Source organism: Oncorhynchus gorbuscha, linkage group LG26 (genome assembly GCF_021184085.1).
Source record: "Oncorhynchus gorbuscha isolate QuinsamMale2020 ecotype Even-year linkage group LG26, OgorEven_v1.0, whole genome shotgun sequence".
Classification (NCBI taxonomy): domain Eukaryota; kingdom Metazoa; phylum Chordata; class Actinopteri; order Salmoniformes; family Salmonidae; genus Oncorhynchus; species Oncorhynchus gorbuscha.
This window is the reverse complement of record NC_060198.1, coordinates 3,869,253-3,934,150: the sequence shown is the minus strand read 5'-3', so window position 1 is coordinate 3,934,150 and position 64,898 is coordinate 3,869,253. Positions and strand designations below refer to the sequence as shown.

At 43.1% G+C, this 64,898-nt stretch overlaps 1 protein-coding gene and 3 pseudogenes across 1 annotated transcript; 3 read left to right on the top strand and 1 right to left on the bottom strand.

Annotated features, from left to right (window-relative positions):
* Positions 1 to 4,185: 4,185 nt before the first annotated feature.
* Positions 4,186 to 16,642, top strand: LOC124016415 (annotated as a pseudogene).
* Positions 16,643 to 30,725: 14,083 nt separating this feature from the next.
* Positions 30,726 to 41,820, bottom strand: LOC124015096 (annotated as a pseudogene).
* A 127-nt stretch (positions 41,821 to 41,947) lies between these two features.
* On the top strand, positions 41,948 to 47,753 carry LOC124015108 (annotated as a pseudogene).
* A 1,260-nt stretch (positions 47,754 to 49,013) lies between these two features.
* Positions 49,014 to 64,145, top strand: LOC124015710 (ras-related protein Rab-3D-like). The gene is made up of 5 exons (XM_046331120.1): positions 49,014 to 49,543; positions 56,850 to 57,095; positions 62,804 to 62,922; positions 63,176 to 63,300; positions 63,632 to 64,145. Exons 2-5 carry the CDS (start codon positions 56,850 to 56,852, stop codon positions 63,814 to 63,816), a joined length of 675 nt encoding a protein of 224 aa, XP_046187076.1. The 5' UTR covers positions 49,014 to 49,543; the 3' UTR covers positions 63,817 to 64,145.
* Positions 64,146 to 64,898: the final 753 nt, after the last annotated feature.

The window sequence follows — 64,898 nt, the reverse complement described above, 5'->3', positions numbered from 1 at the left end:
CTGTCGGGAATCAGAATCCATATTTGGATTAAAAGGTTCAAAGTGTAACAGAGTAGGAGCACAAGAGAGGACAATGACATTACACATAACCTCCACTCCACATCCAAACAAATAGACCCCGTGTTCACAAAAGGTTTTACACCATAGCTGTTTTACACCATAGCTGTTTTACACCATAGCTGTTTTACACCATAGCGGTTTTACACCATAGCTGTTTTACACCATAGCTGTTTTACACCACAGTGGTTTTACACCACAGTGGTTTTACACCATAGCTGTTTTACACCATAGCTGTTTTACACCATAGCTGTTTTACACCATAGCTGTTTTACACCACAGTGGTTTTACACTATAGCAGTTTTACACCATAGCTGTTTTACACCATAGCTGTTTTACACCACAGTGGTTTTACACCATAGCTGTTTTACACCATAGCTGTTTTACACCATAGGTGTTTTACACCATAGCGGTTTTACACCATAGGTGTTTTACACCATAGCGGTTTTACACCATAGGTGTTTTACACCATAGCGGTTTTACACCATAGGTGTTTTACACCATAGCTGTTCTCCATTTACCTCTCTGTTTGAGTCCCATAGTTATACCGCTGTCCTCCCATCTCTGCTTCTCCACTCACTTCCTCCCATCTCTGCTTCTCCACTCACTTCCTCACATCCCTGCTTCTCCACTCACTTCCTCACATCCCTGCTTCCCCATCTCACTTTCCACTCACACATCCCTGCTTTCCACCACTTCCTCACATCCCTGCTTCTCCACTCACTTCCTCACATCCCTGCTTCTCCACTCACTTCCTCACATCCCTGCTTTCACTTCATCACATCCCTGCTTCTCCACTCACTTCCTCACATCCCTGCTTCCCACTCACTTCCTCACATCCCTGCTTCCCGCTCACTTCCTCACATCCCTGCTTCCCCACATCCTGCTTCTCCACTCACTTCCTCACATCCCTGCTTCTCCACTCACTTCCTCACATCCCTGCTTCATCGCTCACTTCCTCACATCCCTGCTTCCCCACATCTCTGCTTCTCCACTCACTTCCTCACATCCCTGCTTCTCCACTCACTTCCTCACATCCCTGCTTCTCCACTCACTTCCTCACATCCCTGCTTCTCCACTCACTTCCTCACATCCCTGCTTCTCCACTCACTTCCTCACACTTCCCTTCCTTCCCCTCACATCTCTGCTTCTCCACTCACTTCCTCACATCTCTGCTTCTCCACTCACTTCCTCACATCCCTGCTTCTCCACTCACTTCCTCACATCCCTGCTTCTCCACTCACTTCCTCACATCCCTGCTTCCCCACTCACTTCCTCACATCCCTGCTTCCCCACATCTCTGCTTCTCCACTCACTTCCTCACATCCCTGCTTCTCCACTCACTTCCTCACATCCCTGCTTCTCCACTCACTTCCTCACATCCCTGCTTCTCCACTCACTTCCTCACATCCCTGCTTCTCCACTCACTTCCTCACATCCCTGCTTCCCCACATCTCTGCTTCTCCACTCACTTCCTCACATCCCTGCTTCTCCACTCACTTCCTCAAATCCCTGATTCTCCACTCACTTCCTCACATCCCTGCTTCTCCACTCACTTCCTCACATCCCTGATTCTCCACTCACTTCCTCACATCCCTGCTTCTCCACTCACTTCCTCACATCCCTGATACCCCACATCTCTGATTCTCCACTCACTTCCTCACATCCCTGCTTCTCCACTCACTTCCTCACATCCCTGCTTCTCCACTCACTTCCTCACATCCCTGCTTCTCCACTCACTTCCTCACATCCCTGCTTCTCCACTCACTTCCTCACATCCCTGCTTCCTCACATCCCTGCTTCTCCACTCACTTCCTCACATCCCTGATTCTCCACTCACTTCCTCACATCCCTGATTCTCCACTCACTTCCTCACATCCCTGCTTCTCCACTCACTTCCTCACATCCCTGCTTCCTCACATCCCTGCTTCTCCACTCACTTCCTCACATCCCTGATTCTCCACTCACTTCCTCACATCCCTGATTCTCCACTCACTTCCCCACATCCCTGCTTCCCCGCTCACTTCCTCACATCCCTGCTTCCCCGCTCACTTCCTCACATCCCTGCTTCCCTCACATCCCTGCTTCCCCACATCCCTGCTTCATCGCTCACTTCCTCACATCCCTGCTTCACTGCTCACTTCCTCACATCCCTGCTTCACCGCTCACTTCCTCACATCCCTGCTTCCTCACATCCCTGCTTCCTCACATCCCTGCTTCATCGCTCACTTCCTCACATCCCTGCTTCATCTCTCACTTCCTCACATTCCTGCTTCACTGCTCACTTCCTCACATCCCTGCTTCACCGCTCACTTCCTCACATCCCTGCTTCACCACTCACTTCCTCACATCCCTGCTTCATCGCTCACTTCCTCACATCCCTGCTTCATCGCTCACTTCCTCACATCCCTGCTTCACCACTCACTTCCTCACATCCCTGCTTCATCACTCACTTCCTCACATTCCTGCTTCACTGCTCACTTCCTCACATCCCTGCTTCACCGCTCACTTCCTCACATCCCTGCTTCACCGCTCACTTCCTCACATTCCTGCTTCACTGCTCACTTCCTCACATCCCTGCTTCTCCACTCACTTCCTCACATCCCTGCTTCACCGCTCACTTCCTCACATTCCTGCTTCACTGCTCACTTCCTCACATCCCTGCTTCCTCACATCCCTACTTCCTCACATCCCTGCTTCCTCACATCCCTGCTTCATCGCTCACTTCCTCACATCCCTGCTTCATCGCTCACTTCCTCACATTCCTGCTTCACTGCTCACTTCCTCACATCCCTGCTTCACTGCTCACTTCCTCACATTCCTGCTTCACTGCTCACTTCCTCACATTCCTGCTTCATCGCTCACTTCCTCACATTCCTGCTTCACCGCTCACTTCCTCACATCCCTGCTTCCTCACATCCCTGCTTCCCACATCCCTGCTTCTCCGCTCACTTCCTCACATCCCTGCTTCATCTTCACTTCCTCACATCCCTGCTTCATCCCTGCTCTCCACTCCTCACATCCCTGCTTCACCGCTCACTTCCTCACATCCCTGCTTCACTGCTCACTTCCTCACATCCCTGCTTCATCGCTCACTTCCTCACATCCCTGCTTCTCCACTCACTTCCTCACATCCCTGCTTCCTCACATCCCTGCTTCCTCACATCCCTGCTTCATCGCTCACTTCCTCACATCCCTGCTTCACCTCTCACTTCCTCACATCCCTGCTTCACTGCTCACTTCCTCACATCCCTGCTTCCCCGCTCACTTCCTCACATCCCTGCTTCTCCGCTCACTTCCTCACATCCCTGCTTTCATCCCTGCTCACTTCCCTCACATCCCTGCTTCACATCCCGCTCACATCCCTCCTCCTCACATCCCTGCTTCACTGCTCACTTCCTCACATCCCTGCTTCACCGCTCACTTCCTCACATCCCACTGCTCACTTCCTCACATCCCTGCTTCATCGCTCACTTCCTCACATCCCTGCTTCACCGCTCACTCACATCCCTCCTCACATCCCTGCTTCCTCACATCCCTGCTTCACCGCTCACTTCCTCACATCCCTGCTTCTCCACTCACTTCCTCACATCCCTGCTTCATCGCTCACTTCCTCACATCCCTGCTTCACCGCTCACTTCCTCACATCCCTGCTTCCCCATTCACTCACTCGCTCGCACGCACGCACACACACACACACACACACACACACACACACACACACACACACACACACACACACACACACACACACACACACACACACACACACACTCTATTATGGTGGTCATAGTGGGAGTTAGCCCAGTGGATCATACAACCCCTGTTTCAACCTCTTCCTCAGTAGCACACACACAAACAACCACTCATCTGATCACACACACACACACACACACACACACACACACACACACACACACACACACACACACACACACACACACACACACACACACACACAGAGAGACCTCCCCTTTGACACAGATTCACACACACAAGCCCTTTATCTCCCTAACCCCTGTTAGATCCTCCATACAGCTCTGATCAGAATACTGCTGAGCCCCTCCAATGATCACAGGACCCTTTGACAGAGAGAGACCGAGGATGTAGGGTACATGTTCATGCAATATGCATGGTGCGGTAGGAGTGTGGGATGCTAAAATGCTGCATAGCTAAATCTCACCGCATACTGAACTATTAGAAAAAAAGGTGCAATCTAGACCCTAAAATGGTTCTTTGGCTGTCCCCATAGGAGAACCCTTTGAATAACCTTTTTTGGTTCCAGGTAGAAACCCTTTTGGTTCCAGGTAGAACTATTTTGGGTTCCATGTAGAACCCTCTGTGTACATGGAAGATTATGTGTTTAGATCAGTATGTAATAAGATTTAATTGAACTACAGCATTCATCCAGGCTTTTGAAAAATGTGTCTAAAGAGTTTGGGAATCCCTGAAAAGAGTGATCTCTGATGCTAGATACTGTTCCTTCTATTTGAAAAACATTGTTCTGCTCTTGCACAGCCTTCACATTACTTCAGATAGTCTGACATCACAAGGGAAGGATCAAGGATCCTACAAAGCCCTACACATCTCCTCCTCCTCTCCTCCTGTCTCCTCTCCTCACTTCTCCTCTGCTATTCAAGACAGCCAAGCCTTCAAGTGTGACACTCACACTCTGACAGATGATTAGAGGACCCAGACCTCTGCCACTAAATGGCCCTCCTCGGGCTAAGGAGCAGTAAACAGACACACACACACACACACACACACACACACACACACACACACACACACACACACACACACACACACACACACACACACACACACACACACACACACACACACACACACACACACACACACACGCATGCACATACACACACACGCATGCACACACACACACACGCATGCACACACACACACACGCACGTACATACAATCTTAGAAAAAGGGTTCCAAAAGGGTTTCTGTGGCTGTCTCAACAGGAGAACCCTTTTGGGTTCCATGTAGAACCCTCTGTGGAAAGGCGTTTTCCTGGAACCCAAAAATATGATCCTATGGGGACAGCCGAAGAACCCTTTTGGAACCCTTTTTCTATGAGTGTACACTAACATCTGAGCCCTCACCAGGGCCCTCAGGCCTGTGTAGACTGAAGGGGAATTAGAGGAGACAGTATTAGCGTTAGCCTGTGATGTGGTTGAGTCATCTTCAGAGCTCAGCACCCGTAGGGACAGAGACCATGCATATGAATGGCATCGTTTGCATCCGCATGGCACCCTATTATCCTATAGTGCACTACTTTTGACCAGAACCCCATGGACCCTGGTCAAAAGTAGTGCACTATGCCTGGAATAGGGTGCCATTTGGGACACAGGCCCGTTTAAGACTACTTTTGGTCGTTACTATACATGGGTACTATTGGGAAGGCATAACCTTGCTGAACCAGGGCTGTTGTAAATGCCAGTGGGGAAAAACTGGATGTACTGTGACAACGTTTTCCTGACGTTCTGGTCAGGTTGTTGACTGGTTATAAAAGGATGTTTTTTACACCCTTTTATTGTTGCAAACAGTAAATAAATGTCTACGTGGTTGTAATCTGGTTAGCTAATGACGTCTTCTCAGCCAGAAAAACAGTTTACAACCATGTCACATGGTAAATCTTGTCCACTGTGTTACGTAGCAGTATCAATGTATATAGAACTATCAATAGAACTAGATATCTCTATGCAGTAGTTATATCTCTAACAGTAGTTATAACTCTAACAGTAGTTTTATCTCTATACAGTAGTTATATCTCTGTACAGTAGTTATATCTCTATACAGTAGTTATATCTCTGTACAGTAGTTATATCTCTATGCAGTAGTTATATCTCTATCTGTAAAGTAGTTATATCTCTGTACAGTAGTTATATCTCTATACAGTAGTTATATCTCTATGCAGTAGTTATATCTCTATACAGTAGTTATATCTCTATGCAGAAGTTATATCTCTGTAAAGTAGTTATATCTCTGTACAGTAGTTATATCTCTATACAGTAGTTATATCTCTATCTCTGTACAGTAGTTATATCTCTATGCAGTAGTTATATCTCTGTAAAGTAGTTATATCTCTGTACAGTAGTTATATCTATACAGTAGTTATATCTCTATGCAGTAGTTATATCTCTATGCAGTAGTTATATCTCTATGCAGAAGTTATATCTCTGTAAAGTAGTTATATCTCAGTAGTTATATCTCTATGCAGTAGTTATATCTCTATGCAGTAGTTATATCTCTATGCAGTAGTTATATCTCTATACAGTAGTTATATCTCTGTACAGTAGTTATATCTCTATGCAGTAGTTATATCTCTATTCAGTAGTTATATCTCTATACAGTAGTTATATCTCTATGCAGTAGTTATATCTCTATGCAGTAGTTATTTCTCTATGCAGTAGTTATATCTCTATGCAGTAGTTATATCTCTATGCAGTAGTTATATCTCTATGCAGTAGTTATATCTCTATACAGTAGTTATATCTCTGTACAGTAGTTATATCTCTATACAGGAGTTATATCTCTGTAAAGTAGTTATATCTCTGTACAGTAGTTATATCTCTATGCAGTAGTTATATCTCTGTAAAGTAGTTATATCTCTGTACAGTAGTTATATCTCTATACAGTAGTTATATCTCTATGCAGTAGTTATATCTCTATGCAGAAGTTATATCTCTGTAAAGTAGTTATATCTCTGTACAGTAGTTATATCTCTATACAGGAGTTATATCTCTGTAAAGTAGTTATATTTCTGTACAGTAGTTATATCTCTATGCAGTAGTTATATCTCTGTAAAGTAGTTATATCTCTGTACAGTAGTTATATCTCTATACAGTAGTTATATCTCTATGCAGTAGTTATATCTCTATGCAGTAGTTATATCTCTATGCAGAAGTTATATCTCTGTAAAGTAGTTATATCTCTGTACAGTAGTTATATCTCTATGCAGTAGTTATATCTCTATGCAGTAGTTATATCTCTATGCAGTAGTTATATCTCTATGCAGTAGTTATATCTCTATACAGTAGTTATATCTCTGTACAGTAGTTATATCTCTATGCAGTAGTCAGTAGTTATATCTCTATACAGTAGTTATATCTCTATACAGTAGTTATATCTATGCAGTAGTTATATCTCATGCAGTAGTTATATCTCTATACAGTAGTTATATCTCTGTACAGTAGTTATATCTCTATGCAGTAAGTTATATCTCTGTACAGTAGTTGTATCTCTGTACAGTAGTTATATCTCTATGAGGTAGTTATATCTCTATGCAGAAGTTATATCTCTGTAAAGTAGTTATATCTCTGTACAGTAGTTATATCTCTATACAGGAGTTATATCTCTGTAAAGTAGTTATATCTCTGTACAGTAGTTATATCTCTATGCAGTAGTTATATCTCTGTAAAGTAGTTATATCTCTGTACAGTAGTTATATCTCTATACAGTAGTTATATCTCTATGCAGTAGTTATATCTCTATGCAGTAGTTATATCTCTATGCAGAAGTTATATCTCTGTAAAGTAGTTATATCTCTGTACAGTAGTTATATCTCTATGCAGTAGTTATATCTCTGTAAAGTAGTTATACAGTAGTTATATCTCTATGCAGTAGTTATATCTCTATCTCAGTAGTTATATCTCTATACAGTAGTTATATCTCTATGCAGTAGTTATTTCTCTATGCAGTAGTTATATCTCTATGCAGTAGTTATATCTCTATGCAGTAAGTTATATCTCTGTACAGTAGTTGTATCTCTGTACAGTAGTTATATCTCTAACAGTAGTTATATCTCTATGCAGTAGTTATATCTCTATGCAGTAGTTATATCTCTGTACAGTAGTTATATCTCTAACAGTAGTTATATCTCTGTACAGTAGTTATATCTCTATGCAGTAGTTATATCTCTATGCAGAAGTTATCTCTGTACAGTAGTTGTATCTCTGTACAGTAGTTGTATCTCTGTGCAGTAGTTGTATCTCTGTACAGTAGTTGTATCTCTGTACAGTAGTTATATATCTATACAGTAGTTATATCTCTATGCAGTAGTTATATCTCTATGCAGAAGTTATCTCTGTAAAGTAGTTATATCTCTGTACAGTAGTTATATCTCTATACAGTAGTTATATCTCTATGAGGTAGTTATATCTCTATGCAGAAGTTATATCTCTGTAAAGTAGTTATATCTCTGTACAGTAGTTATATTTCTATGCAGTAGTTATATCTCTGTACAGTAGTTATATCTCTGTAAAGTAGTTATATCTCTGTAAAGTAGTTATATCTCTGTACAGTAGTTATATCTCTGTAAAGTAGTTATATCTCTGTACAGTAGTTATATCTCTATACAGTAGTTATATCTCTATACAGTAGTTATATCTCTAACAGTAGTTATATCTCTATGCAGAAGTTATATCTATATACAGTAGTTATATCTCTATGCAGAAGTTATATCTATATACAGGAGTTATATCTCTGTACAGTAGTTATATCTCTATACCGTAGTTATATCTCTATACAGTAGTTATATCTCTATAGAGTAGTTATATCTCTAACAGTAGTTATATTTCTAACAGTAGTTATATCTATATACAGTAGTTATATCTCTAACAGTAGTTAAATCTCTATACAGTAGTTATATCTCTAACAGTAGTTATATCTCTATGCAGTAGTTATATCTCTATGCAGAAGTTATATCTCTGTACAGTAGTTATATCTCTGTACAGTAGTTATATCTCTAACAGTAGTTATATCTCTATGCAGTAGTTATATCTCTATGCAGAAGTTATATCTCTGTACAGTAGTTATATCTCTATACAGTAGTTATATCTCTAACAGTAGTTATATCTCCATACAGTAGTTATATCTCTATACAGTAGTTATATCTCTATACAGGAGTTATATCTCTAAAACAGTACCCACCTCCTCTCCACACTAAACCAGTACCCACCTCCCCACCACACTAAACCAGTACCCACCTCTTCTCCACACTAAACCAGTACCCACCTCTCCACACTAAACCAGTACCCACCTCCTCTCCACACTAAACCAGTACCCACCTCCTCTCCACACTAAACCAGTACCCACCTCCTCTCCACCCTAAACCAGTACCCACCTCCTCTCCACACTATACCAGGGTCCTGCCCTGCTGTTTCCTCCACTGAACATTGATTATTCAGCAACCATAACAATGTAATGTACAGTCGGCGGGTTTCTTCTCCAGAGGAACGTAACAGAATGGAATACTTCCAGTTGTTGTACTGTTAATACTTTATGACCACATAGGTTACTGTGGCTGGCTGAAACTAGACATAAATAATGCCATATACAAGAACTGAGTATACTGTGAACAAATACAGGATACCGTTCTTATGTAGTGGGTTTGGATTTGCTCGTAGCTGTTTCAGTGTTTTACACTAACCTCTCTGCCTTTCTCTCTGTCTGTCTGTCCATCCGTCCGTCTGTTCGTCTGTCTGTAGATTCTGATTGGAGAGGTGACAACGTTCTTTGTGAAAGCGGAGGGGGCTCAGGAGAAGACCATTGTGACGGCTGACTGCTGTTACTTCAACCCCTCCTCCGCAGGATAGTACGCTTTCTGGGTGAGCCGTGGCTATAGGTCCCACTGTACATTAGACCATATTAAACCTGGTGTATATTGGTCCTAATATATTGGGCATTGCTGCCTAACTACTGTCATTCAGCATAGAATGAAGGGTTTTTATCTCTCTCTGCCCTCTCGTCTGTCTCTCTATTTCTCCCTTCTCCTCTCCCTCTCTTCCTATCCCCTCTCTCTCCTCCCCCATCCTTTCCCCTCACCCTCCACCTCCTCCACCCCCATTCTCCTCCTCCACCTCCTCAGGCGTCTACTCCTTTGGCCTCTTCGCCACCACCATCTTTGCCAACGCAGGCCAGGTGGTGACAGGAAACCAGACCCCTCACTTCCTGTCTGCCTGCCGCCCCAACTACACAGTCTTGGGCTGCCAGTCCCCCATGCAGTACATCACAGAGCGCCGTGCCTGCACTGGGAACCCCTACCTGGTTGCGTCTGCACGCAAGTCCTTCCCCTCCAAGGACGCGGCCCTCAGCATCTACTCTGCTGTCTACACAGTGGTAGGAACTAGGGGGAAGTTAGAGGGGAAGGAATACAGTGTGACACCGGGAAGAATAGAGATATGTTTTCTGATATCAGTGTTTTGAAATGTGCATGTTTCTGTACATTTCTATGTGCTTAGTGGAGGTAGAGGGTATATCTAGAATGTATATCCCTGTGTGTGCATCTGTGGAGGTACTGTATATTTAGACTTTATAACTCTGTGTGTGCTTCTGTGGCGGTGCTGTATATCTAGACTCTATAGCTGTCTGCTTCTGTGCAGGCACTGTATATTTAGACTTTATATCTCCGTGTGTGCTTCTGTGGAGGCTATACTGTATATATTTAGACTTTATATCTCTGTGTATGCTTCTGTGGAGGTACTGTATATCTAGACTTTATTTATAGCTCTGTGTATGCTTCTGTGGAGGTACTGTATATCTAGACTTTATAGCTCTGTGTATGCTTCTGTGGAGTACTGTATCTAGACTTTATATCTACTGTATATCTTTATAGCTCTGTGTATGCTCTGTGTATATCTAGACTCTATAGCTGTCTGCTTCTGTGCTGTATATTTAGACTTTATATCTGTGTATGCTTCTGTGGAGGTACTGTATATCTAGACTTTATAGCTCTGTGTATGCTTCTGTGGAGGTACTGTATATCTAGACTTTATAGCTCTGTGTATGCTTCTGTGGAGGTACTGTATATCTAGACTTTATAGCTCTGTGTATGCTTCTGTGGAGGTACTGTATATCTAGACTTTAGCTCTGTGTATGCTTCTGTGGAGGTCTGACTTTATAGCTCTGTGTATGTTCTGTGGAGGTACTGTATATCTAGAATGTATAGCTCTGTGTGTGGTTCTGTGTACTGTATATCTAGAATGTATAGCTCTGTGTGTGCTTCTGTGGAGTTACTGTATATCTAGAATGTATAGCTCTGTGTGTGGTTCTGTGGAGGTACTGTATATCTAGAACGTATAGCTCTGCTTGCATCTTAACCTCCACCTCTGTGTGTGTGTGTTTGCAGAGGAGCTTTTAAATGAACTATTCCTTTCTGTGTGTGTTTCAGATGTACGTGACGCTGGTGTTCCGTACAAAGGGCACCCGGCTGACCAAGCCCACCCTGTGTCTGACCCTCCTGTCCCTGGCTGTGCTGGTGGGGGTGGTGAGGGTCACGGAGTACAGGAACCATTGGGGTGACGTCCTGGCTGGATACCTGACCGGAGGGGCCATCGCTGCCTTCCTGGTGAGGGGACTGTGGAGTAGGGGGTAGGGAGGTGGTAGAAGTGGGTAACGTCCTGGTTGGATACCTGACCGGAGGGGCCATCGCTATCTTCCTGGTGAGGGGACTGGGGAGTAGGGGTGGGGAGGTGGTAGAAGATGGGGATGAGGGTAGGGGATGAGGGATAGATGGGGGTAGTTGTAGGGGTGGGGATGAGGGCTGGATGGGGATAGGGATGAGGGCTAGATGGGGTGGTGATGAGGGGTAGGGGTAGTGATGAGGGCTAGATGTGTAGATGTGGGGATTTTTATTTTACCTTTATTTAACTAGGCAAGTCAGTTAAGAACAAATTCTTATTTTCAATGACGGCCTAGGAACAGTGGGTTAACTGCCTGTTCAGGGGCAGAACGACAGATTTGAACCTTGTCAGCTCGGGGATTTGAACTTGCAACCTTCCGGTTACTAGTCCAACGCTCTAACCACTAGGCTACCCTGCCGACCTGAGGGCTAGATGGGGGTAGGGGTAGTGGTGGGGATGAGGGCTAGATGGGGGTAGGGGTAGTGGTGGGGATGAGGGCTAGATGGGGGTAGGGGTAGTGGTTGGGATGAGGGCTAGATAGGGGTAGTGGTGAGAGTAGAGGTGGGGATTTGTCCTAGATGGGGGTAGGGGTAGTGGTGGGAGTAGAGGTGGGGTTGAGGGCTAGATGGGGGTAGGGGTAGTGGTGGGAGTAGAGGTGGGGATGAAGCCTAGATGGGGCTAGGGGTAGTGGTGGGAGTAGAGGTGGGGTTGAGGGCTAGATGGGGGTAGGAGTAGTGGTGGGGATGAGGGCTAGATGGGGGTAGGAGTAGTGGTGGGAGTAGTGGTGGGGATGAGGGCTAGATGAGGGTAGGGGTAGTGGTGGGAGTAGTGGTGGGGATGAGGGCTAGATGGGGGTAGGAGTAGTGGTGGGAGTAGTGGTGGGGATGAGGGCTAGATGAGGGTAGGGGTAGTGGTGAGGATGAGGGCTAGATGGGGGTAGGGGTAGTGGTGTGAGTAGTGGTGGAGATGAGGGCTAGATGAGGGTAGGGGTAGTGGTGGGGATGAGGGCTAGATGGGGGTAGGGGTAGTGGTGGGAGTAGTGGTGGGGATGAGGGCTAGATGGGGGTAGGGGTAGTGGTGGGAGTAGAGGTGGGGATGAGGGCTAGATGGGGGTAGGAGTAGTGGTGGGAGTAGTGGTGGGGATGAGGGCTAGATGGGGGTAGGAGTAGTGGTGGGGATGAGGGCTAGATGGGGGTAGGGGTAGTGGTGGGAGTAGTGGTGGGGATGAGGGCTAGATGGGGGTAGGAGTAGTGGTGGGGATGAGGGCTAGATGGGGGTAGGGGTAGTGGTGGGAGTAGAGGTGGGGATGAGGGCTAGATGGGGGTAGGAGTAGTGGTGGGAGTAGAGGTGGGGTTGAGGGCTTGATGGGGGTAGGAGTAGTGGTGGGGATGAGGGCTAGATGAGGGTAGGGGTAGTGGTGGGGATGAGGGCTAGATGGGGGTAGGAGTAGTGGTGGGGATGAGGGCTAGATGGGGGTAGGGGTAGTGGTGGGAGTAGAGGTGGGGATGAGGGCTAGATGGGGGTAGGAGTAGTGGTGGGAGTAGAGGTGGGGTTGAGGGCTTGATGGGGGTAGGAGTAGTGGTGGGGATGAGGGCTAGATGAGGGTAGGGGTAGTGGTGGGGATGAGGGCTAGATGGGGGTAGGGGTAGTGGTGGGAGTAGTGGTGGGGATGAGGGCTAGATGGGGGTAGGAGTAGAGGTGGGGTTGAGGGCTTGATGGGGGTAGGGGTGGGGATGGGGACATTACCCATTCAGTTTCAAGTTAGAGCTGCAATGTTTCAATTTACATCACTTTAAATAACTTGTCTTCAGTAGCACATTTTTACAGTCTCAGCTCTCTCTCTCTCTCTCTCTCTCTCTCTCTCTCTCTCTCTCTCTCTCTCTCTCTCTCTCTCTCTCTCTCTCTCTCTCTCTCCTACTCTCTTTCCTTCTCTCCCTACCCTGTCTCTCTCCATCTATCGCTCTCATTATCTCTCTGTGTCTCTCTTTCCATCCATCCTTTCAATCTCCACCTCTCTCTACCAGGTGACATGTGTGATCAACAACTTCCAGCAGACGGCATCAGCCCTGCCCCCGCTGCCCCCAGCGCCCTCAGCCCCCCCACGGCATGCTACTGTCCACTCTACCTCGCGTGGAGAGTCCACTTGAAAAGTTAAGTTGCCCTCAGGTAAGGGCTGGGAGGTCACAGGGGATAGTGTTCTCATAAAATGAGCCATCCTCACATCTCTTGTAAATATGAATGTGAATTCAATTAATTCATTTGTTCATATTCATTCTTACAAGAAGGGTATTTTTTATGGATCTCTTTAGTAGAGGTCGACCGATTAATCGGAATGGCCGATGAATTAGGGCAGATATCAAGTTTTCATAACAATCGGAAATCGGTATTTTTGGGCGCCTATTTTGCAGATTTTTTTTTTTACAGTGCCTTGCGAAAGTATTCGGCCCCCTTGAACTTTGCGACCTTTTGCCACATTTCAGGCTTCAAACATAAAGATATAAAACTGTATTTTTTTGTGAAGAATCAACAACAAGTGGGACACAATCATGAAGTGGAACGACATTTATTGGATAAAACCAACACAGCTCATCACCCTGAACACACCATCCCCACTGTCAAACATGGTGGTGGCAGCATCATGGTTTGGGCCTGCTTTTCTTCAGCAGGGACAGGAAGATGGTTAAAATTGATGGGAAGATGGATGGAGCCAAATACAGGACCGTTCTGGAAGAAAACCTGATGGAGTCTGCAAAAGACCTGAGACTGGGACGGAGATTTGTCTTCCAACAAGACAATTATCCAAAACATAAAGCAAAATCTACAATGGAATGGTTCAAAAATAAACATATCCAGGTGTTAGAATGGCCAAGTCAAAGTCCAGACCTGAATCCAATCGAGAATCTGTGGAAAGAACTGAAAACTGCTGTTCACAAATGCTCTCCATCCAACCTCACTGAGCTCGAGCTGTTTTGCAAGGAGGAATGGGAAAGAATTTCAGTCTCTCAATGTGCAAAACTGATAGAGACATACCCCAAGCGACTTACAGCTGTAATCGAAGCAAAAGGTGGCGCTACAAAGTATTAACTTAAGGGGGCTGAATAATTTTGCACGCCCAATTTTTCAGTTTTTGATTTGTTAAAAAAGTTTGAAATATCCAATAAATGTCGTTCCACTTCATGATTGTGTCCTACTTGTTGTTGATTCTTCACAAAAAAATACAGTTTTATATCTTTATGTTTGAAGCCTGAAATGTGGCAAAAGGTCGCAAAGTTCAAGGGGGCCGAATACTTTCGCAAGATACTGTATATATATATTTTTTATACCTTTATTTAACTAGGCAAGTCAGTTAAGAACACATTCTTATTTTCAATGACGGCCTAGGAATGGTGGGTTAACTGCCTTGTTCATGGGCAGAACAGATTTCCACCTTGTCAGCGCGGGGATCCAATCTTGCAATCTTACAGTTAACTAGTCCAACGCTCTAAGCACCTGCCTCTCATTGCACTCCAAGAGGAGCCTGCCTGTTACGCGAATGCAGTAGAAGCCAAGGTAAGTTGCTAGCTAGCATTAAACTTATCTTATAAAAAACAATCAATCATTCATAATCACTAGTTAACTACACATGGTTGATGATATTACTAGTTTATCTAGCGTGTCCTGTGTTGCATATAATCGATGCAACGCTGGGGGATGATATAACAAAAACGCATTTGCGAAAAAAGCACAATCATTGGGACGACTGTACCTAACCATAAACACCAATGCCTTTCTTAAAATTAATACATAGAAGTATATATTTTTAAACCTGCATATTTAGCTAAAAGAAATCCAGGTTAGCAGGCAATATTAACCTGGTGAAATTGTGTCATTTCTCTGGTGTTCATTGCTCGCAGAGTTAGGGTATTTGCAACAGTTTGGGCAGCTCATTGCGAACTAATTTGCCAGAATATTACGTAATTATGACATAACATTGAAGGTTGTGCAATGAAACAGGAATATTTAGATTTAGGGATGCCACCCATTAGATAAAATACCGAACGGTTCCGTATTTCACTGAAATAATAAACGTTTTGTTTTTGAAATTATAGTTTCCGGATTCTACCATATTAATGACCAAAGGCTCGTATTTCTGTGTGTTATGTTATAATTAAGTCTATAGCGTTTCAAACGTCACTTGCTCTGAGACTTGGAGTAGTTGTTCCGCTTGCTCGGCATGGGTAACGCTGCATCGAGTGTGGCTGTTGTCGATGTGTTCCTGGTTCGAGCCCAGGTAGGGGTGAGAAGAGGGACGGAAGCTATACTGTTACACTGGCAATACTATAGTGCCTATAAGAACATCCAATTGCCAAAGGTATATGAAATAAATTACATTTTAAAAATACTATATTAACTACAACCTAAACCCTCTTACCTTGGAATATTGAAGTCTCATGTTAAAAGGAACCACCAACTTTCATATGTTCTCATGTTCTGAGCAAGGAACTCAAACGTTAGCTTTTTTACATGGCACATATGGCACTTTTACTTCTCCAACACTTTGTTTTTGCATTATTTAAACCAAATTGTACATGTTTCATTATTTATTTGGGGCTAAATACATTTGTATTGATGTATTATATTAAGTTAAAATAAGTGTTCATTCAGTATTGTTGTAATTGTCATTATTACAAATACAGGTAAAAAATCGGACGATTAATCGGTATCGCTTTTTTGGTCCTACAATTATCGGTATCGGCGCTGAAAAATCATAATCGGTCGACCTCTACTCTTTAGTTTATTGGTTTGGTTGCTACATGTGTTCTCTCGCCTGGTTAACCCCCACATCCCTAATTATTAACCTGGATAAAACAAGTTTAAATAGATTATACTGTTCAGTAATAATATCCTCCCCTTTCCAGCTTTATGAAACCCGATCTGTCTAAACCTTGTCCCCTCCCAACACAGACCTCTACCTCTTTAAATCTCAGTCACCCTGTACTTCTAATTCTTTAACACATTCTTATCCTTCTTGCCTCCTAACCTTGTTCTCTCCTTCTCTCTCCTCCCCCAGGTTCCAAGACTACCGTACACTGAGATCACATGACCATCAGCCATACCTGTGCCCCGTCCCTCCCGATGTGCTCCTCCCCTCGCGGCGCTTCATCTCCAGCCAAGTCTAGACCTGCCCTCCATCTCTGAGCACCACGCCCCCTGCCCCGCCCACCCTGAGGGGCCCCCTCTCCGACGCTCGTTCTCCACCCAGGTCTAGAACATGGAACCTAGAACCTAAATCACCCAGATCCAACCTCAAAACAACCTTACCTGGGAGGGACTACCTGGACTTGTCCAATAAGAAAGGCTTGTTTTCGTTTTCCGCTGCAAACATTATGCTACGGTGTGCAGTAATGAATATGACCCTGAAGTAGGTAGACCTTTACCCTAACCATTAATACATGGTCAAATATCTTGTCATCCTTGTATGGTTAGGGTTGGGGGTAAGGGGAATCTGATCCTAGATCTGTGGTTAGCCTCCATCACCAAGGAGACGACCCAGGCCACGGCCATGGTAACCGGCTAAGTCCTCTGCGGCTAAACGGATTTGATTGGATATGGCGTCCTTTAACCTCTGTCTGCCTCGACCTTGTTCATCAAATGTTGTTTTTCTGCCTTCGACTCTTTTGATTTTTTTCCAAGATGATCCAGTGGTGAACAAATACAAGCTCACCAAAGCCAAGACTACTAAGAGCTGTGGAAGCAATTACAGTACCTTTCCTTCGCCACAGTTCTATTGTTTTGTCTCCACTTCTCCCGTTGGGTCTCCTCTTTTTCTTCTTCTTCTACTCTACTTTCATGTACAGACAGAGAAGTCTTCTTCTACTCTACTTTCATGTACAGACAGAGAAGTCTTCTACTCTACTTTCATGTACAGACAGAGAAGTCTTCTACTCTACTTTCATGTACAGACAGAGAAGTCTTCTTCTACCCTACTTTCATGTACAGACAGAGAACACTAAACAGTGGTTGAACGACACAGAAAGAGGGGCACGGTGCATAAAAATAAACAAAACACAATGGAAAGATGAGATCAATGTACAGTACCGGTCAAAAGTTTGGACACACCTACTCATTAAAAGGTTTTTCTTTATTTTTACTATTTTCTACATTGTAGAATAATAGTGAATTCATCACAACTATAAAATAACACATATGGAATCATGTAACCAAACAAGTTTTAAACAAATCAAAAAATATTTTATATTTGAGATTCTTCAAAGTAGCCACCATTTACCTTGATGACAGCTTTGCACACTCTTGGCATTCTCTCAACCAGCTTCACCTGGAATGCTTTTCCAACAGTCCCACACACACTGAACACTTGTTGGCTGCTTTTTCCTTCACTCTGCGATCCAACTCGTCCCAAACCATCTAAATTGGGTTGAGGTGAGGTGAGTGTGGAGGCCAGGTCATCTGATGCAGCCCTACATCACTCTCCTTCTTGGTCAAATAGGCATTACACAGCCTGGAGGTTTGTTGGGTCATTGTCCTGTTGAAAATCAGCAATGGCGTATCGCTGCAGAATGCTGTGGTAGCCATGCTGGTTAAGTGTGCCTTGAATTGTAAGTAAATCACTGACAGTGTCACCAGAAAAGCATCCCCACACCATCTCCTCCATGCTTCACGGTGGGAACCACACATGCAGAGATCATCCGTTCACCTACTCTGCATTTCACAAAGACATGGCGTTTGGAACTAAAAATCTCACATTTGGACTCATCAGACCAAAGGACAGATTTCCACCGGTCTAATGTCCATTGCTCATATTTCTTGGCCCAAGCAAGTCTCTTCTTCTTATTGGTGTCCTTTAGTAGGGGTTTTCTTTGCAGCAATTCAACCATGATGGCCTGATTCATGCAGTCTCCTCTGAACAGTTGATGTTGAGATGTGTCTGTTACTTGAACTCTGTGAAGCATTTATTTGGGCTGAAATTTCTGAGGCTGGTAACTCTAATGAACTTATCCTCTGCAGCAGAGGTAACTCTGGTCTTCCTTTCCTGTGGCGGTCCTCATGAGAGCAAGTTTCATCACATCGCTTGATGGTTTCAGCGACTGGACTTGAAGAAACTTTCAAAGTTCTCAGAATTATCCGTATTGACTGACCTTCATGTCTTAAAGTAATGATGGACTGTCGTTTCTCTTTTCTTATTTGATCTGTTCTTGCTATAATATGGACTTGGTCTTTTACCAAATAGGGCTATCTTCTCTATACCACCCTAACTTGTCACAACACAACTGATTCGCCTCAAATGCATTAAGAAGGAAAGAAATTCCACAAATGAACTTTTAACAAGGCACACCTGTTAATTGAAATGCATTCCAGGTGACTACCTCATGAAGTTGGCTGAGAGAATGTCAAAAGTGTGCAAAGCTGTCATCAAGGCAAAGGGTGGCTACTTTGAATAATCTCAAATATATAATATATTTTAATTGCTTTAAAACTTTTCTGGTCACTACATGATTCCATTTGTGTTATTTCATAGTTTTGATGTCTTCACTATTATTCTACAATGTAGAAAATAGTACAAATAAAGGAAAACCCTTGAATGAGTAGGTGTGTCCAGACTTTTGACTGGTACTGTATGTCCTCAGTGACTAAACGATGGAATCAAAGGAGCTGTTTGTAAAACTCAGGAAAAATAACCAGGACAAAGGAATAAGAACAGTTAAGAAGATGTTTTAAATATTTGTATGTGATGAAAGAGGATGCACTTTTGCAAATGATGGTGATGGCGCAGTTTAACTACCAGAGGCTTATATGCTTATATATGATTAAGTATATGTTGTGTATTTTGTGTTTTGGGGGATATTTAGTTTAGTTAAATACTAGTCTCTCCTCTGCTGTAGCTTCACACTATAGTAATGTGATGTTGTTTTCCCTCATCTGACATGGAGTAACATTCAACTGGATATACTGTAACAACATGTGATTACATTACTGTTATTATACAGGTGGATGCAAATGTTACAAAACAAACATTAATAGCTCAAACAACCTCAAGACTTTAAATACCTCAGCACAATGCAACAGCCCAGTTACTAACACCCAATAACTTTCCTACTGGAATATACATTTGATATATTTCTTTAAATATACATTCATTATCACTACTGAAGTGGACTGGCTACCTGTCATTCATTATCACTACTGAAGTGAACTGGCTATCTGTCATTCATTATCACTCAGTGGACTGGCGCACCTGTCATTCATTATCACTACTGAAGTGGACTGGCTATCTGTCATTCATTATCACTACTGAAGTGAACTGGCTACCTGTCATTCATTATCACTATTGAAGTGGACTGGCTACCTGTCTGAAGTGGACTGGCTACCTTCATTCATTATCACTACTGAAGTGGACTGGCTATCTGTCATTCATTATCACTACTGAAGTGGTCATTCATTATCACTACTGAAGTGAACTGGCTATCTGTCATTCATTTATCACTACTGAAGTGGGATCACTACTCAAAGGTTGGCTGGGCTACCTGTCATTCAATATCACTACTGAAGTGGACTGGCTATCTGTCATTCATTATCACTACTGAAGTGAACTGGCTACCTGTCATTCATTATCACTGTTCTATTGAAGTGGACTTACCTGTCATTCATTATCCTGTCATTCAATATCACTACTGGAAGTGGACTGGCTACCTGTCATTCATGATCACTACTGAAGTGGACTGGCTACCTGTCATTCATTATCACTACTGAAGTGGACTGGCTACCTGTCGCTCATTATCACTACTGAAGTGGACTGGCTACCTGTCATTCATTATCACTACTGAAGTGGACTGGCTACCTGTCATTCATTATCACTACTGAAGTGGACTGGCTACCTGTCATTCATTATCACTACTGAAGTGACTGGGACTTTTGTTGTTTGTTTACCTGTTGATATATTTCTATCGTTTTTATATTTATGAAGTCTATCCGAATGAAATGTTGCTGCGAGGTCAGTGTGGTTCTCTTTCACTTAGCATGGCAGTTTTGCAAACTGCTATCCGTTTACACAGACCATGCCCTCTTCCTCCTGCTCACCTCTTCCTCTTCCTCCCCATTGTCATCACTTTCCCCTTTCATACTGAGATCTTTCCTCCTTCTCTTTAAATAGCTTGAAATGCAACTATCGATCTGTTGTAACAAAAGTGAAATGGAACCATGTTCAGTTGGGAGTCCAGGCTTCTCTTCAACCCCGTCTTTGTCAGGTCATCATCTGTACTGTGCCTCCTCATCCCTATTCACCACTCTATCTAGATCCCTCGTTCATTCTCTCTTTCACCTGTAACCCCATTCTGTCTCCAGTCAAGTTAGAACACTGGAACAAGAGTGTATCGGTATATGGGTTTCTCGTTGTGTTTGATTATGTTATACGGTATGTTATATCAGTCATGCTAACAAGAGTAGCAAACATCCTGAAACTGTCTGTTAAGAGCAAGAGTAGCAAACATCTAACTTTAGCTGGATTGTAGCATAAAGAGAGAGAGAGAGAGATGAAGTGACATTCTATAACAGACACATTGTTAACACACAGGCTGTACAGTCAGTGATCAAATATTAACTCAACTTGGGTGACTGACTGTGTGTGTGTGTGTGTGTGTGTGTGTGTGTGCGTGTGCAAGTGTGTGCATGTGTGTGTGTGTGTGTGTGTGTGTGTGTGTGTGTGTGCGTGTGCGTGTGCGTGTGTGTGTGTGTGTGTGTGTGTGAGCTAGAGAGGAAAACACAACATCCTAACTGTTAATGTGGTGATCCAAACTTTTTTTTGTGTTCCCTGGCTGTCATATACTCCTACCAGAACTATGCAGTCATCATAACTTAGTGGTTCTTCAGGCACTCTGAGGACTCGTTGAGAACCCTTACAAAGCGTCATTCATTATCCGTGAAGACGGTGTCCATCATAATGTTGTATTCATATTAGGATGTATCCTCTATTTTTGTATAGATTTGTCAGAAAAATAAATGCCTTTGTTATACCAAGGTTGACAAGCTCGTTATTTTCACCGTCGCTGTTGGAAGCTCTGGTTGGAAGGAAACGTATTCTTCTCACTAATTACATGTTTATATGATTAAGCCCTGAAGGCATCGTTTCTTTAAGGATTCCACTCGAACTCGTGGAGATTCCTAGTAGAATTCAGCAAAATGAAATGTAAGGACACTGAGAAAAGCAATCCAGTACGGTGCAATGTTTCACCAAGTGTTCATATTTGTGAACAAGTGAACATATTTCTCCCTGAATGAGAAGTGTATCTGCAGTACAAACAACAACAGGCGAACTCCCCGCCAATATTTTGGTAAATAGCTGAGGGATGTGACTGGAGAAATTAACTCACTCTCAAATACCAATTCAAACGGTTAGTTTTAAGCATGTTTTTAGGCTATTCACTGTTTGTTAACAATTGCATCTTCTTCTTCTTTTTTTACAAATAAAGGAGACTAAAACAAGCTCATATTTGTGCTTCTGCTGGGGTTTGAAATGTAACTAAGCTTGTGAGGCATTTATAAGTTATATTCTTCAAGAATCAATGGGTGTATATTCTTATTTTAAAAGTCCAGAAATGGATGTAGCAGTTTGGCCCTTTAAAGAAATAAAGGCGCCGTTTCTCTTCAAATAAAACATGTGAGCGAATGTTGCTGTTTATTTTGGACAAATTGGTTCCAAACAAATCATTCGAAATCATGGAACGGTCAATCTCAAACTGTGAGAGTGTTCTGTTGCCACATGGTGGCGACATTTACCTCACTTGTAATTTATTGAGAGGAAAATGCACGTCACAGTTTGATTTAAAAGCTGATTTGGGTTATTAATCATTCCTTTCGATGAATTTAGACTCAATTTGGAAATGTGATATTTGACAAAATGCTGAGAATGTGTGTTTGGAACAGCTGGCTGATATTATGTACAGCATTTTTCAAATAAATGAATTGATAAGCTACAATAATTATTTAAAATATGCAGACAGATGCAAGCTGGCATATCTACACACATCTTCTCTCTCTTTCACACACACACACACACACACACACACACACACACACACACACACACACACACACACACACACACACACACACACACACACACACACACACACACACACACACACACACACACACACACACACACACACACACACTGAGAACTCCCAGCACTCTCTCATAGCCCCATCATCTTCTCCGGAAATTGCCTCTCAAGCACAGTCGGCGCCCCATTAGAAAAGAGGAGTGCCATGCTGTAACCTTTTTAAAAAGACATTAGTGATGCACCTGCTTCTCTCTCTCCTACACACACTGTCTCCCTCTCGCTCCTACACACTCACGTACACACACTGTCTCCCTCTCTCTCCTACACACACTCACGTACACACACTGTCTCCCTCTCGCTCCTACACACTCACGTACACACTCTGTCTCCCTCTCGCTCCTACACACTCACGTACACACACTGTCTCCCTCTCTCTCCTACACACACTCACGTACACACACTGTCTCCCTCTCTCTCCTACACACACTCACGTACACACACTGTCTCCCTCTCTCTCCTACACACACTCACGTACACACATGGTCTCCCTCTCTCTCCTACACACACTCACGTACACACACTGTCTCCCTCTCTCTCCTACACACACTCACATACACACACTGTCTCCCTCTCGCTCCTACACACACTCACGTACACACTGTCTCCTCTCGCTCCTACACACACTCACGTACACACACTGTCTCCCTCTCGCTCCTACACACACTCACGTACACACACTGTCTCCCTCTCTCTCCTACACACACTCACGTACACACACTGTCTCCCTCTCGCTCCTACACACTCTCACATACACACACACACTCCTATCTCCTCTTTCCCTCTCCCCCCTCTATCCCTTTCTCTCTCGCTACTCCTATCTACAGTAAGGGGGGAAAAGTATTTGATCCCCTGCTGATTTTGTACATTTACCTACTGACAAAGAAATGATCAGTCTATAATTTTAATTTGAACAGTGAGAACCAGAATAACAACAACAAAAATCCAGAGAAACGCATGTTAAAAATATTATAAATTGATTTGCATTTTAATGAGGGAAACAAGTATTTGACCCCTCTGCAAAATATGACTTAGTACTTGGTGGCAAAACCTTGTTGGCAATCACAGAGGTCAGACGTTTCACAGAGGTCAGGCGTTTCATATAGTTGGCCACCAGATTTGCACACATCTCAGGAAGGATTTTGTCCCACTCCTCTTTGCAGATCTTCTCCAAGTCATTAAGGTTTCGAGGCTGACGTTTGGCAACTCTCTCCACATATTTTCTATGGGATTAAGGTCTGCAGACTGGCTAGGCCATTGTGGTCAAATGTAGTGCACTGTGTAGGGAATAGGGTGCCATTTGGAAGGCAGTCATAGTTATCGGGTTGGCAAAGAAAAGCAGACGTGTCTACTCATCTAGCCGTTTTATAAATGAGAGAGTGTGTGTGTGTGTGAGTGTGTTCCGACTCCTGGTGCTATGGTAATGTCTCCTCCCTGACACACTCTGTATGCCTGGCACAATGCCTATGACCCTGGAGTCACAGTCTGTCTGGAGTCTGGGCCCCACACACACACACACACACACACACACACACACACACACACACACACACACACACACACACACACACACACACACACACACACACACACACACACACACACACACACACACACTTGACACTGTATACTATCTGGACCACCATGCAGCCAGGACCATTAGTATTCCTCTGTGTGTGTGTGTGTGTGTGTGTGTGTAATGTGTGTGTGTGTGTGTGTGTGTGTGTGTGTGTGTGTGTGTGTGTGTGTGTGTGTGTGTGTGTGTGTGTGTGTGTGTTGATCAAGTCCAAATGCAAACCACCGAACCCCAGAATACAAGAGAGTCTACTATCTGTCGTAGTAAATTACAAATATTGGTCTTTGCCTTGCTGCAGTCGCCTGATTACCAAATAGTCTGCCTCGGACGATTATGGAGCCATTAACCGTGTGTGTGTGAGAGGCAGGCAGAGAGAGCACAAGTTGGACACGCTCTGGGCCAAGGTAAGTGGCACAGCTACCATTCCCCTTGGCAACCTAGTACAATGGTCATTATATGGAGTTGTACAGTAACTTCAAACCGACTGTCGTTTAGCCTCTACGCACGTTGTTGTTGGACATCATTTGACTTTCCTCACTCTTGTTCAGTGGAAATAAGCTTGAAGAAGAAGTCCACTGAGCCTTTTGGTTTCATGCATTTTCTACAGGAGCGTGTGAGCTAGGGGTGATGGAGGGCGTGCTCTTTCTTCTGGATGGGCGTCGGAGAAGTGAGAGGTTGCAGTTCTGAATCAGCCGGGAGATGACATGAGCGTTGGTTCATCCCATTGGTTCATCCTAGAGCTTTCGGATTAGTGCTATTTGGGATCCTTGGAACGTCCCTTCCGCCTAAACCATGCAAACCGCGAAAGATAAATTAATTGGGGGGCGTTTCTCGCTTATATATTTTTTTTATGAAAACATGGTTACTCTATGTGGTACGGACTCGAGATATCCGATCTGGGACAACGATGGAAGTGCGATGGACGGGTGAGATTATCACTTATTATTATGAGCTATTAAGCCTGTCATCTCGTGCCGGGTGTTGCGACATTTAGGCTACAATTCACCAGTGGCTTAGTATCGAGTTTTATTTATATTTTTTTGGTAGGCTATTCTAAACAAAATCTATACTGAACAAAAATATAAACGCAACATGCAACAATTTCAACGATTTTACTGAGATACAGTTCATATAAGGAAATCAGTCAATTTAAATACATTCATTAGGCCCTAATTCATGGTTTCACATGACTGGGCAGAGGTGCTGTAGAACCAGGCCCAGCCATTCAGAATGAGTTTTTCCCACAAAGGGGCATGATTACAGACAGAAATACTCCTCAATTTCATCAGCTGTCAGGGTGCCTGGTCTCAGATGATCATGCAGGTCAAGAAGCCAGATGTGGAGGTCCTGGGCTGGCGTGGTTACACGTGGCCTACGTTTGCGAGGCTGGTCGAGTGTACTGCCAATTTATCTAAACCGACGTTGGAGGCGACTTATGGTAGAGAAATTAACATTAAATTATTTGGCAACAGCTCTGGTGGACATTCCTACAGTCAGCATGTCAATTGCATGCTCCCTCAAAATGTAGACATCTGTGGCATTGTGTTGTGTGACAAAACTGCACATTTAAGAGTGGCCGAGTATTGTCCCCAGCACAAGGTGCACCTGTGTAATGATCATGCTGTTTAATCAGTTTCTTGATAAGCCACACCTGTCAGATGGGTGGATTATCTTTTACTTCAGCTCATGAAACATGGGGACCAACACTTTACATGTTACGTTTCTATTTTTGTTCAGTATAGATGAATAACACATTGTTTATTGATGGAAGGAAGCAGGAATTTGTTGATGAATAGACAGGTCCCATTAAAAATAAACATGCACTGTCAAAACTGTCAACAATATCACAGAATATTATTCTACGGTGTTTTATTGGTTAGGTATTTTGTTGTTCTTGGAATGTTATTTAATTTCTTTATTTTAGGAAGAATTCAAAGGGAAATCAGCAGTTGCTACATCAATTTATTTTACTTATAAAGTAATATGTACCAATTGATTCTTGAAGAATATAACCTAACCTATAAATAAATGCCTCATGAGCGTAGTTCAACTGTCGTACCTCATCAGAACCCAAAACATGATTAAAACTATCATTTTGATATCTTGCATGGTCAGTCCTTGCATCCAAAGCTATGTCAGTGAATTTGAGAGTGGTTGCATTTCTCCAGACCCATCCCCTCAGCGTTTCTACTGCTGATGGCTGCTTTAAGGTCTGTTACTTGAGGGGGAAATGAACAGTGTGCAGTATAAGGCTGAAAGAATCAGTTCACTGCTATTCTGAGTAGCTTTACTATGTTCCACTTAGAGGAACTGGATGTACCGGATGTACAGTATCGACAAACAAAGAAACCCTGATACACAATCATCTCACGTGAGACGACAAAACAGGTGCTGCTATTAACAATGGTCAGAAGGTGTCTTTATGGAATAGTCATTACTGTGTATTTAGCCTTCAGTATACTTAGGTGATCCCTCTTCTACAAAATACCATCTTTCTTTGTCACTAAGTGACGCCAAAAACTATGAGGAACAAAATACAATACATTTGCTACAGATTGATCACGTTGTCAATGGATCCCTAAAGTTCGAGAATAGTGACTCTGACTCCAGCATTAGTGGCTATAGGGGCCTGGAGGAGAGCTGATGCTGTAGACAAACAGCAGCAACATATTGACAGCAGTGCTTTTGTTCCAACAGTAATGTAGAGGAGGAATGTCCTCCTTTAATGATGAGCTTGCTGTTCTCATAGCCTACCAGTAAACACCCTCTCTGCTAGTGTCTACCACATGAGAGAGAGAGAGAGTGGAAGAGAGGAGAGAGAGAAAGCTGTAAGCCAGGTAATGAGGGATATAGTGTCAGAATACTTGACGTGTCGGACTTGTTTTGGCACTTCCTGTCAATGACGATGAGAGGGAAGTAGACAGACAGGAAGAAGGTTGGTGCGAGTTTTGACAGAGTGGGACTCTCTCTCATTTCCTCTATTCAAGGTACAGGTTACACCATGTGATTGATGGGCTGGTAGAGAGAATATAATCAAGATATAAACCTGAAATTCAACAGTAGTGGTAGAAAGAGTGTGTGTTAGAGAGAGGAGTAAACTCAATGTCTGTAAACCAGCCCTGAGTTCTCCACAGGGAGCTGTCCATGGTGCTGATACATTCAATCTCTCCCTCTCCTCTTCTACTCCCAGCTGTTGATTGACATCCACTGTCTCTAATTAGAAAGTGAGAGTGTGGTTGAGTCATGCTGACTGCCTTATTCGCAATGGGACAGACAGAGAGAGGAGTTAGAGAGCAGGAGGGAGGGAGGCAGGAAGAGAGAAAAATAAAAGGGGAGAGAGGACGAGAGAGAGGGTGGGAGAGGCGAGAGAGAATGGGAGAGGACAGAGAGAGAATGGGAGAGGACGAGAGAGAATGAGACAGGCAGGCAGGCAGGGAGAGAGCTACAGTAGGTTAAAAGCTTGTTTGATACCAGTTCACTTCAGGCACCGATTTCTGTCTTTGTGTACAGTGCATGTTATTGTTTGTTTTCTAATCCAACACTTTTCTTACCCAGGCCACCATTTTCACAGATGTCTTCGACCCCCTCCTCCCTCCCATCTGTCATTCTACGAGTCAAGAATGAAGAAGAGGAGAGAATGAAAGAGGAGAAGACAGGATGGAGGGAGGATTTTTACCTGGTGCTCCCGTCTCGACCACGGGTATTCTTGGGTTGATAATACAGATGTCGATGTTATTGCTTGAGAATACGCGTAGCCGCAGTGGAAGCTATTGCATCGACAATTGACCTATAATCATTCCAACAAAAATACTCTTATTTTTATGGACGAGGTATATTCCCTTTCTATTTTTTTTTCTCGCTTTATTGAAAAGATGGTGTTGGAAAGACAGGACAGATAGTGTTGGAAAGACAGGACAGATAGTGTTGGAAAGACAGGACAGATAGTGTTGGAAAGACAGGACAGATAGGGGAAGGGTCCAAGGGCAGTGGGCTGGATTCAAACCCACGCCGTCTCTGGCATGCATGCCATGTCAGCGGCTGCTGGACGACACAGGCCACTCACTTCCTATATACATTTTTCACCTATAGTATAGCGCCCAATCAACTCCTTGACAAGTGTGTAGGGATAAAGAGAAACCTTGTATTTTCACCTGTGCTGGTACATGACAACACTACCACCCCCCTGTGACCCCCCCCCCCCTCTCTCCCATCACTATTTATATAACCACATGCTACAACTGAGTGGGACTTTGACGTCTGCAGCGACAGCTAGAGACGGTAACACATGAAGACATGTTAAGGCTTTGCATCACGGTGGCTGACATAACATATCAGCACCAGATACTGTAGACTGATCTAGGACCAGCTTTCCCTCCCAAGGCTAAAACTATCCTTAGATCAGTGTCTAGGGACAACTTTAAGGACGACATTGTGGTGGCTGACATACCATATCAGCACCAGATACTGTAGACTGATCTAGGACCAGCTTTCCCTCCCAAGGATTAAACTAACCTTAGATCAGTGTCTAGGGACAACTTTAAGGACGACATTGCGGTGGCTGATGTTCCAGCTCCAGATAGAAGTTGCCCTTAGGCATAGATCTAGGATCAATTCACCTCCCCAAATCCTAACCTAAACCACTTCTGGTGAAGATGCCCAAATTGACCTGTCTAGAGGCAGCTTCACTCTCGACTTCCATCTCACCAAGGGATCTGGGGAATATTTTGATAGCCTGGCCCCGGTTAAACTAGACTGAATTCTGCGCTCACAATGAAACACTGTGTTCCAGTCTGGGTCACCCAGGATACTACAGTGTCAAGGCTCTGGTGTATTCATTAGTGCACACTGTAGCAAAAATGTTTTGAAACTCTAAACTTTTGTAACAAAAACAAGAGTTTCTTATTGGACAAGTTTAGGTATGTCCCTCAATATTTCAGAGTGTTGGCTTTTGTTTGTTTCATAATAAATACACCCCCTAACTGATGAATGGTTGCAGATTGGCATTCTCTAGCGGTGTTGGGGAGAAATGGGTTGAAATACATTTTAGTACATTATTATTGTTGATAATGTATTTCCAATAAATTAACGTTAGGTTTCCTTGTATATTTAGTCATTTCATGGCATTGTTTTGTGATAATAAATTTAACTTGCAGAGCTTTTCATTAGTTAATCTCCAAAGCGCATAAAAGCTAAACAAAATTAAAACAGATGGTAGAAATGGACATCGAATGTCTCCATTTGGCTTCTGATGAAAGGCTGGGAGTTGAGGCCGTTTGGATTGGAAAGGCAGTGTAGCTTCAGCAGACGGGGCATCGATGGTACAGCCAGAGAGAAAACTGCCCGGATCTCTTCATCAGTGCACCACATCTGCGTCTCTGATGGCCAGTTCCTCTATAGGACCCGCCTCCTCCATTGCCAATCTTGTTGCACCCACCTGGGTGACGCCACGGCAGCTGCCTCTTCTACAATCTCTAGACACAGTGCACTACGAAAACCACTACATTTTGGCAGTGGTTAGGAACATTCCCTGTCATTCTCTTCTACAATCTCTAGACACAGCATGCACTACTTGTTGTCATTCTCTAGACACAGCATGCACTACTTGTTGTCATTCTCTAGACACAGCATGCACTACTTGTTGCCATTCTCTAGACACAGCATGCACTACTTGTTGTCATTCTCTAGACACAGCATGCACTACTTGTTGTCATTCTCTAGACACAGCATGCACTACTTGTTGTCATTCTCTAGACACAGCATGCACTACTTGTTGTCATTCTTCCTAACAGATGAAACAAAGCCGTGGCCACATTATTTGGTTCCAGACAGCCAGCTATAAGCCAAAAGGGTAGACTTTTTATCCCAATTCTGCAACTCGAGTTAATACCACGAGATGAAAGTGATTCAAACGCTGCAAAAATATTTTAGCACAAAGCTACTGTACCCAACACCACTGTACATAACACAATCAACTGTTTCTATGCCCTGTAAACATTCCTTACTAATTTGCATCGTGTTTAAATGCAGCAATTACATGCACATACATTATGCAACTTGTTAATGGTGGATGTGTAAAAGTTACTAAAATGGCAAGTTGTGTGAGCACAGCTCTAGGTGTCTAGAAACAAAATACTTGTTACTTGGAAACGGTTGCCATGGCACCATTGTGTGGGTTATTGGCAGCCTTGACAACAGAGACTAGAGTGACACTTGACCTCACATGCGGAATGAGAGGAGAGATTGAGATAGGGATGGAGGGATATAACAAACTGATAACCACTCATCATCGTGATCATAACTCATTGTCAATATCCACAGCTGAGAACCATGGGCAACGCACACAATCACACAAATGCATTGGGGCAAACATACACACACGGTGCTCACATCTGAGTTATGACGAGGAAAATGTTAAGGTTTTAGTGGTAAACTGTACAGTTTGGTGGTTTCCTCTAGCTAGCCTACTATCAGGTAATGAAACGGCATGTCTCTCCAGTAGAAACATGCTCTATATAGCTGGTTAACTCTCAGACCGGCAACACAGACACATTCATTGTGGATGTCAAAATACAACACTTTTTAATTTGTCACATTGAAAATAAAAATCATTACAATATTACAACGGGCAACCAATAGCAAATCATTGGCAATTTTCTTATCATTTGAAAAACTAAAATAATCAAATCAATAATACTAATTTGGACCTACTGTTTATGTACCATCCTACCTCTCGCTTTTAGTACATTTTCTCTAACAAAGGAATGGTGCAACATGTCTTCAGGGAGATACCGTAACCATTTTCACATTAAGAAAAAGGACCTGGGATATTCTTAGAAAATATTTCATAATCCACTTGAGAGTTTAGACTGTTCCAGAAAGCAGGATCAATGACGTAGCCAGCTAACAGTCCCAACAAAATCCAACTTGAAATCGTCATGGTATAATTGACTTGACAACCAACAACAACCCATATTCAAGTTTAGCTTTCTAAATATAAAATAAAGATATATTTAACTGCATATCAAAGTTAGCTGGCTAACTTTACAATCCTACTTTCTGGAACACCCCAGTAGGTTACTCTGCATAAACACACTCAGAGTTACACCAAATATACCCAATGGAATGACCCAACACTATGGTATTGCTGTACTCTGTGGTATTGTGTATCTCTGTACACAGGGGAGAGTAAAACTAATTGTGGTAAAACAGAAACTAACCCAAGAGCTGCAACTAACTGTATAATCCTACCAGTAAGCTAGGAGCCATGACAACTGACCGCTAAAATGAAGTCTGTATGAATTAAAACGGTGAGTAGGGGAATAGGTTGACTTAACCAGAGTCATATATACCTCTAAGGTCACATCCCACATGGAACCCTATTCCCTATATTGTGCACTATTTTCCACCCGAGCCCTACGGGAGCAGGTCAAAAGTAGTGCCCTACATAGGGAATGGGGTGCCATTTGGGGCGTAACCTATATAGGGCTCTGGACTGAACTATGGCTACTCAAGACAGTCTCGGTGGACGCCAGGTCACTAGTGTGGGAGATGTGCGGTGAGGTAAAGGTCAGAGGTTGCTTACCAGGCTGACTACATTGTAGGCATCTGCCAGATCTCACAACATCTGGATAGTTGGTTCACATATCAGCTAACCACATGAAACAGCAATATGATGCCCAACAGCAGTTGATGACGTGGCAACTATTGGTTGATGCAATGCGACGTCTGCAATGTAGTCGGCCTGGAACGGGGACCATCATCTTGAGCTGAAGACTGGCAGTGATTGGTGAGAAACAGACGAGCGCCACCTCTAAATCAGCTTCCTGTTCCAACGTGAGGTCTTCCGCCCCGGTGAGCCTGGGCTACTGATTGGCTGCTTCACAAGCGTCTATCCAATCACTGTACACATCCACAGGCTCTGACAGATCTTAGAGAGTAAGGTAAGGGACATGTAACTTATAGACACACTCAACCTAGAAAATGTTAGCAACAGGAGATTGGAGTAGATGTGAATGCATGCAGCTGTCTAGTCATTGGTTTATTTACATTTGAGCCATTTATCAGATGCTCTTATCCAGAGGAACTTACTGTGCTGTTAGCATTCCTGATGTTAAAATACCTATAAAACAATCTTATCATAATAGCCAATCCCATTGGATATGGGCATTACATCCTTAGGAAATGACCATTGCTGCAGTCTTATTGATTACGTATCAACTAGTACGGTTACATGCACACGGTAATGTGATTATTGTGGATAGTCAGATGAATATAATAGTTTGATTAAAAACTGCCTATAGGCCCACACGTCTTGTCTCAAGAAAATGTCAAATGTTTAATACCCTCAAACACCAAGTTAGTCATACCTCATTTCAGAGTAGGTCGTTATCACTGTCAGTGGTGAATGGTAATTCTTCACGTTTTACTGGTGAAATGTTCAGACTGCCTGTCAATCATTTGATCTCAATCAGTTTCATGGGAATATGAATTTAGATCTTCTTGAATTACTGTTTTGTGACCAAATGGAAGCAGATGGTGTTAAAATATTAACATTTCTTGTTATTTTTGCATCAAAGCGTTGCCTGCGGCGTGCACACTGTTGAGTCTTGGTAAAAAAAGAGGACTACTCAGCTTCAGATAAGAAACGACAGAAGAGGTGTTTCTGGTGTAACATTACAGGCCTGGTAAAGCAGACTATATGCCATTATATTATTATTATTATTATATTCTGATCTGCTACGTAAAACACAAATTACACATTGCGATCCTGCGAGACATTGACTTCTCTTTGTTCTAACGTTACTAAACGAGCACCATTGTGAGAAGTGATAATCTTCCATTTGTAATAAGGGATGAGAAGGACTATTAGTTGTCGGCTACATCTAGAGTGATTTTGAGCACTTAGAATCTTGGTGCTGAAAGGACAGCAGTGGTCCTCGTGTCGTTCTGGGCCCGTAGGTAATGACCATCGTGACGGACACGTTGTGAATGTGGATCCTAGCTCTCGTTGGTGTCGTGGTAAAGGTCCATGCGGTGGATCAGTTTGTCTGCATACGCAATAGAGGGGGCACGTTTCTGTAAGCTAAGCACTCAGTAGGTCGAGTTCAGTGCATTGTACAAGACTGTTTTGAGGACAACCGTTTTAGCGAACCCTGGTCAGGTTTTTGTCACGTCGGATTTGGCCTCTCAAAGTGGTCACGCCTCCGACCGACGGGCCTCTACACACACGCCTACAGTTCATCCTTCATGCCACCGCCAGAGCGAAAAACAAACACAGTACTACCACCATTTAGGCTATCTACCTAGGCTGCTATAGACTACATATTGATTTAGTTTGTCATTCTATCGTTTATGGGAATAGTGGTCATTATAAATAAATCATATTTAGGCCTATCAGAATTAATTTGACCATGCAGCCCCGTGTTCTCAATTTGAGAAATGTGAGGGAGATCCATAAAACAAGTATTAACATACTAACTTGAAATAAATATTATTATTTTTGTATTATTACTTAGAATTAAATTAAAACAAAATATGCCTTATTAGGCTATGCAATCATTCTACAGTGCCTTGGAATTCACGTTTAGAAAGATGAGTTTGGCTGGTCTTTGGTTTGAGGATCATGCGGTGAGCTATGGAAGCCAAGTCTGTTAATTTAACTTATACTCCCATGCCCTAATCACAGTCTGCACACATCTATTTTGTAACAATATCTTGGAATAAAATAGAATATATTTGAAAATGATAGTTTCCCAAGTGAAAATAGTTTACAAATGCGTATAGGCCATACTTCCGTAGTGACTAGTTCAGTTGTGCTGAATATTTACAGTTGAGAGACAACTTTAGTACTGTTCCAAACTTAAACTTTCCTTTAGTTTTTAAATAGGCTGTATAGAAATCAACGTCTCCGGTGCTGCAATGCGCTCAGGTGTTGTCCTGCTCTGTTGTGGTATTAACAAAGATTCTGATCGTCTCCGGTGCTGCAGCATGCGCTCAGGTGTTGTCCTGCTCTGTTGTGGTATTAACAAAAGATTCTGATGCGCGTCTCCTGCCGGTTCTGCAGCATGCGCTCAGGTGTTCTCTGCTCTGTTGTGGTATTAACAAAAGATTCTGATCGTCTCGGTGCTGCAGCATGCGCTCAGTTGTTCTCTGCTCTGTTGTGGTATTAACAAAAGATTCTGATCGTCTCCGGTGCTGCAGCATGTGCTCAGGTGTTGTCCTGCTCTGTTGTGGTATTAACAAAAAGATTCTGATCGTCTCTCCTGTTGTGGTATTAACAAAAGATTTCTGTGCTGCAGCATGCGCTCAGGTGTTCTCTGCTCTGTTGTGGTATTAACAAAAGATTCTGATCGTCTCCTGGTGCTGCAGCATGTCCGCTCTAACAGTTGTTCTCTGCTCTGTTGTGGTATTAACAAAAGATTCTGATCGTCTCCGGTGCTGCAGCATGCGCTCAGGTGTTCTCTGCTCTGTTGTGGTATTAACAAAAAGATTCTGATCGTCTCCGGTGCTGCAGCATGTGCTCAGGTGTTCTCTGCCCTGTGGTGGTATTAACAAAAGTCTCCAGTTATGTAAAATGATGTAGAATTTCATGAAATGTATATAAAAGCCTATTTGGTCTCATACCAAAAATAAGAGATTCATGCAGTGCTTTTATTATAATGGATATCTTTTCACCCTCCTTGTCCGTGGAGGTCTGTGAATCCACCACGTCGGGCTACTTTGTCATGTACAAAGTGAAGAACAGTTTTTATAAAAACTGCATATGGGGCGGCAGGTAGCCTCGTGGTTAAAGCGTTGGACAAGTAACCGAAAGGTTGCAAGATCGAATCCCCGAGCTGACAAACATTTGTCGTTCTGCAGTTTAATATCAAATTATTAGCGTGCATGTAAACATACTCAATGTGATTATGAGAACAATAGCTGTTGGGTGAGTTCAATAGACTTCAAAGGATACAGGTAATGGGGGGTTTGGAACTCCTCCAGGCAAACTGTGCATGATATTATCCCAGTATTTCTGGTCCTTTCCCTGTTGGCAATACAAGAAAATCAAAAGTTTAAACAAAGTATTAATAAATAGTTGCATCATTAAAATGTCAGAGCTACAGCCTGAGGTGCAGTACCTCCTAGAGAACTACACTAAAATATATAACATTACACACAAGTATGTGGATATCCCTTTGAATTAGTAGATTTGACTATTTCAGCCACACCCGTCACTGACAGGTGTATAAAATTGAGCACACAGCCATGCATCTCCATAGACAAACAGTGGCAGTAGAATGGCCTTACTGAAGAGCTCAGTGACTTTAAAGATGGCACAGTCATAGGATTCCACCTTTCCAACAAGTCAGTTTGTCCAAATTCTGCCCTGCATGAACTGCCCGGTCAACTGTAAGTGCTGTTAATGTGAAGTGGAAACGTCTAGGAGCAACAACAGCTCTGCCGTGAAGTGGTAGGTCACACAAGTTCACAGAATGGGACCACCGAGTGCTGAAGCGTAAAACCCATCTGTCCTTGGTTGCAACACTCACTACCGAGTCCCAAACTGCCTCTTGAAGCAACGTCAACACAAGAACTGTTCGTCGGGAGCTTCATGAAATCCATTGCCGAGCAGCTGCACAGAAGCCTCAAGATCACCATGCCAAGTGTCAGCTGGAGTGGTGTGGGGCACGCCGCAATTGGGACTCTGGAGCAGTGGAAACACGTTCTCTGGCGTGATGAATCATGCTTCACCGTCTGCAGTCCAACAGGCTAATCTGGGTTTCGTCGATGCCAGGAGAACGCTACCTGCCACAATGCATAGTACTAACTGTAAAGTTCAGTGGAGGAGGAATAATAGTCTGGGGCTGTTTTTCCATGGTTTGTGCTAGGCCCCTTAGTTCCAGTGAAGGGAAATCTTAATGCTATAGAATACAATGACATTCTAGACGATTCTGTGCTTCCAACTTTGTGGCAACAGTTTAGGAAGGCCCTTTCCTGTTTCAGCATGACAATGCCCCTGTGCACAAAGTGAGGTCCATACCTAAATGGTTTGTCGAGATCGTTGTGGAAGAACTTGACTGGCCTGCACAAAGCCCTGACCTCAACCCCATCGAACATCTTTCAGATTATTTGGAAAGCCGAGCAAGCCAGGCCCCACAGCAATGCTCCAACATCTAGTGGAAAGCTATTTTCAAAAGAGTGTAGGCAGAAAAGCGAGTGGACCAACTCCATATTAATGCCCATTGACTTTGGAATGTGATGTACGACAAGCAGGTGTCCACATACCTATGGTCACGTAGTGTGCTTTTGACCAGGGCACATAGGGTTCTGGTCAAAGTACGTATGGAATAGGGTGCCATTTGGGAGGTAACGTCTGTGTATGCTATCCTTTGATGCAGTAAAAAATGTAAAACATTGAACAATGAAGCTTTATGAAACATATTTTTTAGTGCTAACCCATTACACCTCTTCCTTTACTGAATTTGCAGGTTTTACGCACCAGTCAAACCTTTAGAAGAGCGCGATGGTTCTCTTTTGATTTGCCATTTGGGAGATAGCCATACTGTACTTTATTTATTTTTTCAGATCAGCTTTAATATTGCAGAATAATGGAAGCTAGAATCTATGTATACACACACACTACTAGAGGTCGACCGATTAATAGGTATGGCCGATTTCAAGTTTTCATTATAAAAATTGGTAATCTGCATTTTTGGATGCCGATTATGGCCGATTACATTGCACTGCACGAGGAAACGTGGCAGGCTGACCACCTGTTACACGAGTGCAGCAAGTAGCCAAGGTAAGTTGCTAGCTAGTATTAAACTTCTTATAAAAACAATCAATCTTCACATAACCACTAGTTAACCTAGTAATATCATCAACCATGTAGTTTACTAGCTTGCCCTGTGTTGCATATAATCAATGCGGTGCCTGTTAATTTATCATCGAATCACAGCCTACTTCGACAAACGTGGGATGATTTAACAAAAGCGCACTCACGAAAAAAGCACAATCGTTGCACGAATGTACCTAACCATAAACATCAACGCCTTTCTAAAAATCAATACACAGAAGTTGATATATTTTTAAACCTGCATATTTGTTTTTTTTTTTTTATTATGTTAGCAGGTAATATTAACTAGGAAATTGTGTCACTTCTCTTGCGTTCATTGCACTCAGAGTCAAGGTATATGCAACTGTTTGGGCCGCCTGGCTCGTTGCGAACAAATTTGCAAGAATTTTACATAATTATGACATAACATTGAAGGTTGTGCAATGTAACAGCAATATTAAGACTTATGGTTGCCACCCGTCTGATAAAATACAGAACGCTCGTATTTCACTGAAATAAACGTTTTGTTTTTTAAATTATAGTTTCGGTTTGACTATATTAATGACCAAAGACTCGTATTTATGTGTTTATTATACTATAATTAAGTTTATGATTTGATAATTGATAGAGCAGTCTGACTGAGCTGTGGTAGGCAGCATCAGGCTCGTCAGAAGCATTCATTCAGCACTTTACTGCGTTTGCCAGCAGCTCTTAGCAATACTTTAATCACAGCGCTGTTTATGACTTCAAGCCTATCCACTCCTGAGATTAGGCTGGCATTACTAATGTGCCAATTAGAACATACAATAGACAAAGGTATATGAAATACAAATGGTATAGAGAAATAGTTGACACGTTATAATTCCTAATAATAACTACAACCTAAAACTTCTTAACTGGGAATATTGAAGAACTGGGAATATGGAACCACCAGCTTTCATATGTTCTGAGCAACGAACTTAAACGTTAGCTTTTTACATGGCACATATTGCACTTCAAATCCAATCAAATGCATTTTTAATTTCTTCTCCAATACTGTGCACTTTTACTTTCTTTTTGTATTATTTAAACCAAATTGGGCATGTTTCATTATTTATTTGAGACTAAATTGATTTTATTTATGCATTATATTAAGTTAAAATAAAAGTGTTCACTGTTCATTCAGTATCGTTGTAATTGTCATTATTACAAATACATTTTTAAAAAATAGTTACAAAATAATAATAAATAATAAAAAAATTTCTTTAAACGGCCGATTAATCGGTATCGGCTTTTTTGGGTCCTCCAATTATCGGTATTGAAAAATTATAAAATCGGTCGACCTCTACATGGTACAAATCAAAAGTTTGGACGCCTACTCATTCCAGGGTTTTTGTAGATATACATTGTAGAAGACATCAAAACTATGAAATAACACATGGAATCATGTAGTACCCCAAAAAGTGTTTGAAAAATCTCATATATTTAGATTTGTTTAAGTGCCAAGAGTGTGCAAAACATCAACTCAAAAGTGTGGCTACTTTGAAGAATCTAAAATATATTTTGATTTGTTCACTTTTTGGCTACCACATGATTCCATGTGTTATTTCATAGTTTTGATGTCATCACTGTTACTCTACAATGTAGAAAATTGTAAAAATAAAGAAAAGTATGCATATATAAACTCAGCAACAAAAAAAAAACATCCCTTTTCAGGACCCCGCCCTTTCAAAGGTAATTCGTAAAAATCCAAATAACTTCACACAGAACTTCATTGTAATGGGTTTAAACACTGTTTCCCATACTTGTTCAATGAACCATAAACAATTAATGAACATGCAGCTGTGGAACGGTCATTAAGACACTAACAGCTTACAGAAGGTAGGCAATTAAGGTCACAGTTATGAAAACTTAGGACACTAAAAGAGGCCTTTCTACCGACTCTGAAAAACACCAAAAGAAAGATGCCGAGGGTCCCTGCTCATCTGCGTGAACGTGCCTTAGGCATGCTGCAAGGAGGCATGAGGACTGCAGATGTGGCCAGGGCAATAAATTGCAATGTCTGTACTGTGAGACACCTAAGACAGCGCTACAGGGAGATAGGACAGACTGCTGATCGTCCTCGCAGTGGCAGACCACAGGATCAGTACAGCCGAACATCACACCTGCAGGACAGGTACAGGATGGCAACAACAACTACCCGAGTTACACCAGGAACGCACAATCCCTCCATCAGTGCTCAGACAGTCTGCAATAGGCTGAGAGGCTGGACTGAGGGCTTGTAGGCCTGTTGTAAGGCAGGTCCTCACCAGACATCACTGGCAACAATGTCACCTATGGGCACAAACCCACCGTCGCTGGACCAGACAGGACTGGCAAAAACTGCTCTTCAGTGACGAGTCACAGTTTTGTCTCACCAGGGGTGATGGTCGGATTCGCGTTTATCATCGAAGGAATGAGCGTTACACCGAGGCCTGTACTCTGGAGCGGGATCGATTTGGAGGAGGGTCCGCCATGGTCTGGGACGGAATGTCACAGCATCATCTGGTGCAGTCCATGGGGGGAGATGCACTGCAGTACTTAATGCAGCTGGTGGCCATACCAGATACTGACTGGACACATTATTCAATTTATGTTAGTCACATGTCTGTGGAACTTGTTCATTTCTCAGAACAAGACTAGACTGATGAGTTTCAGAAGAAAGTTTTGTTTCTAGCCATTTTGAGCCTGTAATCGAACCCACAAATACTGATGCTCCAGATACTCAACAAGTCTAAAGAAGGCCAGTTATATTGCTTTTTTAATCAGGACAACAGTTTTCAGCTGTGCTAACATAAAAGGGTTTTCCAATGAACAATAAGCCTTTAAAAATTATAAAAACTTGGATTAGCTAACACAACGTGCCATTGGAGTGATGGTTGCTGATAATGGGCCTCTGTACACCTATGTAGATATTCTATTTTTAAAAATCAGACGTTTACAAAAATCAGACATTAACCATGTCTACACTGTATTTCTGATCAAGTTGATGTTATTTTAAATGACAAAAAACAAGAACATTTCTAAGTGACCCCAAACTTCTGAACGGGAGTATATATACACTTAATATACTGTACTTTGTTACTTACATTTTCACATCACATGACTTTTCGTGATTGCAGAACGGACAGGTGAATTGAGTGTCCAAATTTCCAGTAAGCTTCTTCTTTGGGGGCTTTCTTGGACTTGCGGCGACCCATATTAGGTAGTCTTCACGTGTACCGTAACGTTAGCTAGATAGTTGGCTAAACTCTGTGGAGCAAATGTACATCAAAAACAAATAATGCAATTTTGTAACGGAATGGATCGCAGTCGTTCAATCAACTCAACGTTTAGTAAACTGTAAATTAACAATATAATCCTGCTAGCTAGCTAGGTGCATGTAGCTAGCTAGTTTAGCTACTACAACAACAACGTGTGTTGTTGTCATAAACTCAGTTAACTCTCCAACATCTTTCCTTGCCGATGGTATAGTATCATGAAACCGAATGGTTCGTTATTAATAATGGAAAGAACAACATTATATATAATCAAGCTAGCTTATATTATATCATTTTTCCATGAAACCATGTATTTGTTTAGCTACCTTTCCTAAGACCACACTCCGGCTTTTTAGTGAAGAAATCAAGCAAGGAGAACCGGAAGTTCTTCTTCTTCTTTAAAGTTACGGCAAACTACACCTATTGGTATATTGCCGCCACCTAATGTACGGAGTATTGAAACAAAACACACAAACAGTCCCACTGAGTCCCCAGAAATGCCCAGGCACACACACACAAAGATGCCTATTTTCTCCGATTTCCTCTCCGTTTGTGCTGTGTAGTTGAAAACCAAGTTAATAAATGCTATAAAGTCCACCTTAATATGCTAAATGTCATGATCCCTCTGTTAACACGGAACATATTGTTTCTACTACTACAATCACTTTTTCAACTTCACTCCTTCCACTCGTCTCAATGCCTTCAGATACATTCTGGACAGCCCTTACTCTTGCCCATACGTCTCATTCACCCTAACAGGACACTTCAGAAAATCGGGTGCATGTTCACCACCACATTTGCAGCATTTAGGCTCAGCTGGCATAGAATACACCTCCCGTCCACATACACTTGACATGACCAAATAATTTATATTTATCACACTGCATGGGTTTGGGCATGAAGGCTCTTGCATGAAATCCCATATAACCCAAATACACGTGAGAAGAGAGAGACTCTTCATAAATAAACACAATAGAATGGCTGGATGAAGTGGGTTTCTGCATCCGTTGTTGTGCACCAACCACTTGACCCAATTCTTCTTGTATATCCTTTGCATTTACTTCTAGCGCCACCCCAGAGATAACACCATTGATAACACTCATCGACGCCACCTCATCCAACGCATCCACAATTTTAATAGAGACTTCAAACGGATCTCCCAGGAAACAACCTCGAGCCAAAACCCCTATTCCAACCAACAAATACTCAGAACAAGATTTGGATTTACTAGGTTCCACTACCACTTTTACTTCTCTTATTTCCTTTTGCATTCGTCACTGTAATCAAATGATTCTCATCTCCACTCGACACGCCATCTGATTCAAACAGAACATCTGCTTCAGCCATTTTTCCTCCTGAGATCGCCTTCAGAACCGGATGTTAACATGAACAACTGGCGTCATCTTCTTCTTTGTCTTCTTTAAGTTTTATTGGCGAATCGCAACCAACTGATAAGTGCATACACATACACCAACTGTACAGGTGTGTGAATCCTTTCACGACCTATATATTCTCTTAACTAACCCTGCATTTCTAATACAATAAAATGATTCCCTACAAACCTCACTAATTCCATCATCCCCATCCAACCTCTCTGACCCTGTCAAACAACCCCCTCTTTCTACACCATACGTTTCACAAAAAAATGTAACGACCCTGGGTTTATAAGCGCGGAAATCGACTCTGCCGTTTTAGTATGTTTTTGCGTCACAGTCGATAGCGCGCCGAACCTCGGGCTAGAAGGTCGAGGGTTCGAGACCTGCTCCCTGCTGTTTCATTAAATTCATTACAATAATAATACATGTTCAACCGTTTTAACAACTGTCCACTGATTGGTGGAAACGTTGCAAATATCCCGCGAGTTTTAAATTGATTGACAGCTCTAGAGCACTGGTCGACCTTCGTCTTCGAAGTCCACTCAACTAAAAGTCCATCGTGAAAACAGATGCTCGACGGTGAAAAAAAGTCAAGGTAGCTAAAGTGGTTTAAAATAAGAGTTCATTCTAGCACACAACATGTATGAACTGAGATATTGTGCTTATGAAGGTAGCTCAGACTTGCAGAGATAAGATAGTTAGATGGCCCTGACTAATAAACTAATTTAGCTGGCTAACTATCGAAGTTGCTATAGCCTCTGCACCGGGCTGCAGCAGTGGTCCATTATTTGCTAGCGATGTCATTGTCCTTATAAAGCTGGTGAAAACGAGCTCCGTTCACAAGTTAATGGCTGTTTTGCATATCCAACAGACCTCAACTATCATTAGCTGTCAAGACTTCACCCTAGCTAGGCTAATCCTAACCAAGAGCTGAAAGGCAGGGGAAAGGTGGGAAGGCCTACTGTATGTAATTTAGCGCTTCCATTCAACATTTTCATGACAACTTCTCCCGCTGCCCACAGATGTCAGTGGTTCAGATGGTGAAGATCGTGGGTCTGGGGGCTGTGGCCCTCACTCTCAGTGTGGAGTGGTTGGGCTGGCTCTTCTGTCGTCTCTGGCCCAGGAAAATATCCAGAGGGCCCCTGAAAGAAGTCTTTTTCCCTACAGAGGTCGCCTGCACGGAGCGTCTCTTCACTCCTAACTCACCATTGTAAGTAATAGAATGTGTTCCAAATGGCACCTTTTACCAGGGCCCTGTAGTGGCCCAGTAGTGCATACTAGTGCCCTAGGGTACCACTTGGGATGCCAGTACAGTCAACATTAACTACTCACCATCATATTCATTAATAATATATCTATCCAATGTCTCCAAGAATGTGGCTGTTTTTTGATAGCCTTTCTGTTGATTTGAGATGTTTTGCTATGGGATAGGAATAATGATTCAATGAGTGACTACTATACAGTAGATACACCTTCCACAGTAACTCCTTCTCTCTCCCTTTCCTCTCCCTCTTATCCTCCTCTCCTCTGTCCCCCATCATCTTCCCCTGTCCCCATCATCTTCCCCTCCTCTTTCCCTCTCCCATTCTTTCTCTTTCCTCCCTCTTTCCCCATCCCCCCTCCAGCCCCTGCCCCTGTCCTTTACCCCACAACATCAACACCTCCTTCACCCGTCTCCTGGGCCACATCCTGTCTGCCTCCTCCTCCTTGGACCTGTGTGTGTTCGCCTTCACCAACCTGGACCTGAGCCGGGCCGTGCTGGCCCTCCACACCAGGGGCATCCCCATCCGTATCCTCACTGACATGGACTACACCTCATCACCGGCTCCCAGATAGGGGCCATCCGCAGAGCAGGTAGGTTGATGGCAGAGGCCCAATCCTAAAGCAGTTATTGGAACCTACCACCTAGCTATGTACAATCCCCTATCCTCCGACATCACTCATCTGCAAATCAGGTTGGGCCAGGGGTTCCCAAAGTTTTTCACTCAGGCCCCCTTCCAGCATTGGGGGACATCCCACGCGCCATGTCTATTTCTATGGGAACAAGCACTGTTCATGGCACAATGTTCACACCCCTCTTGTTGACAGAGAGAAAATGTTGCAGGTTTGTTTGTTTTCTGGAATTATATACATTTTGCCTTCTCTAATATGTATTCATGTAATTTTTGTCTGACTCAAACATTACAACTAAATCTATGGGCTAAAAACCTAGCCAAAAAATATTAGCTGACATGGGCTAGTTGATCTGACATTTCTGAGTTGTAAATAGCTCTCTAAGGTATGCAATGACAAACATGCCATGAGAAAAACTGGGGAGGAGGTGATAATGCAGAGTCTGAAGTCATTTGATCTTATTGATCAATCAATTCAGTCAAAGTTATTTCTGGAGTGTTATAACTAGATCCCAGAGTGGTTCCTGGTTCCTGGTTATAGCCTAATCATAATTCATGTGATTTACAATGTGGTTTTATCATGCTGCTCTGCACTCCCAACTTCTTCAGTGTAGTCAGTTACACACTGTCCATGCTCATAATGCAGAGATAGTGTTTGCATCTCAAATGGCACCCTATTCCCTATATAGTACACTACTTTTTGGTCGGAACTAGTGTAGGGCTGCAAGATGTGGGCAGAAAAGCTAATTAGAATAAAACAGGTTTTTAACCAAACACTGTGATTGCTATTTGACATGTGATATAGATCAAACTCTTGGGCAGACTGTTGGAATCATAGAAATAGAATGATTTACATTAAGAAGAAAAGTGGAAAGCAAAATGTTCTTGTTTGGAACAATCGGTTGACTTAACAGAACAGCATGTGAACTAGGTGAATCTAACGGCGAGGAGGAGGAACTGCACCGCTTGAGTGACGGGGCGGAGCTTGGTGTGTGTGGAAGCAGTCGCAAGAGGAGACAAATCACAGAGTAAACTTTAAAAACAAACCCTACACAAGGCTGAGATGCAAAAATATTGCATGAGACATGGATCTCTTGCGATATGGAAATATTTCGATGTGAATTCAATGAATTGGGCAGACCTACTATATAGAGAATAGGAACGCAGTCAGAGGGATGATAGAATATGTTGCAAGTGTGGTCTGGCCCTAGTGGGCTTGCCAGCACAAGCACAGACGAGTCAGAAAGCTGTGGATTTGCACATGGAATGTAGACTTGGGAGCACCAATGCAGCTCTGATAAATACATTGAATAGCACACGGTTACATCTGTATTGTGGTTTCAAGTCCTGTGTGCTCAGGCTGTGGTTAGGCTACATTTGTATCATTTGAGGGGCGAGCATCACAAGCAAAGTCATTTTGTATCAATTTACTTCACCCACGAGAACCATTAGCACAGGCAAATCTGATTGGGCTAGCTGTATCAAAGCCTCTGCCATAGAAACCAATGGAGCATGGCTTTGTGTCTGTGGTTGCATAACTTTCACCTACACAATGCAGAAAAAACACTTGTCTCTAGTTCAGCCCGTTCAAAACTAAAGATCTATTTTACCGGAGCTACACTGAACAAAATAGAAACGCATCATGCAACAATTTCAAAGATTTTACTGAGTTACAGTTCGTATAAGGAAATCCGTTAACTGAAATAAATTAGGCCCTAAATCTATGGATTTCACATGACTGGGAAAACAGATATGTATCTGTTGGTCACAGGTACCTTAAAGAAAGGTAGGGGCATAGATCAAATAAAATGTCAGTATCTGGTGTGACCACCATTTGCCTCATGCAGTGCGACACATCTCCTTCACATAGAGTTGATCAGTCTATTGATTGTGGCCTGTGGAATGTTGTCCCACTCCTCTTCAATGGCTGTGCGAAGTTGCTGGATATTAACGGGAACTGGAACACGCTGTCGTACACGTTGATCCAGAGCATCCCAAACATGCTCAATAAGTGACACGTCTGGTGAGTATGCAGGCCATGGAAGAACTGGGAAATTTTCCGTATCCAGGAATTGTGTACAGATCCTTGGGACATGGGGCCGTGCATTATCATGCTGAAACATGAGGTGTTGGTGGCGGATGAATGGCACGAAAATGTGCCTCAGTATCTCTGTGCCTTCAAATTGCCATCAATAAAATGCAATTGTGTTCGTTGTCTGTAGCTTATGACTGCCCATACCACAACCCCAGCGCCATCATGGGACACTCTGTTCACAATGTTGACATCAGCAAATTGCTTCGCCCACACGACGCCATACAGGCTTTCTGCCATCTGCCCCGTACAGTTGAAACCAGGATTCGTCCATGAAGAGCAAACTTCTCCAGCGTGCCAGTGGCCATCGAAGGTGAGCATTTGCCCACTGAAGTTGGTTACGACGCCAAACTGCAGTCAGGTCAAGACACTGGTGAGGACGATGAGCACACAGATGAGCTTCCCTGAAACGGTTTCTGACCATTTTTTAAGAAATTCTTCGGTTGTGCAAACCCACAGTTTCATCAGTTGTCAGGGTGACTGGTCTCAGATGATCCCACAGGCGAAGAAGCTGGATGTGGGGAGGTCCAGGGCTGGCATAGTTACACTTAGTTTTCTGTTGTACGGCTGGTTGGATGTACTGCCAAATTCTCTAAAACGATGTTAATGGCGGCTTATGGTAGAGAAATAAACATTACATTATCTGGCAACAGCTCTGGTGGACATTCCTGCAGTCAGCATGCCAATTGCACGCTCCCTCAACTTGAGACATCTGTGGCATTGTGTTGTGACAAAACTGAACATTTTAGAGTGGCCTTTTATTGTTCTCAGCACAAGGTGCACCTGTGTAATGATTATCATCTTCTTCATATGTCATGCCTGTCAGATGGATGGTTTATCTTAGCAAAGGAGAAGTGCTCACTAACAGGAATGTAAACAAATTTGTGCCACACATTTTTGGGAAATAAGCTTTTTGTGCCTATGAAAAAAAAATCTAGGCTCTTTTATTTCAGCTCACGAAACATGGGACCAGCACTTTACATGTTGCGTTTATATTTTTGTTTAGTATACATATTCTATTTCTAGCACGGATTTGCGGGACGCTCTTAAGGGGTTAAATACAGTGCTTGACTTGGGCAGGAGCTGAGTACTGGTACCTCAAATGTTCTACTGCTTGCGCTCACGTTCCCCTTTATAGAATATATGTTCAAAGTATTGTGGCGCTCCTCCACCTAAATAGAAACAGTACCGGCATGCAAAATGAGTACCTGAACCTATTTCAGTCCCAAGTCAAGCACTGGGTATAACAAAATACAGTTTGGATCAGTTAGATTGAGTTCATTACTACTAAATACATTAACTGGGACATTTTAGATGTGCTGCAAAATTATTTATCCCATCAAGGTGTGCCACAATTTTTTTTTTAAGAAAAAAAAGGTTGGGAACCACTTCCTTAGACAGACAAATGATGAATGGCACAAGCTGTCTGTCTGTCTCTCTTCTGTTTCTCTCTATTTGGAATCTCTGTGAGGTCCAACTCTGTGGGAGGTGTGACTCCACCACAATGCACCACAACTGTGACTGTATTCATAATATAGCATGGCCCCTCTCATCCTGTGTATTCCCTTCCATTCCCCAGGCATCTGTGTGAGGTGTGACTCGGCGCCGTCCACATGCACCACAAGTTCGCCGTGGTGGACGGCCGGCGCCTAATCACCGGCTCCCTGAACTGGACGCTGACAGCCATCCAGAGCAACAAAGAGAACATCCTGGTCACGGAGGAACCGGACCTAGTCCTGCCCTTCATCACTGAGTTCCAGAGGCTCTGGGATGTCAATGACCCGGCTAGGAGACACCTGCTGTCCATCGCTGAGAAACCTGCTAGTTTAGTACTATAGAGAGACAGAGAAACATGGCTGAAATGTTGGTATGGTCAGTAGCTGGTGGTTACTTTTGGTTTACCAACTGGTACGGTGATTATGTAGAATGTTTTATTATATTTTCCATTTGTAAGAAACCTGCTAGTTTAGTATTATGGATAGAAAGGTGTATGGGCCTTATCTGGGACAAACCTGTCCAAATAAAAACAGTATTTATATAAGTGTAGTGTGGTACGTTAGGATTGGGCAGTACTGGTCAAGTACATGATGTATAATTTGGGTAGTTTGCTATCTAGTAGTTTTATATTTTTTCAATCTCAGATAAACCTGCTCATCCACATCTTATCAGAGAAACCAGCTTTCTTCGTCATGTAGACTGAGAGAAACATGGCTTTCATCTGTAGTTTCCTACTTCAGTAGAAGTAATATATTTTGACAGATCAATCGCTGCTTTAGACTGGTGTGGGGATGATGTAGAATGGGTAGTTTGATATTTTGTACTTGAAAGTTTTTTTATAGTTTTACATTGTACATTGAGGTATTTTGTTATTGTACACAATGTTGTATATATTTTAATACAAAGTCATTTGAATTGTTGTTTTTTTGTTTAATGTTACATTGGATAACTAAAAGATAGGAATTTGTTTTGTATGTTAAATGCTATATTTAAAATAAGATTTGATTACAGTATTTGGATAAAGATAGAAATAGTGAGAATACTTCATGTTAACTCAGTCCATCCTATGGCTTATCATTAAGAACCAGACAACTATGCCTAGTCAGAACAATTGCACTGAGAGATAAGTGGTGCATTGCAGTCACGCAGAAGATATTTGTAATGCTTCTCAGAGCACACAGCTCAAATTAAAAATCCACTCTACTGCAATATGGCAGGCCTCCTGCATCTCAATCCCCAGAATCTGTGTCCCAAATGACAAATTATTCCCTATATAGTGCACTACTTTTGACCACAGGATGAAAAGTAGTGCACTAAATGAGTAGGGTGCCATTTGGCCTTGTGCCCAGGATCTATAGCGTACTTCCTTTTCTCATGCAGGAAGGAGCATTATTTATATGATCAGTCAGAGCCCTGTGTGGTAAAGGCCAGTCAGCTAGACCATACCTTTCATATTGCTCTGTGTCAGCTAGACTGTACAGTATGCTAGACTGCCTTCATCACTTTGCTGTGGGGATGGATATTCAGAAGGCTGAATGAAGAATGATGCAGCATTCAGGTGCTAGTTGGAACTTCTCAGTAATACATAAGGCCCTATTCAATCAAAACCGTAATGTGGGTTGGGTATCCTCAATGATAAGATAGAAATACATTCCCACGGTTTAGTTAGTGGTATAAATATATCAACATGTGTCTAATACACAGGGTTGCACCATTCTGGTAACATTCCCCGGTTTTAAGGAAATCCTGGTAGGAGTTTTCCAGGATTTCTTATTCCCTCCTAATTCCAGGTATTTCCAACCAGGATTTGTGGAAAACCGGGGAATTTTGGTAAAGACACTGGCATTGAAACCCTACTCACATGCCTACATAGCACACTATCGCTGATACTAAAGCTGATTGGGTTTTTCTTTTAACTACGCTGATCCTTGTATGTATTCTCATTTATATCGATTTAATTAGTAATATAGGCCTACCATATTTGAGTAACTGTTGTAGAGGAAAAGGTGGAGAATCTTGTATTTGTTTGCCTGGTTGACTATACATTTCCTCTGAACTGTAACAATGTCAACTTTGTTGAACGAGGGGGAGAGAAAATAAGAAAACGAACAATCCATGAAATGCACAACGCGCACCCCTGTGCGCACGGCACTCTTAACTACCGTGGAAGTTCAGCAAACGGGCAACACTACATACAGAGGTTGTGTGAACGTGGATGCATCGCTGTTCTCTGGGTCGGACTGTCGGTGACACTGGGTTAATATAGGGAAACTTCCGCAGCCTTCCATATCACAAACATCTACGGAGGAGCGAGCATGAGATCCGGGAGTACCGTACAGTAGGCGAGAGGAAAGAAAGACATCGAGTTGGAACCGGAGGAGGGAGTGGACGAAAAAACGATTCACACACTGGATTTGAGGTAAAGAACCCGACAGTATTTTCAGGAGCGTTTCTTATGAGTTTTTGGTTATGATCTTATTTTTCATGTTGTACAGCAATGAGATATTGGCCATATGGAAGCCCGGAGATGCATCCCTTTCATGATTGTCAAACTCAAAAGTTATGGGTGTTTTTAATATTTTTTCGCAAAAGGCTACAATCAGTTTAGACTAGGACCGCTCGTGTGGTTTTGGGACAGCTGTTGCCTTTGTTTACATAATCTTTCAGCAAGTGCCTACAACCAGTATTCTCATTATGTTGTATGCTTTAGGCCTACTATATCAGAGTAGACTAGGCCTATTTGTGCAGATCTATTACCGTCAACTAAATAAATTGATATAATAACGACAGCTGTTGGCCAACTTGAATTGGGAATTTATTGCCTTACTGTTGACTTTTTGAGCAGGCAGTTCAACGGTTTACATTTGTATATTAGTCTTATAGTCTATTGGCCGTACATTCATGAGATTGTAATGTATGCGTCCCAAATGGCACTCCCTAGTGCACAACTTGAAATAGGGTGCCATTCGGGATATACACTTGGAACAGGGTGCCATTCCGCAGACAACCATAAATTGTTTGGGTCATCATATCCGGTTGGGAGGAATTAAAAGCGTCCCACCCATCACCTCAAACAAGTGACCTCCTTTACCGTTTCCATCCACATAAACAAACAAACAAACACACCCCAGCTATGTGGTTCTGATCAGAAGTAGTGCACTCTAGACTAGGGAAAGTAGTATTTTTACATATGCCCACTATGTACAGTGAGTGGAATGTTGCATCATGTCCTGATTCCTTCCTACCTTCTACCACCACTGTGACTCAAGTCCCTCAGGGTCACGTCACGTACACCTTGTCACATAGAACAATGATTCCAGCCTCGGGTTGGAACATACCGAAATATACTTGTAATGTTCCCAACTGTTACTAGTGGAATATGTCATTTTTACTTAATATACCTCAATTTTAAAGGGAAATGTGTAATATCTTTACTTTTGACAGTCCCTTTTAAAGGAGGGGAATATACCTGTGTGGTTTTATGATTGATAAAAAGGCCTACATTGAAATTTAATGTGTTGATATGGGTCAATTTTCCCCATAAAAGCCACAAACAAAGATCCCAACATGAATGCAGTCAGAATTGAGTTCTAAGTGCTATTTTGGCAACAGTAACATGCACTGGTTTCTTCTAGTCGTGTATTCAGTGTGTGTCTGTTGGGTCTCTGTAATGCTTAGTTTTTATGGCCCTGGATGGTTTGTGCTGAGCTGGTTGCCAAGGAAACGGTCTTAATCAGGCAAAGAGCACTGCTCAGCGTCCCTCATATGCGCAGTGTCCCTCATATGCTCCAGGCCAGGAGAGAGAGAGAGAGATGGAGAGCGAGAGAGAGAAGAAGTGGACATTCTGGGGTCATTTCCATGTAAAAGGACCCATGAGCATCAACATGTGAAGTTTATAGGAGCATATCAAATTGGGTTGCGAATCCGTCTATATTTTTGAGAAGTTGAGGCATATACACGGCCGTGAGGACACCGAGGTCCGGTTCTTTATGTGAAATGTTTTTGACTTCAGTCGGCGTCTTTACTTACTGTTGAGAGTCAGAATAATATAATACAAAAGTGCAATTTCCAAACTTGTTTGCTGCAGATTTCCTTTTTCCCCTCACTGACAGTCACTCAATGAACTCATGTTTGTAGAACAAAATGTAGATTGGTAAATTAGTCTAGTTAGTCTAGCCAGCTATCTAAACTTGTCGTAATCATGGCCGAACTACCGACCGTGTACGTGCCCCGGGCTCCTGACCCCCAGGGGGCAACCATTGATTTTGTTAGTCACTTTCACTACTTTCATATTAACCTTGCATAAGTCATGGCACAAAAAGTAATGGTGGAATTGCAGACAATTTGCTTTAAAAGAGTGACAATGTATCTCCACCCCATAGCAAAAATGTTTTGAATTGCAGGAAATGTTCTGTAAAACTACACACAAAAAAGATGGTTCTGTAAAGCAAACATATTTGTTTACCTTTTGTTTACAAAATACTTCTTCTGCTAACAGATCGCTCAGTATGTAATAAATGATGTTTTTTAAATTCCGGTGCTGAGTTAATGTGTAGCAGCTAATAGGCTGTGTTTGTAGATTGAATGCGGTGAAGAAAGCTACATTGAAGTACGACAATGTGCCTCAGGATCTCGTCACAGTATCTCTGTGCATTCAAATTGCCATCAATAAAATGCAATTGTGTTCCTTGTCCCTAGATTATTCCTGTCCGTATCATAATGGGCGGCAGGTAGCCTAGTGGTTAGAGCATTGGACTAGTAACCTAAAGGTTGCAAGATCGAATCCCCAAGCTGACAAGGTAAAAATCTGTCGTTCTGCCCCTGAACAAGACAGTTAACCCACTGTTCCTAGGCCGTCATTGAAGTAAGAATTTGTTCTTAACTGACTTGCCTGGTAAAATAAAATGGCACTACAACGTTGAGATCAGCAAACTGCTCCCCCAGACGACGTCATACATGTGGTTTGCGGTTGTAAGGCCGGTTGGATGTACTGACAAATTCTCAGAGTACGTTGTAGGTGGCTTATGGTAGAGAAATTAACATTAAATTCTCTGGCAACACATCTGGTGGATATTCCTGCAGTCAGCATGCCAATTGCACGCGCCCTCAACTTGAGACATCTGTGGCATTGTGTTGTGACACCACTGCACATTTTAGTGACCTTTTATTGTCCCCAGCACAAAGTGCACCTGTGTAATGATCATGCCGTTTTAATCAGCTTTTTGATATGCCACAGCTGTCAGGTAGATGGATTATCTTGGCAAAGGAGACATGCTCACGAACAGGGATGTAAACATATTTGTGCACTACATTTGAGAGGAATAAGCTTTTCGTGTGTTTGAACAATTTTCTTGGATCATTTATTTCAGGGACCAACACTACATTTTGCGTTTAGATTTTTGTTCAGTGTATATTTAGTGAACTCTAAGTTTAAGAAAAATTTCCCTTAATTCTGTTAACAAAAACCCACATATCTTTAAGATATTTTCTAATGTCTCTCCCTCATTAGGAGGGAGGATAATGAATGTTCACAAAAGTAACAAGTGAAGGTATAGCCATCAATTAGTATTTTTACTGATAGCAAGTTTGTTTGTGAAACTCAATTCCATTACCAAATCTGGAATTGGCTACAATGGGGGAAATCATAGTATTCACAAACTACAGTTGGGTTCACAAGTTTGCACAGCAGAGGACAGTAAAAAAAAAAGTAGAGTTTGGTACAGTCAAGAAATAGAGTAGATCAGACTAGAGTTGAGTACACTAATGTGCTGTACTTTACTCTTCTGCTGAACTCTACTCTACTGGTCTGCTGTGCTTTACTTTGATGTCCAAACTTGTGAAACATAGGCGTCTGTGATTGGTTCTGATTTGGTCCGACCAATCAAATTTGCTGCTGTTTGGGGACAGAGCCCATTAAAATAATAGCCAGTGTGTAGAATAATACCCAAGGAGGATATTTCATATTTATACCTAAGATACATCACCATGAAGAGAATGACGTTCATATCCATGATTATCCATTTCTGTGTAGTACATATCAGAGACCCATGATGAAATTCTGTTACTGGGTGTAAGTAGACTCCACTTACTGTAGTTCAATAACCAAAATATATATATTCTCAAGTCAATGTGTCATGTTAACGGTGACACGCCATTCTTTCTGCAGACATTGTTGAATATTTATATAGAGCAGATGTTTTTTAGAAAACGTGGACACACTATTCTGTTACCACACTTTGCATCTGCATAGTTCTTCCAGTGAATGTGTTTTTGTCTTCTATTATTAAAAGTAGTCCTTGTGCATAGAGTTGTATGGTTTGTTAAACTTTGAGATCAATGGTTTTGTTTGGCATATATTTTACTGTGGAATTACCCTTGGCTTTTTATTCATACTGCAGGACAGGACTATAGCGACGGGGGGGTACTCTGGCTTTTATTCAGGATTCGGGGGGGGGGGCGGACAGGATTCTCTGGCTTTCATTCACGATGCAGGAAAATAGAGAGGGCTAGCGAGAGTTATGGAGGGAACCTGCTGACTCACAACATTGTCATAAATTCACCCTGATCATCACATAGTCCGGTCCAATGACTGATCAAATATTGAATAGGTTTATAAAGTACAGTTGATGTCAGAAGTTTACATACACCTTACCCAAATGCATTTAAACTAAGTTTTTCATAATTCCTGACATTTAATCCTAGTAAAAATTATGCTTTAGGTCAGTTAGCCTCGCTATTTTATTTTAAGAATGTGAAAAGTCAGAATAATAGGAGAGTGATTTATTTCAGCTTTTATTTCTTTCATCACATTCCCAGTGGGTCAGAAGTTGACATACACTCAATTAGTATTTGGTGGCATTGCCTTTAAATTATTTAACTTGGGTCAAATGTTTCGGGTAGCATTCCACAAGCTTCCCACAATAAGTTGGGTTAATTTAGGCCCATTCCTCCTGATAGAGCTGGTGTAACGGAGTCAGGTTTGTAGGCCTCCTTGCTCGCACACACTTTTTCAGTTCTGCCCACAAATGTTCTATAGGATTGAGGTCAGGGCTTTGTGATGGCCACTCCAATAACCTGACTTTGTTGTCCTTAAGCCATTTTGCCACAACTTTGGAAGTATGCTTGGGGTCATTGTCCATTTGGAAGACCAATTTGTGACCAAGCTTTAACTTCCTGACTGATGTCTTGATGTTGCTTCAATATATCCACATGACTGTCTTTCCTCATGATGCCATCTATTTTATGAAGTGCACCAGTCCCTCCTGCAGCAAAGCACCCCCACAACATGATGCGGCCACCCCGTGCTTCACGATTGGGATGGTGTTCTTCAGGTTGCAAGTCTCCCCCTTTTTCCTCCAAACATAACGATGGTCATTCTGGCCAAACAGTTCTATTTTTGTTTTATCAGACCAGAGGACATTTCTCCAAAAAGTACAATCTATGTCCCCATAGTCTGGCTTTTTATGGCGGTTTTGGAGCAGTGGCTTTTTCCTTGCTGAGTGGCCTTTCAGGTTATGTCGATATAGGACTCGATTTACTTTGCATATAGATACTTTTGTACGTGTTTCCTCCAGCATCTTCACAAGGTCCTTTTCTGTTGTTCTGGGATTGATTTGCACTTTTCGCACCAAAGTACGTTCATCTCTAGGAGACAGAATGCATCTCCTTCCTGAGCGGCCTGACTGCTGCGTGGTCCCATGGTGTTTATACTTGCGTACCATTGTTTGTACAGATGAATGTGGTACCTTCAAGCATTTGGAAATTGCTCCCAAGGATGAACCAGACTTGTGGAGGCCTACAATTTTTTTTTCTGAGGTCTTGGCTGATTTCTTTTGATTTTCCCATGATGTCAGGCAAAGAGGCACTGAGTTTGAAGGTAGGCCTTGAAATTAGAGGTCGACCAATTAATCGGGATGGCCGATTAATTAGGGCCAATTTCAAGTTTTCATAACAATCGGAAATCTGTATTTTTGGGCGCCGATTTAAATTTTGTATTTATATATATATATTTTTTTATACCTTTTTTATTTAACTAGGCAAGTCAGTTAAGAACACATTCTTACTTTCACTGATGGCCTAGGAACGGTGGGTTAACTGCCTCGTTCAGGGGCAGAACGACAGATATTCAGCTTGTCAGCTCGGGGGATCCAATCTTGCAACCTTACAGTTAACTCGTCCAACGCAATAACGACCTGCCTCTCGCTCATTGCCTGTTACACGAATGCAGTAAGCCAAGGTAAGTTGCTAGCTAGCATTAAACTTATCTTGTAAAAAAAAACAATCAATCATAATCACCAGTTAACTACACAGGGTTGACGATATTACTAGATATTATCTAGCGTGTCCTGCGTTGCATATAATGTGACTGAGCATACAAGTATCTAAGTATCTGCCTGAACGGTGGTAGGCAGAAGCAGACGCGTAAACATTAATTCAAACAGCACTTTCGTGCATTTTGCCAGCAGTTCTTCATTGTGCGTCAAGCATTGCGCTGTTTATGACTTCAAGCCTATCAACTCCCGAGATGAGGCTGGTGTAACCGAAGTGAAATGGCTAGCTAGTTAGCACGCGCTAATAGCGTTTAAACGTCACTCGCTCTGAGCCTTCTAGTAATTGTTTCCCTTGCTCTGCATGGGTAACGCTGCTTCGAGGGTGGCTGTTGTCGTTGTGTTCCTGGTTCGAGCCCAGGAAGGAGCGAGGAGATAAAGTGCCTATAAGAACATCCCAATAGTCAAAGGTTAATGAAATACAAATGGTATAGAGGGAAATAGTCGTATAATAACTACAACCTAAAACTTCTTACATGGGAATATTGAAGACTCATATTAAAAGGAACCACCAGCCTTCATATGTTTTCATGTTCTGAGCAAGGAACTGAAACGTTAGCTTTCTTACATAGCACATATTGCACTTTTACTTTCTTCTCGAACACTGTTTTTGCATTATTTAAATCAAATTGAACATGTTTCATTATTTACTTGAGGCTAATTTGATTGTATTGATGTATTATATGAAGTTAAAATAAGTGTTCATTCTGTATTGTTGTAATTGTCATTATTACAAATAAATTAATAAAAAATTGTCCGACTAATCGGTATCAGCTTTTTTGGTCCTCCAATAATCTGTATCGGCGTTGAAAAAATCATAATCGGTCGACCTCTACTTGAAATGCATCCACAGGTACACCCCCAATTGACTCAAATTTTGTCAATTAGCCTGTTAGAAGCTTCTAAAGCCTTGACATAATTTTCTGGAATTTTCCAAGCTGTTTAAAGGCACAGTCAACTTAGTGTATGTAAACTTCTGACCCACTGGAATTGTGATACAGTGAATTATAAATGAAATAATCTGTCTATAAACAATTGTTGGGAAAATTGCTTGTCATGCACAAAGTAGCTGTCCTAACCGACTTGCCAAAACTATAGTTTGTTAACAAGAAATTTGTGGAGTGGTTGAAAAACAAGTTTTAATGACTCCAACCTAAGTGTATGTAAACTTCTGTCTTTAACTGTATGTGGGCGGGGTGAGGCCTAAACAATATGACCATTTGAAATTGCACAACTCAATTGGCCTCTAGGCCACCATAATCATAACGTTCTTTAACTGGTTGTTCGTTACAGGACCGTTTCCGTGGAGTTAAACGTTATAACAGTGTGTGTCGTACTGAACGCACCCCTGGTCAAGGAGTTGCACTGCTTCAACTGTTTCCTCCTCTCCGCTCCTAGATGGCGCTGGCGAGCGACCCCGGTGCCGGCCAGCAGCAGACCCAGGCCCAGAAGGATGCCGCGGACCAGAACTTTGACTACATGTTCAAGCTGCTGATCATCGGCAACAGCAGCGTGGGGAAGACCAGCTTACTCTTCCGCTACGCTGATGACTCCTTTACCTCTGCCTTCGTCTCCACCGTGGGCATCGACTTCAAGGTTAAGACGGTCTACCGCAACGAGAAGAGGGTCAAGCTACAGATCTGGGTAAGATGCGGTTAGCCGTTAGCCGACGTCAATGGCGACAGCTCGTCTTACTGGAAAAAGACAATACTTTACAAAATATATACATTTGAAAACATGAACATGTAGTGTGTGTGCATCTATCAGTTCCACAGACATGTCAGTATATACACACAACCAGTAGGGCACATGTCAGTACGTACGTACGCACGCACAACCAGTAGGGCACATGTCAGTGCGTACGTACGCACGCACAACCAGTAGGGCACATGTCAGTGCGTACGTACGCACGCACAACCAGTAGGGCACATGTCAGTACGTACGCACGCACAACCAGTAGGGCACATGTCAGTACGTACGCACGCACAACCAGTAGGGCACATGTCACGTACGCACGCACAACCAGTAGGGCACATGTCAGTACGTACGCACGCACAACCAGTAGGGCACATGTCACGCACGCACAACCAGTAGGGCACATGTCAGTACGTACGCACGCACAACCAGTAGGGCACATGTCAGTACGTACGTACGCACGCACAACCAGTAGGGCACATGTCAGTACGTACGCACGCACAACCAGTAGGGCACATGTCAGTACGTACGCACGCACAACCAGTAGGGCACATGTCAGTACGTACGCACGCACAACCAGTAGGGCACATGTCAGTACGTACGCACGCACAACCAGTAGGGCACATGTCAGTACGTACGCACGCACAACCAGTAGGGCACATGTCAGTACGTACGCACGCACAACCAGTAGGGCACATGTCAGTACGTACGCACGCACAACCAGTAGGGCACATGGGGGAGAGGAGGTTTTGTTTTTTGAAACCAGGCTTGCTGTTCATTTGCGCTATATGAGAGAGGAGTTCCATGCACTCTTGGCTCTGTATAATACTGTACGTTTTCTTGAATTTATTCTGGACCTTGGGACTGTGAAAAGACCCCTGGTGGCATGTCTGCTGGGGTAAGTGTGTGTGTGTGTCAGTGTTGTGAGTAAGCTGACTAGGCAAACTATTTGGAATTTCCAACACATTCATTGTTCTTATAAAAACACTAAACAATGCAGTCAGTCTCTCCTCAACTCTTAGCCAAGAGAGACTGGCTGTATCGTATTTCTATTAGCCCTCTGACTACAATGACAAGCAAGACGTACCGCTCTGTTCTGAGCCAGCTGCAGTTTAACTAGCTCTTTCCTTGCAACACTCGACCACATGACTGGACAATAATCCACATAAGATAAAACTAGAGACTGCAGGACTTCAAATCACATTTTATTTGTCACATACACATGGTTAGCAGATGTTAATGCGAGTGTAGTGAAATGCTTGTGCTTCTAGTTCCGACAATGCAGTAATAACCAACAAGTAATCTAGCTAACAATTCCAAAACTACTACCTTATAGACACAAGTGTAAGGGGATAAAGAATATGTACATAAAGATATAGGAATGAGTGATGGTACAGAGCGGCATAGGCGAGATACAGTAGATGGTATTGAGTGCAGTATATACATATGATATGAGTATGTAAACAAAGTGGCATAGTTAAAGTGGCTAGTGATACATATATTACATAAGGATGCAGTAGATATAGAGTACAGTATATACGTAGACATATGAGATGAATAATGTAGGGTATGTAAACATTATATTAGGTAGCATTGTTTAAAGTGGCTAGTGATATATTTTACATTTCCCATCAATTCCCATTATTAGAGTGGCTGGGGTTGAGTCAGTGTGTTGGCAGCAGCCACTCAATATTAGTGGTGGCTGTTTAACAGTCTGATGGCCTTGAGATAGAAGCTGTTTTTTCAGTCTCTCGGTCCCAGCTTTGATGGGACCGAGAGAGTGGTTGTTGTTGTTGTGGTTGTTGTCCTTGATGATCTTTATGGCCTTCCTGTAACATTGGGTGGTGTAGGTGTCCTGGAGGGCAGGTAGTTTGCCCCCAGTGATGCGTTGTGCAGACCTCACTACCCTGTGGAGAGCCTTACGGTTGTGGGCGGAGCGGTTGCCGTACCAGGCGGTGATACAGCCCGACAGGATGCTCTCGATTGTGCATTGTAGAAGTTTGTGAGTGCTTTTGGTGACAAGCCAAATTTCTTCAGCCTCCTGAGGTTGAAGAGGCGCTGCTGCGCCTTCTTCACGATGCTGGCTGTGTGGGTGGACCAATTCAGTTTGTCTGTGATGTGTACGCCGTGGAACTTAACTTACTACCCTCTCCACTACTGTTCCATCGATGTGGATAGGGGGGTGTTCCCTCTGCTGTTTCCTGAAGTCCACAATCATCTCCTTGGTTTTGTTGACGTTGAGTGTGAGGTTATTTTCCTGGCACCACACTCCGAGGGCCCTCACCTCCTCCCTGTAGGCCGTCTCGTCGTTGTTGGTAATCAAGCCTACCACTGTTGTGTCGTCCGCAAACTTGATGATTGAGTTGGAGGCGTGCGTGGCCACGCAGTCGTGGGTGAACAGGGAGTACAGGAGAGAGCTCAGAACGCACCCTTGTGGGGCCCCAGTGTTGAGGATCGGCGGGGTGGAGATGTTGTTGCCTACCCCACACTCCACCCTTGCTTTGTGGAGTGTGGTGTCAAAAAAGCATAGTGTCTCTTCATTACAGACAGACCTCCCCATCTTTACTACCATTGAATCTAGATGTTTTGACCATGACAGTTTACTATCTAAGGTAGCGCCAAGTCATTTTGTCTCTTCAACTTGTTCAACAGCCACACCATGCATTGCCAGATTCAGCTGAGGTCTAGGACTTAGGGAAGGATTTGTACCAAATACGATGCTCTTAGTTTTAGAGATGTTCAGCACCAGTTTATTACTGGCTATCCATTCCAAAACTGATGGCCACTCTATAAGGCTTTCTGTGACTCTATTAGCTGTGGTTGCTGACATGTACAGTGAGGGGAAAAAAGTATTTGATCCCCTGCTGATTTTGTACGCTTGCCCACTGACAAAGAAAGGATCAGTCTATAATTTTATTGGTAGGTTTATTTGAACAGTGAGAGACAGAATAACAACAAACACATCTAGACATGCATGTCAAAAAATGATAAATTGATTTGTATTTTAATGAGGGAAATAAGTATTTGACCCCTCTGCAAAACCCTTGTTGGCAATCAGAGGTCAGACGTTTCTTGTAGTTGGCCACCAGGTTTGCACACATCTCAGGAAGGATTTTGTCCCACTCCTCCAAACTTCAGACGGGCATGTACATGTGCTTTCTTGAGCAGGGGGACCTTGTGGGCGCTGCAGGATTTCAGTCCTTCACAGCGTAGTGTGTTACCAATTGTTTTCTTGGTGACTATGGTCCCAGCTGCCTTGAGATCATTGACAAGATCCTCCCGTGTAGTTCTGGGCTGATTCCTCACTGTTCTCATGATAATTGCAACTCCACGAGGTGAGATCTTGCATGGAGCCCCAGGCCGAGGGAGATTGACAGTTCTTTTGTGTTTCTTCCATTTGCCAATAATCACACCAACTGTTGTCACCTTCTCACCAAGCTGCTTGGCGATGGTCTTGTAGCCCATTCCAGCCTTGTGTAGGTCTACAATCTTGTCCCTGACATCCTTGGAGAGCTCTTTGGTCTTGGCCATGGTGGAGAGTTTGGAATCTGATTGATTGATTGCTTCTGTGGACAGGTGTCTTTTATACAAGTAACAAGATGAGATTAGGAGCACTCCCTTTAAGAGTGTCAAACTTGGGGGTGTCAAACTTGAGGGAGGGTGTGTGTGTGCAGATCCTTGTTCACATTCTTGCTTGTTAATGGGCCTTTTTTCCTGCTATGTTCGCCTGGCTTGTTTTACCAGACAACTCAGAACAAGGGAGGAAGGAGAGGAAGTTTTGCTAATAACAACATTCATTCTCAGATTATTATTTTTTTACCATTAAGTTCCAGCAGGCTGCTCTTTGATGGTATGCTGAGTGAGAAGGATGTTTGTCCACTGAAATAACAGCGACACAGATCAGAGGGGCCCACCGTTGCATGAAACATGGTGCCCGTTTACTGTATTATGTACAGTATCTGAAATGGCACCCTATTCCCTCATTCACTACTTTTGACCAGGGCCCATGTAGTGCCCTATATGGGGAATAGGGTGCCATTTTGGACGCAGACGTTAACCACACTTGACGTTGAACATCATCCCTGGACGTCCACTTCATAAAAGATGCAGAAGGCTGTGCTGCTGTCTCTGCTTTCTAATATGCTCACAGTGCAATCTGACACCCAGTACATTTGGGTCATTTAGCAGACTCTCTTATCCAGAGCGACTTGCAGGAGGAGCTAGGGATAAGTACATGTTTCACTCTGTCAGCTCAGGGATTCGAACCAGCAAGCTTTTGGTTACTGGCCCAACGTTCTTGACTGCTAGGCTACTTGCCGCCCTATACATGCCTATTACCGTCTGTCGGATAGGATTCTCACAAGAAGAAGAAGATTAGTTCTGCGTCCCAAATGGCACCCTGTTACCTATATAGTGGACTACTTTTGACAAAGAAGTGCACTATGTAGGTATAGGGAAAAGGGCTGCCTAGACGATTCTCTCACAGTAGCTCACCACTACACTAAACTACTGGTCATATCTTTATGACTGCTGATATGTTGCTTTCTAGATAAACCATCCACATTAGCTTAGTTGTAATATTGATTATTCGTTGAGGTGTTATTGCTAGTGGCCTGACCAGGAACAACTTCCAGGTCCTAGTTACAGCTACTATAACTAGGGCCCAGGGTTTTTCCTGCTCAGGATGGAATAACTCCTTGCCCTATAGTTGTGGGTTCTGTTAGTCAGACCGGGTTTACAGTATTCTGCAGTGGTGCCATTGTATCCTGGTGTACATAGAGGGTGTGGAAACATGAGGGCTGTCTTGACATGGATTTCCCTCCGCTCTGCTGTGCTTATGGGTTAATCATTGTCTTCTTTCCTTGTGCTGAGTAGGCTACAGTTAACCAGTTAACCCCTAATACTCTCCCACTACTCACATACTCCCCCACTACTCACATAAGGTATGGCACCATTGTGTCTGAATGATGGATGGCCCTCATGGCTTTTGCTGGGCTGGGGCAATGTGAACCCCCATAGAAATACCTGAAATGGTGTCCCTGTTTTCAAGTCAATGAGGTCATGATGTGTGATTTTAATTCCTTAAGTTATTATATTTCCATCTGGAAGGTGCTTCTCCATCGCTGCAGGGCCTACGGCGTGTGGGCTGCAGGGCCTACGGGTGTGGGCTGCAGGGCCTACGGGTGTGGGCTGCAGGGCCTACGGGTGTGGGCTGCAGGGCCTACGGGTGTGGGCTGCAGGGCCTACGGGGTGTGGGCTGCAGGGCCTACGGCGTGTGGGCTGCAGGGCCTACGGCGTGTGGGCTGCAGGGCCCACGGCGTGTGGGCTGCAGGGTCACGGCGTGTGGGCTGCAGGGGGCGGCGTGTGGGCTGCAGGGCCTACGGCGGGTGGGCTGCAGGGCCTACGGCGTGTGGGCTGCAGGGCCTACGGCGTGTGGGCTGACAGTGTTTCTGTATACTAGGTGAACCATGGCGGCTACGCAGCTGTCTGTTGCTACAGTAAGACCAGGACTATTGTGTTTTGAAACTGGAGGCGTCCATTTAAGCTGTGCTGTGTGTATTTATTTAAGTGGAGGGATAGACGACACGGTACTGACTCTTTAAAACAACCGTGTGTGTGTGTGTGTGTGTGTGTGTGTGTGTGTGTGTGTGTGACAGGACACGGCGGGCCAGGAGCGTTACAGGACCATCACCACAGCCTACTACAGAGGAGCCATGGGCTTCCTGCTGATGTATGACATCACCAACCAGGACTCCTTCTACGCTGTGCAGGACTGGTGGGTCAGATCCCCTTCTGGGATCAATAAAGTTTATTCAATTTGACACAGACATTCACACTAACTGTGTGTGTGTGCACAGGACTTGTGGGTACAGTACTCCCATGGGGCTCTGCTTTCTCCCTTACCTATTGTTGGAAAATCATGTTAAGTCATGAAACAGCTGGAATGCAAGGGTTTTCCAACACTATTTACCTCTGATGTTATATACAGTATGAAAGTCGTATATTGATTGTCGTTGTCCGGTCTCCAGGGCGACCCAGATCAAGACGTACTCGTGGGACAACGCCCAGGTGATCCTGGTGGGGAACAAGGCTGACCTGGAGGACGACAGGCTGGTACCAGCGGAGGACGGACAGAGACTGGCTGATGAACTGGGTAGGAGACAACACACACACACACACTGTCTGCCTCTCTTTCTCGGTCTCTCTGAGGATGGACAGAGACTGGCTGACAAGCAGGGTGGCAGAGATGCGCACACACACACACACACACATGAGTGTATATACTCGTCTATCTCCTGTCTCTCAACCTTAAAAGACAGACTAACATTGGTATATAGACAGTACACACCCAGAAAATAAACAAATACTGTATATGAATACTTCAACATATACACTCACAGAGAATACAAAACAAGTCAGTCTTTTGCTGGGCTTGTTACTTCTAGTAATCCTTTGTTTCCCTGATCTCCTCCCTCTTTCTCCAGGGTTCCAGTTCTTCGAGGCCAGCGCCAAAGACAACATCAACGTGAAGCAGGTGTTCGAGCGTCTCGTCGACGTCATCTGCGAGAAGATGAGCGAGAGCGTGAATGGGGAGCCCAGCCCATTGGCCAATCACAAGGGCCCCAGCCTGCAGGACACGCCCCCAGACAAGGGTGGCTGCTCCTGCTGATAACGCCTTAAACATACATACCGTATACATGCTCGTACACACACACACACACTGAAAAATTAAATACACAAACCACTCCCCACACACGCTCATTGACTTGCCAGAAATCTAGCGTTGTGAATGTACTTTTGGTTTTGTATAACATTGTTGCTACTATCCTTATTACCGACTGGTTCCCCAGTCTCTTGCACTCACTTTGCTTCTAACAACAGATTTCACATCAGTCCTCTTGTTTAGAATGAGCTGATGGAATGTATTTTGCTATAGGATAGGCTTCTCGGAGTAGTGTGAAGTTTCCCCTAGACGCTGATCTTGCCTCAGTTTTACATTTCCCCACTAATGGTTAGGATTGGGGAGGGTAAGCTGGTCCTAGATCTGTACCTAGGGAGACTTCATCTGGGAACCTTCCCACAACCCAAGCCTAGCCTGAGAAACGTTGTTCAGCTGTAGTTCAGATATGTTTGATTGTGTCTTGATCATACTGCCCCCGTGTGGATATTGAATGTTACTGCAGCAATAATGGAAGCACCCACTAATCGTGTCAATAGCTCAGGTGGGTCTGCCTAACGTCAATGACAATGTAGGGCCCTGAGTTTCTCCTGGCTGTGTGGTGGAAAAACTCTATACTAAGGGAGCCCTATACTAAGGGAGCGTCTAGAGGGCTGGCTTATGAGGCTATTGCTTAGGAATGTTCATCTGTAGCCTATACACTGTAAAACCAAAATGTCAGGTCAACTATGACCAACCAACTTGCCAAAGTTTCTTGACTCAACTAGATGTTGGGGGTCAATTCACTTCAATGCAGTCAATTCAGGAACTGAACTTCCATGTTTATTCCTCAAGGAGTAGCTGAGGAGAATTTAGAATTTCAGGTTACTCCTGCATTGGCTGAATTGAAAAGGAATTGACCCCCAACCGTGCTGGACCTTCCTGGCCTGCACTGTCCCATTAACTACTGGAACTGAATGAGCTATTAGATTCTACATCTGACATTGAATGGAAAAACAACGTACTATATTTGTGTCTGGTTTGGTTGTGTTTTATAGGTTCATGTCTTAGTGCTCAGGTCAAATGTAAAAGTC

Bases quoted from the DNA above. Each gene is read 5' to 3' on its own strand.
- LOC124015710 (XM_046331120.1), top strand. From the start codon at position 56,850: ATGGCGCTGGCGAGCGACCCCGGTGCCGGCCAGCAGCAGACCCAGGCC. The intron at 57,096-62,803 runs GTAAGATGCGGT...TGTGTGTGACAG, and splicing joins GGGTCAAGCTACAGATCTGG to GACACGGCGGGCCAGGAGCG. The intron at 62,923-63,175 runs GTGGGTCAGATC...TCCGGTCTCCAG, and splicing joins TTCTACGCTGTGCAGGACTG to GGCGACCCAGATCAAGACGT.